The sequence below is a fragment of the Nicotiana tabacum genome, chromosome 22, assembly GCF_000715075.1.
Source record: "Nicotiana tabacum cultivar K326 chromosome 22, ASM71507v2, whole genome shotgun sequence".
Classification (NCBI taxonomy): Eukaryota; Viridiplantae; Streptophyta; class Magnoliopsida; order Solanales; family Solanaceae; genus Nicotiana; species Nicotiana tabacum.
Window position 1 is genome coordinate 6,970,140 of NC_134101.1, and position 72,089 is coordinate 7,042,228.

At 38.6% G+C, this 72,089-nt stretch overlaps 3 protein-coding genes and 1 long non-coding RNA gene across 8 annotated transcripts; 1 reads left to right on the top strand and 3 right to left on the bottom strand.

Annotated features, from left to right (window-relative positions):
- Positions 1-14,166: 14,166 nt before the first annotated feature.
- LOC107795268 (uncharacterized) lies at positions 14,167-16,328 on the bottom strand. 3 transcript variants are annotated; one of them, XR_012705297.1, is made up of 3 exons: positions 16,055-16,279; positions 14,572-15,866; positions 14,167-14,478 (listed from the first exon to the last, which is right to left on the bottom strand). It is a non-coding gene; the product is annotated as an uncharacterized LOC107795268 (long non-coding RNA). The 3 variants fall into 3 exon arrangements; XR_001650070.2 differs by having other exon boundaries at positions 14,572-14,682; positions 15,293-16,251; XR_012705296.1 differs by having other exon boundaries at positions 14,572-16,328.
- A 5,255-nt stretch (positions 16,329-21,583) lies between these two features.
- On the bottom strand, positions 21,584-25,427 carry LOC107795269 (protein XRI1-like). Of its 3 annotated transcripts, none has more exons than XM_016617869.2 (10): positions 25,215-25,427; positions 25,074-25,135; positions 24,218-24,276; positions 24,011-24,145; positions 23,782-23,921; positions 23,422-23,485; positions 23,238-23,340; positions 23,119-23,159; positions 22,865-22,948; positions 21,584-22,617 (listed from the first exon to the last, which is right to left on the bottom strand). In XM_016617869.2, the coding sequence occupies exons 1-10, from the start codon at positions 25,410-25,412 to the stop codon at positions 22,343-22,345; spliced, it is 1,161 nt and encodes a 386-aa protein (XP_016473355.1). In that variant the 5' UTR covers positions 25,413-25,427; the 3' UTR covers positions 21,584-22,342. The 3 variants fall into 3 exon arrangements, with proteins under 3 accessions (XP_016473355.1, XP_016473357.1, XP_016473356.1); XM_016617871.2 differs by having other exon boundaries at positions 22,865-22,962; XM_016617870.2 differs by lacking the exon at positions 24,011-24,145.
- Positions 25,428-26,487: 1,060 nt separating this feature from the next.
- On the top strand, positions 26,488-28,364 carry LOC107795270 (uncharacterized). The gene is made up of 2 exons (XM_016617872.2): positions 26,488-27,692; positions 28,097-28,364. Exons 1-2 carry the CDS (start codon positions 26,488-26,490, stop codon positions 28,362-28,364), a joined length of 1,473 nt encoding a protein of 490 aa, XP_016473358.2.
- A 6,369-nt stretch (positions 28,365-34,733) lies between these two features.
- LOC142175697 (secreted RxLR effector protein 161-like) lies at positions 34,734-35,393 on the bottom strand. The gene has a single exon (XM_075242675.1). The coding sequence runs from the start codon at positions 35,391-35,393 to the stop codon at positions 34,734-34,736; it is 660 nt and encodes a 219-aa protein (XP_075098776.1).
- Between the last annotated feature and the right edge of the window lie 36,696 nt (positions 35,394-72,089).

The following is a 72,089-nucleotide window of genomic DNA, read 5'->3' on the forward strand; positions in this document are numbered from 1 at the left end:
GAAATTTTATATAAAAATCTAAATAGCTACTTCTATAGTCGGTTTGGTTCGGGTTTTTTCATTTATTTTTTTTATTAAAATCAAACCCAAACCAAATTTGATCGATTTTTAAAATTCAAAACCAAAACCAAACCAAACCTAAAAAGTATCAATTTTTTTGGTCGGTTTGGTTCGGTTTTCGGTTTGGTTCGATTTTTCGGGTTTTTATGAACACCCCTAGTAATTGGAGTGTTCGGATCATTTTGCATGCGCTCCAATCCTCCAACTATTTGATTTGATGATTGGCGATTTCTCACCAATATATGCATTAGGCAGATAAAAAGGAATCATCTAGCACTTATATTGAAATTTAATATAGTGATATTTGAGTCACTTTGCATACACCTCAGCTATTTGGCCGAATATCTTCTACCTCTTATTAGTATAGGTATTGGATAACTCTACCTACCATGTCGCATGTAAGAAAATATCTATAAAAAAAATTATTATATTAGAATTTCAATTCTAATCTCTCGAAATTTTCATTACTTCCACTAGAGATGAACCTATTACGCACTCATTTATTTATAACATTGTATATCATAGTACATTCTATATTAGAATTAATATATCTGTGTATCTAATATTTTTTTTGAGTTGCATTAAATTCTAGTTTACATTTGATCACGCTCAACTATGCCTTATAAAAATGACTAAGCGGTCGTTGCAAATATATTCTAGTTAACAAGTCCGGAGTCGAATCCCACAGAGAATTAACCTATTAAGCACAACTACTAGTCTCGCACAAATTCACGCAATCAATATTCAGAAACATTTAAATAACAATTTGGATGTTTACTAACTAAATGTCACGTAATGAAAATGCAGTAATTAATAACTAACTATGAACAAGTTGTAGACAAGAATTGGAATGGTCTAAGGTTTTGATTTCCCCTATTATCAGAATCCTTTTCTGCTACGTTTCCTATAAATTTGCCTAAGTTTACCGATCATGAGCTGTCTGAGCGTCGTAATTCTCTCCCGAATAACTACCATAATTTATTAGACATATTCTTCTGAATTACGCTAGCTAGCACTAAGTTACGGCTCACTCGGATCGCACCAAGGTTTCGTTATTCCTAATCCCACCTTTAAACCCACCGTATTGATCCCTCATATACGTTAGGAGTGATGTTGTTCAACAACTACCTAAATATGCACTCTCTTCCGAGTAATACACACTAAATAGGCACAGTCGATTGAGAGCTCTTCAACCAACCATAATATAAATATAGTTGAACAAATAGAGAAAAACTACTGCAAATCTATATTAACGTAACAGGAAAATCATCCTCCAATAGGTTCCATCAAAACCCTAGATTAGAAGTTTAGCTACTCATACTCACAGTAACAATATCTCAAGTATTTGCATAAATAAATTACAAAGTAAATATGAAGGAATGTAGAAATCGATGATTCTTTCCCCCAACGGGTGTTCAACGAGCTATCCTTGTCTCCGATCGCAAAACTCCTTCAAAAATGGTGTTTAATGTCTATTTATATGTATAGGAAAAGACCTAAATGACATAGCCCAAGTCCTAGTCAAACAAGGAAACAAAATAAGCCTTAAAAATCCGGATCAGGCTCGCCTCAGACCGTGCCTCGCGAGGTAAAACGCGAGATGAACCTCGCCCCAGACCATGCGACGCCTGCCTCCATGCGAGATCAACCTCGCCTTATTCCTCGCGTCGCCTACTCCCACGCGAGCTCAAAGGCTCGCCTCGCCAGCTCTAACGCGAGCTCAATAGCTCGCTTCGTCAGCTTTCTCATTTTTCCGCGGCTCACTTCTTTCTTTGTTCTTTTCAATTATTTTCGAGCACGCTTTAGACTTTAAATATTCCTTTTGCTTTACTTTCATCTCCAATGTACCTACACATAAAATAGACTCCATTACGCGCAAATAAAGTGTAGTTTAACATCAAAGCACATAAAATGTAAGGTAAATAATGTACCAAAATATGAAATTATAGCCACACATCAATACCTCACACTTAAACATTGCTCGTCCTCGAGCAATCAAACTACACTTATAGGCACGACCTTTTTAAGCAATTCCCTTAACTCGTCACACCAAGAATCTTTAAAATATACTAAGCACAAAGGTGTAACATCCTCACCTCAAGATTTGACTCACAAATACCATGCATTATTCATAATTCACTTACTTACTCTAACATGGAGGTCAACGACATTACCTCTCCATCATGAATCACGTGCCCTCATACAACAAAAGAGATTAGTTCCACACACAATAAATTTTAAGACCGTAGGAACTCAAGATAGGAAGAATTCACTCTATATCAGAAATAACATTCATATGCCACAAATGATGCACCATAGGCTTGCCCGTAGTGTAATACTTTACTAATCGAGTTTATTCAATCTAGGATCAAGTAAGACTTTATTTGATTGTAATGTAGGTTGCGGGTCAGGTAGGATATATTTAGATATGAGAGACTACACCTCCTTTAAGCACTTTAATGCATATACTTCAACACTCAAGCCTATACTTATGTCAAACCAAAACTCCACCTTCACATCAATGTATATTACCCCATACTTCTTTAAGCACAATTACATCACTAGCCACCATAATCAAGAATTATTTTTTTATACAATACAACTATATGTATATTTTTTCTTTTTATTTCAATCCAAGTGGCTTTTATTGATATTTTTTTTTCTTTTCAAAACGGTGCACCTTTCTCCTTATTTCATTTGTTCCACTCAAAAGCCAAACCACCACCCCACACTTCAACTTTTACATAATTTATCACAATTCAAGTGCTCATGAGAGGTGACAAGGTTTAAATATATGGTCAATTCAAATAAACAGTCTTACTTGTAATGTGATTACCAAAGAAACATGATTACATGCTCAAAGGGGTTAACTACGTTATATGATATTTAGGCGGGTAAACTATATACATTTGGCTCAACAAAGAAACGCCTCTATCACTTCCCAGACTGAACAAGACTACTATTTCGCTTCGCACATACACGGGCCAAGTTCTAGACATCAACTGCAATGCACAGAATACATGCAAACCTCACACAGACATGGCACATAACTCACTCATGATTGATTTTATCATGACACTCTAGTCAAAACAGTTAATTAAATTTAAGAATCTACAATTTAAGGTATTTATACTAGAGTCAAACATTGAGCCTAAGCGTCACAACCAGAGTACTCACTATTCTCAAGGCATAACAAAGTTAAGAGATATCTCTGCAATTCAATTCATAGCCCAGTGGTTTTTACTCCTAAAAATTAAAACTAACTTCACCCGGTTCAACTAAAACCCTTGAAAAAGAACTGCGGTACAAAGAAAAAATAAGGGGAAATTACTACACTACCTACAAAGAAAATCTTTTTTTTTCCTTTAGACTTAATTCCCTCAAGAAAACTGTCTAAGATATCCATCATCAGGAAGAGTCTAATTTTTCTACTTAGCAAGACGACACTACATATTTTTATCATTTTTTTTCTAAAAGGCTAAGACGACACTAACTAAAAAAAATAGTACATTATATAAAAAAAAATAACTAAAACAAGACTAATATTTACAAGTTACCACCCCACCCTTATTTCATGCAATGTCCTCAGTGTATAATCAAACAGACAAAACAAGAAAAATAACAAGTAGGGTGTATGAAAACTCCCTGATCAAGCCTCATCATCGCCTTCATCCTCGAAGGTTGCCCATTCCTCATCTTCTGCTTCCTCCTTCTCCTCCTCCTCCTCCTCCTCATTATCATCATCATCATCATCCGACTGCTCCGGCTCGACCTCGGACTGCTCAGGTGTGTTGACATCCCCATCCTCTGGGAGTCTGTAGCCATCACCAAGCCCAACCAGTTGCTGAGCATGAGCATTGAGCGGAAAACACTCCTCCAATATGGCTCTCTCCTCTGTAGTGGCACAACGTCCCCCAATCCGAAGCTGCAAGTCCATCATCCCATAAAGATGGGCCATAAAGCTGTCATCGCGAGCATTGCTCTCGGCACCTGTCATTGATGGCATAGCAGTCTCCTTCTTAACCCGGACACTTATAATGTCCATTAGTCCTAGGGGCTGATCAATGATGTGATCGAAAGCTTTCTCCTCATCCACCTCTTTATGCCTCAAATATTGTGTTAACGTGTTTGCAAAGGGAATTCGATCAATTCTCTTACTAGTTCTCACTTGAGTCATCTGGTAGCGGATCAAATGACCCACATTCACCCTTTGGCCAGTCATGAGGAAATATAGCACACACGTCCTCTCACGGCTAATAAGAGTGTCATGATTGCAAGGTAGGAGTCGTGTATTAATCAATTTCAGCCATACTTGAGCCTCTGCCCTCATCTTCTTCTTGGGGAATTTTCTATGACGATTGGTTTTCTTATCCCGAACCCACTCCGCCACAGAATTGACACCACAAAGAGTGTGTCTCTGTTCTCGATATGTAGGACGGGTGATGAAATTGTCCAAGGGTTCCTGAGGAACATCCGGAACACCTAAGAAATTGCATATTGTTGAGGCTAAAAAATCTATCAACCTTTCCCGAATGGGCACCAGCTGCTCGGGATCCTTTGGATCAAAACAGGCATAAAATTCTCGAACCAGAATGATATTGATATCCCTGGTATTTTTGAACACATAACTCAGCCCCAACTCATTAATACCTCTCCAGAATACTTGGTACTTGGCTTGTAGGCAACGCTCATGAATAGCATATTATGGATGTATATGTCTCAGCCTACAACGTTTGTACTAGTCCTTAACATGTGGAGGTATGTTCTTGAGTCCAAACTTCCTATGTCCTTGAGATTGTGGGCGAGTGGCTGCTATAGCTGCCACTGCTTGCAGTCCTTCAACTTGACTTGAAGTGGCTTCACCCCCTTTTCTCTTCTTCGGTAGAGGTGCGGAGGAAGACCTTAGCCCTAGACGGAGCAATGGATGTGGCCTTGCCTTTACCGGTGTCCTTCCTTTGAGGCATATTTGTATTTACACAAGTGAGCATTAATCAGTTTAGGACGTATTGCAACATTCAAAACATGGTCTTGCGACCCCACACTTAAGAGTTCAACACATGATTTTCCATATCTTCCGAGGTTACTCAGAATTCACTTCATCTTTTCTTAGTATGAGAATCAAATAATGACACATGGATGCTTCCTACAAATTCAAAGCATCGGGCTACCAGTGAGCCACCCCACACTTAAAATTTTAAAGTGGTGCATGGCTACATAGCACTAGTCTCACAATCCCGGAGACTCGGGCTCCAATGGGGACAAAGAGTGCCTTTGAGGCATTATGGCAAACACTTAGCATGCACTAGTGCCATAGGAGTGCTTGTAGGGATGAGGGATTGCCTCACCTTCCAAATTTGGCTTGGGAGTTCCGTGCTACCCCTTGTTCACACAATAACAACACCATTCCTATGGGGTTCATGGGGTTGGGACACACAAACACATTGTTACAATGAAGAACAACCCCAAAAATTTGTATCCAATGACATGCATTCACCAACTTCGAAATTGCCAAAGAATGGATGTAGAAATCATAACTTAGATGTTTTAGAGGAAGGATTGCCCTTGAATTGATGTTGCAAGTGAAGGAAAAAGCAAAGAATGCTTGTCTTCAAAGGGTTTGTGAGGGATGATTCTTGAGACGTGAGTGTGTGAGATTGTTATGAGTGATGTTTGAGGCATTTAGTTTATATTTTAAGGGAGGGGTTTTAAAAGGAACAAAACAAAAGGATTAAAAGAAAACCGGAAAAAAATACTTACCTGGCGATGCGAGGCTAATGACGTGCTATATCCCGTGTGAAGCGAGCTCCAACGCGAGATGTGGGGCACGCGAAGCGAGACAGTATGCACGTTTCACCTTGCTGTAACCCATGCGAGGCGAGCTCCCACGCGAGAAATAACGCTGGAGACGTGAGGCTTTCCATTTGGCCTAGCTCGCTGGGGACCTAGCGACGCGAGGTTTAGTGCACGATCCGCCAAAATTGCCTGCAAACATGTTAGCTCCTACAAATGAAAAGAAAAATTCTAATTACGCTAAAAATCAACTACGAATTGGGTTGCCTCCTAATGAGCGGCTTAGTTAACATCACGACATGACGAATACAACATTACAATGGGTTGCCTACCATGAAACGCCTGATTTAACGTCGCGGCACGATGCAGGCAATCGACTTAAGGCTCGCTTAACATTGTTGGCTCTAGCAAATGAGTCACCGATACTACTTTCGTCTCATCCATGCCCAAATATTGTTTCAACCTATGACCATTGACTCTGAACTTGCAAGAACCATCTTCTGAAGCAATCTTAGCGGCTCCGGTGGGATGAATCTCTAGCACACGAAATGGTCCTGACCATCTTGACTTCAATGTGTCCATAAACAACCTCAATCTCGAATTGAATAATAATACCACATCTCCCGGCTTAAAATTTCACTCAATAATGTTTTTGTCGTGCACCAGTTTCATTCATTCCTTATATAACCTTGTACTCTCAAAAGCATGGTAACGGAACTCGTCAAGTTCATGCACCTCTGTGACTCTACTAGTTCTAGCGGCCTCCAAGTCCATATTTAATTGTCGTAACGCCCAGAAGGCTTTATGCTCTAACTCCACCGGCAAGTGACATGTCTTTCCAAACACCAATTTATACGGTGACATACCAATCGGAGTTTTGAATGCAGTGCGGTTAGCCCACAGTGCATCATCCAATTTTCTCGCCCAATCATTCTAAGTAGCATTTACAGTTTTGGTCAAAACACTCTTGATTTCTTTGTTTGACACCTCGACTTTCCCACTTGTTTGTGGGTGATATGGAGTAGCAACTTTATGGCGAACACCATATTTCTCTAACAACTTTGCAAAGGCTCGGTTGCAGAAGTGGGTGCCCCCATCACTGATGATAGCTCTTGGAGTGCCAAATCGGGTGAAGATGTTCTTTCTTAGGAAACCAATAACTGTCTTCGCAACATTTGTTGGAAGTGCCATAGCTTCTACCCATTTCGAGACATATTCCACCGCTACAAGTATGTACTTGTTTTTATATGAGCTGACAAATGGTCCCATAAAGTTGATTCCTCATACATCGAATACTTCCACCTCTTGAATTGGGTTCATGGGCATCTCATGTCGACGGGAAATATTCCCCATCCATTGGCACTCATCATAACTTTTCACCCAGAAGTGTGCATCTTTAAACAGCGTCGGCCAATAAAAACCTGACTCCAACACTTTAGTCGTTGTCCTTAGACCTCCAAAATGTCCTTCATACGGTGAAGCATGACATGCCTGCAAAACAGAAGATTGATTTATCTTGGGAATGCATCTCCGGATCATGTTATCATGACAAAACATAACAAATATGGTTCATCCCAGAAATACATGCGACAATAACGAAAAAACTTTTTCTTTTGCACAGGAGACAAGTCATAGGGAACAATACCGCTTGCGAGGTAATTTGTAATATCTCCATATCATGGTGTAGCCTCGAGGCTCGTTGCTAAGAGTTGTTCATCTAGGAAAGTCTCCATGATTTCCTTCACCTCAACCTTTTTTTCCCGCTCCTTCAAGCCTAGACAAATGATCAACAAGTTAGTTTTCTATTCCCTTTCGGTCCCAGATTTCCAAGTCGAAGTGTCGAACTCTTGTAGCAGTAGCACCCATCAAATTAGGCGCGACTTTGACTCCTTTTTCTCAATTAGGTACATGAGGGCATCATGGTCAGTGTAAATAATTACCTTTGAGCCTATCATGTATGACCTGAATTTATCAAATACGAACACCACAGCTAGCATCTCCTTCTCTGTCACTGTATAATTCAGTTGGGTATCGCTCAAGGTTCTACTTGCGTAGTATATCGGATGCATAACTTTATCTTTTCGTTGCCCAAGAACTGCTCCCAAAGCATAGTTGCTTGAATCGCACATCAGTTCGAAAGGTTGCCCCCATTCGGGGGCCATTATGATTGGTGTAGTCACCAGTTTCTTCTTCAACTCCTCAAACGCTACCCTGCAGTTATCAGAAAACACAAAAGGGTGATCTTTTTCAAGCAGTTTACACAAGGGGTTAGCAATTTTGGAGAAATCTTTTATAAACCGTTTGTAGAAACCGGTGTGGCCAAGGAAACTTCTTGTTGCTTTGACGGAAGTGGGTGGTGGTAACTTTTCTATCACATCAACCTTTGCACGATCCACCTCAATGCCTTTACTTGACACTAGGTGCCCCAAGACTATACCTTCATGTACCATGAAATGACACTTTTCTCAGTTGAGCACCAGATTAGTCTCCACACATCTTTTCAGATTCTTAAGGCAGTCATCGAATGAGTCTCCCACCACTGAGAAATCATCCATGAAGACTTCCATTATGTCTTCAACCATATCTGTGAAGATGGTCATCATGCACTTTTGAAATATGGTGGGTGCATTGCATAGGCCGAACGACATTCTCCGAAAAGCGTAGACGCCATATGGACAGGTGAATGATGTTTTTTCTCTATCTTCCGGAGCAATAGATATCTGATTATACCCGAGTATCTATCCAGAAAACTGAAGTGGGACCTTGTTCAATCTTCTGTAGTCCATTCAAATTCTCCATCCCATGACTGTTCTTGTTGAGATCAGCTCGTTGTTCTCGTTTTGCACAATAACCATTCCATCTTTCTTTGGTACACATTGAACTGGGCTAATCCAATGGCTATCGGAGATGGGAAAAATGATTCCCGCATCTAACCACTTTATCACCTCCTTTTTCATGACTTCTTTCATGTTGGGTTCAACCTTCTTTGATGTTCTCTGGAAGGTTTGTGACCGTCTTCCAGTAAAATCTTATGTATACAGAAGGCCGGGCTGATACCCTTAATGTCTACAATGGTCCAACCAATTGCAGTTTTGTACTCTATTAATACCTGCAAAAGTTGTTCTTCCTGCACATCTAACAAACCAGATGAGATAATAACATGTAAAGTTGAGTTAGGTCCTAATAAAGCATACCTGAGATGAGGTGGTAGCGGTTTCAGTTCCAATTGTGGTGGCTCTTCGATCGATGGCTTAGCTGGAAGAGTCTTTCTTTCTTCTAAGTGCAAAGACTCAAATTCGAGCTCTCTTTTCCACAACCCTTGGCCTTCAAGAGCCAGAACCCACTCCGCCAAGTCCTCTCCATCTACTTCTTTTAAGTTCATGAGACAGGCTGCTAGAGGGTCTTTAGCGTTCAGAGTTTCATCTTCCTCTTTCAAAATTACATCCACAACTTCTATTAGAGAGCAGTTAGCAAATTTACTTGGTCGCCATATAGACTTCTTCACATTGAATGTTATCTCTTCATCGTTCAGTCTCATTTTTAGCTCTCCAATTTCACAACCAATTAGAGCTTTCCCAGTGGCCAAAAATGGTCTTCCCAAAATTATGGGAATCTCCTCGTCAACCCTGCAGTCCAGAATGATAAAATCTGCTGGAAGCACAAACTTTCCAACCTGCACTAGTACATCATCAAGGATACCTGATGGCCTCTTCACTATCCGGTCGCTAGTTGTAGTAACATGGATGTGGGTTTTGCTCTTCCAATGTCTAACCTTTTGTAGATAGCCAAGGGCATCAAGTTTATGCTTGCCCCTAAATCGCACAATGCTTTAGCAAAAGCATAGCTACATATTGTGCATGGGATTGTGAAAATCCCTGGGTCTGACAACTTCTCAGCTATGGGTCTCGTCATGACAGCACTACAGGTCTGGATTAGTGTAACAGTGGCCAAGTCTTGAAAGTCGAACTTACGAGACATCAAATCCTTCATCATTTTGGCATACCCGGGCATCTCCCTCAAGGCGTCAATCAGTAGAATGTTCATCTGGATTTGTTTCAACATCTCCATGAATTTCTTATACTGCTCATCCTTCTAATATTTGGTCAATCTTTGTGGGAATGGTGCTGGAGGTCGCTTCCTTCATGTGATTTGAGTTTTATCCTGCTCAAGCACTGCTTCTACTGTCGTTTCTTGTGCTACCTCAGTCTCATTCGCAAACTCTTTTTCTTTGCTTGTGCTCTCTTGTGCATATTGTATCGGCACATCAGTTAACCTTGTTAAATCATCTACCTCGATGGGTACTGGCATAAGTGTTTCAGTTGGTCGGCTTTCGCGAGTAATTTCTTGCTCTAGATCTAGGTCTTTACCATTTCTTAGACTCACTGTCATAAGTTGTTTCGGGCCCTGCTCTTTTGGATTGACTGTGTATCTGCAGGTAACGTCCCTTGGGGGAAATTATTCAAAGCCATTAATGCCTTTTATCGTTTATTCATGTGCATCCACTCTCTCTTGCATTTTTCCATTGGACCCAATCAATTGTTGCAGCATTCCTTTAATTTCAGACAACCCATCATCTTGTCTCACTATTTGCTATTATTGAGGCTGTTGATTTTGCTGGTTGTATCCCTGTTGCCTTTGGTACGGCTTTGGTACGGCACAACTTGACCATGTGGTCGCATGGCTCCAGAATTATTGCTATTATTGTACTGCTGTTGTGCGGGTCTATATTGCTGATTCTGTTGCCCCTAATTCTGACCACCTTGCTTCTGTCCTCCATAGTTGGCCACATAGTTCATATCTTCCCGATAGTGCTGGTTGTCACTTTCCGTACTCCGAGAGCATACATATGGTTGATTAATGCATGGTGCACATAAGCCCCCGTTAGTCGCATCAACTATGTGTACCTGCTGCTTCTGACCTGATTCATCGATCTTTTTGGTGATGATACTCATTTGCGTCATTAGAGTGGCCATATTTTCGGCTATGGAGTTGTTTGGGTCCAAAGCCACTGAGTGAACGACATGAGTGATCGTAGAGTCTCTTGTCATCCATCCTGAGTTTTGAGCCATTTTATCAAGTAGGATCTTGCATTCTCTGAATGATTTGCTCAAAAATGCCCCACCTGCTGAAACATCAACATTGGCCTTTAAGTTGTCTGCCAATCCCATGTAGAACCTCTGCCCCAACATCTGATCTAGAATGCCACGACGTGGACACTTAACCAGCATACCCTTGAACCTCTTCCACGTTTCTTGTAGTGTTTCTGTTGGTCTCTGCCTGAAGCTCAATATCTAATCAATTTGTTTGGCAGTCTTATTGGATGGGTAGAACTTGTTCAAAAGTTGCTTGATTAATTCCTCCAAAGTAGTGATTGAGTTTATGGGGAGTGAATTAAGCCAAGTCTGAGCCTCTCCCGTCACCGAGAATGGAAATAATAACAGCTGTATTAGCTTCCTGTGTTACATTAGGTTGCCTTTGCGTGACACATATCGACATGAAATTTTTCAGATATTGCTGAGGATCTTCAATGTAAGACCCTGAGAACAGTCCCTTGTTCTGCAACAAATGTAGCATGTTGTTGTGATTTGAAATGATTCCGCTTGTATCTGAGGGACTGTAATTGCGGTTGCCAGATTTTCGGCGGTGAGTTGTGCCCAATCATACAATGCTGCTTCTGGCACAAGAGGCACCACACCCTGATTGTTCGGGTCATTCGCATTATTTTTGTTGTTTGGATTTTCTATTCCGTCATCCATGTCTGGTTCGATTTGTTATGTTGAGTTCTGTTGCTGTTTGCACGATTCAGTGCCTTGAAAACTTTCTCAGAATCTGACAATGCTTCGAACAATTCATCAGTTCTTGAGGAGTTTCTAGGCATGCACTTGTAACACCCAAGACTACAAACGTTAGAATTTAAATGTATTTAGTTTAAAATGAAGAATATTGACTACACTAAGAGTTCTAGCACTTCTTTTAGCTGTAATTAATAACACCGTTAATTCTCCGGCAACGACGCCAAAATTTGATCACGCCCAACTATGCCTTATAAAAAGGACTAAGCGGTCACTGCAAATATATTCCGGTTAACAAGTCCGGAGGCGAATCCCACAGAGAATTAACCTATTAAGTACAACTACTAGTCTCGCACAAATTCACGCAATCAATATTCAGAAATATTTAAATAACAATTTGGATGTTTCCTAACTAAATATCACGTAATGAAAATGCAGTAATTAATAACTAACTACGAACATGTTGTAGACAAGAATTGGAATGGTCTAAGGTTCCGATTTACCCTATTGTCGGAATCCTTTCCGCTACATTTCCTATAAATTTGCCTAAGTTTTCTCTACCGATCATGAGCTCTCTGAGTGTCGTAATTCTCTCCCGAGTAACTACCACAATTTACTAGACATATTCTTCCGAATTACGCTAACTAGCACTAAGTTACGGCTCACTCGGATCGCATCAATATTTCGTTATTCCTAATCCCACCTTTAAACCCTCCGTATTGATCCCTCATATACGTTAGGAGTGATGTTGTTCAACAACTACCTAAATATGCACTCTCTTCCGAGTAATACACACTAAATAGGCACAGTCGATTGAGAGCTATTCAACCAACTACAATATAAACGTAGTTGAACAAATAGAGAAAAAGCTACTGCAAATCTATATTAACGTAACAGGAAAATCATCCTCCAATAGGTTCCATCAAAACCCTAGATTAGAAGTTTAGCTACTCATACTCACAGTAACAATATCTCAAGTATTTGCATAAATAAATTATAAAGTAAAGATGAAGGAATGTAGAAATCGATGATTCTTTCCCCCAACGGGTGTTTCACGAGCTATCCTTGCATCCGGTCGCAAAACTCCTTCAAAAATGGTGTTTAATGTCTATTTATATGTGCAGGAAAAGACCTAAATGACATAGCCCAAGTCCTAGTCAAACAAGGAGACAAAATAAGCCTTCAAAATCCGGATCAGGCTCGCCTCAGACCGTGCCTCACGAGGTAAAACGCGAGATGAACCTCGCCCCAGACCATGCGACGCCTGCCTCCACGCGAGCTCAACCTCGCCTTATCCCTCACGTCGCCTGCTCCCACGCGAGCTCAAAGGCTTGCCTCGCCAGCTCTAACGGGAGCTCAATAGCTCGCTTCGCCAGCTTCCTCATTTTTCTGCTGCTCACTTCTTTCTTTCTTCTTTTCAACTGTTTTCAAGCACGCTTTAGACTTTAAATATTTCTTTTGCTCTACTTTCATCTCCAATGTACCTACACATAAAATAGACTCCATTATGCACAAATAAAGTGTAGTTTAACATTAAAGCACATAAAATGTAAGAATATACTAAAATATGAAATTATAGCCATACATCAACATCCAAGGGTTCAAACTACAATATCACTTGGTCAATTCATTACTTAAATCGGATCATGTTTCTTTTTTAATTTTATCCGCAGTGTGCATAACGATAGAAATGTATTAAGATGTACTGACACTCTTCTTTCTTTAAAAAATTAAATTGCTATTGCCAGTCGCCAGATTATGTGTGGTTAAGTAGCCTTACTAGTTACATTAGAAAATTTAAGTAGATGCAATCTAAGGCTGGATATCATAATATATCAATCAAAATGAATAAATGATGCTTGTTCCCACAACAAAGTACCCGCAATATCCCACATCATTGTTAAGATTCATACATCCGTTAAGATAATATGTTATGTTTGGTTAGAGAATGTTGTTTTCACAATCTTATCGCTATATTAGCCTTATTGTATGATTATTATCATGTATGTATGACTAAATTCCAAATTAAAGGATGATTATCTACCTACGATCAGGGCGAAGCCATCTTTTGCTAATGGCCCTCGTCTCAATATTACGAAAATTATACTATATTATAAGTAAAATATTAGATTTTAGATATATATAACATATATTGAACACCCTTTGTCAGCAAACTTTTTTACTTCTTTCAAGTTTTAATACCCTTAAAAGAAATTCTGGCTTCGCCACTACCTACAGCTACGACCTCTTGCATGTATTCTTCTCGCAAAAGTTTGTCTAATATTAAGAAAATTAAACATAGCTGTAGTTGTTATAATCTCTAACTCTTGAAATGTGACTTAATCACCGCATATGTACTGTCCCAATTAGCGCTAGCGCTGCACATTACACATACTCAAACAAATGCAACTATTTCCTTAAATATACCATTATCACAAAATAGACATAAGATGGTGACAAAATGACAACAAATATACCATTTTACATCTAATTATATTCTTTAAAAAATGAGAAACCAGTAAGATTAATCACAATAGGAATTCTCATTGAAGATCAGACACAAGTTAAAGGTCCAAAAGCCAAACATACATGCCAGACAACAACTACTGAGAATAAAAAGTTTCAGACACTTGAAATGACATGATAAACAATGACCTCAAGAATCCATAACAAATGCCAGATTCACCCACAAGATTAATTCCCTTCACCTAATCTACTTAAACAAGCTCCCTACTATTTCTTCTTGATGTTATAACTTTCCGATTTCTCGAAATTCCCTCCACCCGCCGCCTGTGCTGCTTTCCTTGCCGCCTTTTCTTGAAGTGCCTTTGCATCCCTGTTGAGATATTAAACACAACATCCGTGTTAGGAACACAAGCTAATCGCCCTAAAACACGAGACTTTTGGAGAAAATTGGCGAAGGAGGAACCTTTCTCGTCTTTGTTCAGGAGTTAATCCATCATTCTTAGGTTGCTTGGTCTTGTGATTTTCCCTGGCTTGAGCCCTTTCACGATATCTATCTCTCTGGTTCCCGCGTTAGCTTAAGTTAAGGTCAAAACAGGTAGGGATCGAATTAAAGTATGGCAACATCTAACCAAAGAGAAGGAAAAAAAAACTAATCTTTGGACCCCATAGCTGAAGGTAAGATCACGAGCTTATGAAGAATGAAAATTTAAACTTGACGAATCCAACCTTTAAAGTTCTTAGCACTGAATTCATTGTATTTTTTTAATTATGAATTCAAAATTTAATATTCATTGATATTTTAATAACTTTTCACATATATATTCCCCGTAGAAAATAGTGGTTCACTTGAACTCACTTTATATAGGCTGCATTCGCCTCTTATCTGAAGTATTATCAATATGAGAGATCACAATTGAAAGGGCTCAAATTAAATCCCCCGACCCCACCTGATTTCTTAGCAACCAGACGAATGGAGAAAGAATCTTGTTTATCGTTTGACAAAAATATGCATGAATGTCAGAAAGATCATGTTATGAAAGAATGGTTAATTAAATAGTACGAGATATTATACTTTTAACAAAGGCTCTATTTTTAGATTCTTCCCCCAATTTCTAGGCAACCAACCAAAAGGATCAAATGAGCTTGTACATGAATAAGCACCAATAGAAAAAATAAGAGCTTACCCCAGAAAAAGTTCTATCTTGAGATAATAGTAAGGTTGCGCACGCACTATCCTCCTCGTACCCCTTATGGGATTACACGGGGTTTGTTATTGTTGTACTCTTACCCGGCGGCGGAGGCAGAATTTTTGCTAAGGGGTTCAAAATAGAAAAGTTAAAAAATTAAAAAAGAATGTGGCCAGAATTGAACCAAGGATCTCTTACAAAGGTTTTGAACCCGAGCTATGCTTTTGGACAATATGAAGGAGATTCAAAATAAAATATATAAAGTCATAAAATAGATTTTGCCTTATATGTAAAGTGTAATTTTTCGACGGCAGTATCAGAGTAAATCACTTTCCGCCCTCCTAAATCCGCCCTTACCCAATTTTAGGCAAACAACCCAAAATAACTAAAATCTAAGCGACCAAACAAATGAAAAAAGAAAGAACCTTGTTTATGAAAAGGGAAAGAAAAAACCGATGAAGATTAGCATGAAGAAAATCAGAGAAAAGAAACATATCAGAAGGATATGAGACATTCCCAATTCTCCAACAGCCAAACAAAATTAGATGGATAAATAGCTCTAGACAAGATCCTGGAACCAAAACACAAACCAAAAAAAAAAAAAAAAAGGAGGAAATTTTAGAAGAAAAGAAAACCATCACCGAATTACACCCTAACAGAACCGAACGAAATTGACAGATGAGAAATAATAATTCGTGTAAAAGAAATTGGGGTTTATCTGATTGAGCTTGGATTAGAAGTTGTTTGCTTAAGATCGACCTTGAAATTTGAGAACAAACTTCAAAGCAGCAGAATGATATTGAGAAGTTGGGTTATTTGGAAATGCCAGGGTTTAGGGAAGTAGGTGATTTATAGTGTAAGATCAGAAGCATCGAGAAGTCACGGTTTCTCTTTTTCCTCTTCACGTTTTATTCCACTGAGCGTATAAAATGTGAGGTTAGACAAAATTTTAGCTTTAGAAACTTCTGCGAGTAATTTGTTTCCGAAGATACAAATGAAAGGGAAAGTTGCATAATTGGATGTTTTGTATTGATGAAAAATAAATTTATCATTTGGACAAATTGAATCTCGATATGTATCAAGAATATTAAGTGAAAATAGCATGACCTAGTTACTTTTTGGATCGGTAACCAAAAAATAATCAGCATTTGCAAACTAATTAAAAAATACTACTATTTTAGCTGAAACACGAAAAGTTTCAGCATAATATGCTAGATTATGGAGTTTATGCGTATAAACTTTCAGAATATTATGAAATTCCAACACATATTATGCTGAATCTAGTATGTAAAAATTTCGAATTCCAGCATATTATACTGGAATTTTTTCCAATTTTTAAGGGCGATTCTGTTCAAATTTTATTTCTAAATGAAAAAGTGATTAAATTTTGATTACTTTTGAAATTGTATCTATTTTTCAATTAACAGTTGTAAAATAGGCAATTTCTGATTTTTTTTCTCGAATATTATATGGTCATAGAAAAGTTGAGTCTGAAACTAATTGAGTTAAGAGTTATTCAGAACCATTATTATTTGTATTGCAATCGTCAATACCTGTATCGTTTGTATTGTAATTATATTATTTATGAGCCAGCACGAAGAATCTATCAAAGCCATGTAAGTACAAAAAAGAGGGAAATCAGTCAATCTTAAATAAAGCAGGATTTGGTGTAACTCCTCGATTAATTACAGACTCTTAGCGTAACGTGCGGAGAACATAATTATGAAAGTACAGGGTGGGCGAGATATTAGGGGAGCAGTTACGGATAGTTTTACTTTAAATCCTTTCCCCCATATTGTATCCCTTCTAAGAAATTATTCTCTTACTTACTAATCACAACATTATATTTCTGGCATGTCAAACAAAATAAGATACGAGAAAAAAGCTGTCAATAAGGAAACTCTGTTCTTTTACTTTACATTTGATTTCCTTTTCATTATTTTTTTTATCATTTATATTTGAGAAAATGTATCAAATCGATTGTTGGTATCCTAAAATATAAATTTACTCGATTTGACCTATTAAACTAATTTTAAGTTAAACAGTTAACAATTTATAGTATTTTATATATATACCACAAAGTCTTAATTTTTGTGGCTATAGTTAGATATTAGTCATAACTTTTGTATCTGTAGTTGAGGCTTCATAACTAATATGCAAATTGTTTTAAATATTGAAAGTGAGAAATTTGTCATACTACTTTTGATTTAAGATTTGAATCTAATTTTGTTCAATAAAAGGGGACGATTCAACATTATTATCATATTTATCAAGTACTAATTAACAACTTTCAAATTATTTAGAAAAAAATCAGACCTAAATTTATTATATCTACAAAAAGAATCAGTCGAGCAATTCTCACTGAAATAATACTTGACAACATTCCTGCATTGTGGCATTCGGATTCTACAATTGTATTCGTTCAGCCCTAGAAGATTCATGTTTTGACCATGGATGGTTGGTGGAATAATGAATATTAATCTCAGGATAAAATATAGAATTTATTTTATTTCGTATTTAGTTATCGGTATTTTTCTTTCCTTCTTTCTTATTCTATTGCGCTATCTGCAGAGGCGGAACTCGGTTTTCTAATACATGGTTGCAATAAATGTAGGAAAAATGTATCTAGTGGGAATTGATCCCTATACCTCTTAGTAAATAACTCAACCTTAAATCAAATGCACCTTTAAACCTTCTTAGAGCATGGATGCCTACAGTTATTATTATACCAATTTTAGAAAATATATACTTAAAATATCTAATTTTACAAAAAGATCATAGTTCACGTGTACCATAATTACACCTATAAATCCGCCCCGGCTATCTAGATTACTTATACCCTCATACTGTCTGATGTTTATATTATTGTAAGTAAACTAAGAGTTGAAAAGTCATGTAAAACTCAAAAAAAAAAAAAAAAACTATCGTAAAGAGCTAGTTTTATTATAAAGAAATATAGGTTCCATATCGCACAAGAGTCATTGTTGAACCAAAAACTGAGGGGAAAAAACAACTAAAAATGTTTCTTATTGTACAAAATGGAGTCTGAAAATTTCAAGGGCATTTAGGTCCTCCTTCTTGTGTCTTCCAATCTTTGTAACATGAACAACAATCTTTTTGTCCAAAAGTACCAGGTGGAACGCATTGACACCGATTACAACACTTGTTACAGAATAATAAACAATTGTTCTTGTGAGATGTATTTGAGCATCGATAATTACATGCACTCGAACACTCTACAAAAATAGAAAATAAAAGGTCATCTACTTTCTTGAAGTATAGTTAATGAATTGACTGATTAAAGAAATGTTAGAAAAGAAGTATAGTTAATGAATTGATTGATTAAAGAAATGTTGAAAAGTGCTTACGATCCGTAGGAACTGGGCAAGTATTTGGACCAATCGGCGGTTTTCCTACAAGTGAAGCGTCAAAACGTCGATATGCCTGTTTATTCAACAAATTAAAGATGAAAAAGAAATACTTATCAAATCATTGTTTAAACAATAGTTTAAGCCGAATTATAGCCTGTTTGACCAAGTTTTTTTAAAAAAAATTGAGGTGTTTGGTCATGCTTTTAGAAGGAAAAAAAGTATTTTTGAGGAGAAGCAGAAACAGTTTTTGAGAAACAAAAAAATATAACTTCTCTCTAAAAGTATTTTTCTCAGAAACACTTTTGAGAAAAATATACTTAGAAACAGTTTTCAACAGCTTGGCCAAACACTAATTACTATTCAAAAGTACTTTTTAAATTAATTAACCAAATACAAATCGATTCTCACCAAAAGTACTTTTTTGAAAAGTACTTCTCAAAATAAACAGATTTTATCAGCTTGGCCAAACAGACTATTTAGTCGTGTTAGTATGTTTCAAATATTGAATGCTCAAAAGCAAAAAATAAATAAAAATTCAAAATACTAAAAATATTCACTCACGAGGGAAACTTCAATGAAACATAATGAGGCAACCAAAGAGAGAAGCAAAGTAGCTTGAGATCTTTTTGAAATAGCCATACTTGAAGTATATTGTGTTTTGACGTTACTTTTTTGTGGTAGAGAACCTCCTACTTATATATGCGTGGTCCTAAGTTTACACAATATGGTAAGATTGATAATGTAATAAAACAGAAATTAATACGTTATTATAGATTGATAATTCCAAAGTCCAAACTTAAATAATTAAAATGTTATTATAGGTCAAACTATACTAACAATGTTAAAAATCTTTCTACTATCGGTGTAAAATCTATGGTAAGATTAGCATCGGCTCATGTATGGTAAGAACAGATCAACCGCAGTTCCTGCCTAAAATTTTCACTGTAAAAGATTTGCATAAATTGAAGTTTTCCTTAACGACTGTCTTGCCAATATTAGTGGCAGTATTCAAGAGATTAATATATGTTTTCCGCCTATCAATGCATTGAAATATCAATTACAAGATCCCAAAATCACCGCCAATATGTTGTTTTTGATAAATTTCCATTTTGAGATCCGAAAATCCTTTTCTTTGTGTCATTCATTAATTAAGAGACCAAAAAGAAATTTCTACTTTAGAGTAAAACTGTCGTTTCGAGAAATAGAATGGGTCTAGGTACGTAGGGGTGTTCATAAAAACCCGAAAAACCGAGCCAAAACCGACCAAAAAAACTGATACTTTTTAGGTTTGGTTTGGTTTGGTTTTGGTTTTGAATTTTAAAAACCGATCAAATTTGGTTTGGTTTTGATTTAATAAAAAAATAACCGAAAAAATCGAACCAAACCGACTATAGAAGTAGGTATTTAAATTTATTATTACACCTATATATATGTATATTTTTATATAAAGTTTCTAAAATGTTATGGTACATATTAGTCGTTTATATTTTTAGTCTAATTTTTTGCTATTATAATAATCTAATTCTTTGCCTTTACATTCTAGTTTGATTGGTAGTTTTCTTTTGCTAAGTATAAGAATTTATTTCATGTTAAAAATAATTAATTTTTAATTGTACTTAAATTATTCATCACTAGTTGATTCAATTATCATCAATATATCTTGGTAAATGATAAATTTCTCAAAGAGCAATTGGTTTGATAGTGTTACGTTGAAAATGTAATCTCCGGAATATGTGTTTGGTAGTGTATATCTCATATTTAAGAAAAAAATCGATAAATAACCGAAAAACCGACAAAAATCTAATCGATAAAAAACCGACTTAATTGGTTTGATTTGGTTTCAATATTTGAAGAACCGACTTAGTTGATTTGGTTTCTTTTTAGGGAAAAACCGAACCAAACCGAATCATCAACACCCCTACAGGTACGATGAGATGGTCAAACTGGAAGGGTTAATTTTTTTTAAGGGTAAGGTAATAACTCCACTAGTACGTGTTGCATTGTTATTTGTTAAAGAATGGAATTCTCTTGTATTCTAAAAAATAGTAGTTTGCAAATTGCACCTAAAAGGTGATATGCCTTGGTTTAAAAGTGAAAATATGTTATTATTATTACTCTCTGTTTCGGTTTATGTAAACCTATTTTCTTTTTGATCCGTTCCAAAAAAAATGTCCCCTTTATAAATTTGGTAAGAATTTAGCTTAAACTTAAAATTCTACCCTTAATGAAAAACTTTATAACCACACAAATACTCTGGGTCCCTTTTTGACTTATTTAGGACCACAAATTCCAAAAGTCTTCATTTTTTCTTAAACTCCGTGTCCAGTTAAATATGTTCATATAAATTGAAAATAATACACAGGGTTAGGGGGATGGAAAATGGGGGAGGGATTACAAGGTGGGAATCGAACTCTCACTGTAAATATGTTATGACATCATTCGGGTTGTTTTTTTTCTTTTTTTGGACATTGTCGTTCGAGTTGATTAAGAGGAAAAATATGTAAGTAACGTGATAAAGAATGATGCTAGAATAGTTTGTCATAAATAGCAGAGATATGTAAATATTAGTCATTGCGACAGGGCAATAAGAACAAATTTATGAATTGAATATAAGGATATTAAGCCATAGTCAAAAGGGAGATGATCCAATTATGATGAGCCACAGGAAAGATTCATCCAATCCATTTAAATTGAGATTTGAGAGGGTTGAGATTGAGCAGACAGCATGTACTTTGTTTTTTTAAAAATGGAAACCAAACAAACATTACACATTATACTACCCCATCTTTGTATAAACAATTTACAATAATTATACACCAAAGCAAAGCAAATTCCAAGAGAATTATAGGTTCAAACATGTCTGCTTTATATTTTTGGAAAATTCTTTCTTAGGTTAGCTGTGTTAGGCCAAACACAATTGAGTCCACAAAACAGGATTTTTTAATTTACGAGGGGGGAGAATCCGTAGTTTTAGAAGATTTTGTTCCCATACAACATGCCATAGATTTCTGAAAAATGGATTCCATATTCCACCAAACCTTCTTTGTCGACCCATACTTCAGACCCAAGATCAAGCATCAAAGCTGCTCATAACAACGAACCAAACCAGCTTGACAAGTTGACAAGCTACCACTATGCGCGGGGTCCGGGAAAGACCAGACTACAAGAGTCTATTGTACGCAATGTTACGCTTCCACAGCTTGAACCGATGACCTCCTGGTCACATGGCAACTTTACCAGCTACGTCAAAGCTCCTCTTCGCATAAAAAGATAAATAACGAAATAAAAAACCAGTCACATTGTTAACAAGGTCCATAGACTAGCCATAGATGCATGTGTAACGACGACTTACATTGCATTGGGATTATGCTTACGTTGCCCGAGGATAAGTATCCAAAAAATCAATTGGCCAAATTGATTAGGCAAGACCTCTTTAAGCATTTGAGCATTAAGAATTTGCTAACTTACCAAAATAGATAAGTCATCCATCTACTAACCCAATATACATGGAGATTTCAAAATCATGGGAGAGTGCTCCACTTGCAAGTCTCCTCCCCATGTTCTCCCTAATAAAGATCCATTCACAAATCAACTTATATGCTAAAGTGCCCAAAACAATACCCCGAAACTGCTGGAGCAATCCCAAGCAAAAGTATGCCAAAAACACATTTTAAGATCACCCTTTAGTTCTCATGATTGTAATGCTGCCCCTTCCGCCCTCTATGTTAATTTTTGTCTTGCCAATGACAGGCTTCCCAGAAAAAGCTGATGTGGGATAAGAAGGTGGATCTTGATTGCTTTGCTTCGACTTAGATGGTGGTGGAGTGTGTATCTTTTTGTTAATCTCTTTTAAGGTCACATCTCCTTGAACACTGCAGGGTTTGATAAAGCCGAATGGGTACACTACAGAAGATGCACCTTTTTTGGGAGGTTGCATGTATGAATTCCTACCTGAGTACATAGTCATCAGTCATCAGTTAAAAATAGGAGCTCAGTTGCAGCAAGTTTTCCATGTGTTTTCATGCAATATAACTGAAGCGAAAACGTAAACACTGAAAAGCGCACACTACTGACAATATCATAACAAGGGGATTTTTCACAATGTAATGATTTTTTGGCTATTTGAGTCTAAGAGAGTATGATTTAATAAGTGTAACCATGAATAAGTACCCAGTTTAATCATAGATAAAGTACTAACCTTTGAAAATAATGTTTCCACAAGTACGAACAGGACTACTTTTAACCATAGTTGTCTCGCGTTCTGGCGAGGAATTAATAACCTCTGCAACAGATAAGCTGCCATCAATCAAATATTAAACACGAATAACATGAAAAGGAAGAGAAGAACACCAGCACATAATAAAGTATGTAGAAGAGACAGAGACCAGAAAGAAAGAAGAAAGGAAGAAAGAAAGAAAGAGAGAACATCCAAGGGAAAGAGAGATTCTCTACCTATTATGTCAGCTTGAACATCAGGTACTCCAGATGTATTCCTGTTAAACAAAGTGAGTTAGAGCACAGAGCATAATTACAAGTCCTTACAAGCACGGAAGGCTAAAGATTAAATTTACATATCCTCGGAACCAAGCTGCAACTCAGGATCATTAAAGCAATCGGTAAGCCATTCTTCAGAAGACTCATCCAAACCTTCATGAGCCGAAGATGTTGCACCATCTAGAAAAACATATTCCGTCAACAGGAAATTCAAAAAATTTAAGCAGATATAGGTTTAGAATAATTTTAAGCAGTCCTGACCTGCATATTCAGATAGCCAGTCTGAGACCTCGCATATAGCTTCTTCGAAATATGCATCCCTCTCCTGCATTAACCAACTTCCTTGTAGGTTACTTTTATAAAAATTGTTTCTACCTCAAATACTTTTTCCGCCTTATGTAGTGTCATAAATATGTAATGAAGCAGATTTTAAAAGGTGCATTGTCACATGAGGTTCCTTAGATGAACCAAATTCCACTACTGATCTGTTGGCTTAACAGCACTCTTAACTTGGTTTCACTTGTGGGAAACAGCACACACTATTAATGCTAAGGTATGATTAGTAATGTGCTTTGATAGACATCTCCTCGAAGCACAAGCCAAAAATGTAGTAGTAGTAACCTTTGATTTTAAGCAAGTTAATGGAATCTCTTCATTTGAACCAGAAACATCCAGGATCTCAGCGTCAAATTGCAGCATTCGGCGTCTTTTTACCACTTTAGCAGGTTCTCTGCACTGCTCCAATTCCTTGGTTGTAACATCTGGATCAAACCACTTAGATCAGGTTAAGACGCTTAAACTGTGCTGAGTACTAGAAGATAGAAATAACTGTTATATTAAAATCCTTTACCCTTGACATTGAAAGTCAAGTCACCACAGTCCTTAACTGGAGTGGTTTCATCATCAAACATGTAGGAAAGATCTTCCTTGTTTTCAGTTACACCAGTCCATAAACATTCCGATACGTCTGCTTGAGGCTGCAGCCCTGTTTAACACAGATGACTCGACTCAACTATCTTTCTCACTTAAAATTACTAGAGACAGTAGCTAAACTTACCAAAGTTCTCACGGTCTTCAAGAAAAGTTTCCCCACATTGCCAATCCCATATCTCGCCGCTATAGTTTCATCAAAGAAAACAATCAATCCATTCAATTCTAGACTCGTTTTATAACAAAAGTAGATGTTCGGACTACCTCTCAACATGTAAAATGTTTCACTTGAACAGATCTCATTTTATGATGATACAAGTATTATCCTTTAAATATATTGATAGTGTCGAAAATTTAGAAAAGTCGACACAGAAATGCAGAAAATGCTTGAGACATGATCACCTATAATAGACACAGCAGAAGCATGAAATTCGAGTCACTAGAACAAATTATAGGTACACAGCGCCATTATACAATACAATATATAGACAGGCAGAACTGCAATAAAATTTAAGGAGAAATGATAAAAGACCACTTGTATCTACCATTATTAATCACCCAATGGAAACACATTACAAAATAAATGGTAATAGGAACATCACCTAATAAAATAAAGACAATTAATAACGGATATCAGAAATTAATACTCCTAAGAGAGTGGCATTTGTTTTGCAAACTCATTATAAACTTCAAACAAACGACTCTTATAGTATAAATAAAAGAAGAAAACATTATGCGAGTGTTTGTGTGTAATTTAACCCGAACTGTCGCCTTTTCACACTATGCCATTATGATTAAAGTGAAAATACAAACTCCGGCAATTCAATTTCCAGCATTTTCACTACTAACAAAGTTGAACTAAAGAACTGAACCATCAATCTAAGCAAAGATAAGAGAAACAATAATAAACCCAATATATCATTAAAAAAAACACGAAAATTGGAAGAAAAAAAAAATTTACAACGACGTACTCAAAAAGCTACCTGTTCGTATCGAAATCCATGGGCAGATCAGGCATCGCCATTAACCGCTCAACTGTTTTACTCTTAAAAATAGCCGGCAGAGAAGATCAACAGAAAAAGGGTAAAGAGAGTAAATGAGAAAATGATAGGTGCTATACTTACTGATATATTGAAGAAAGTGCCCGACCAGGGAATTGGTCTGTACTCTATATTTAGATAACCACAAAAAGGAAAAAAAAAGAAAAAATCTCCGTTCCCGTTGGCGTACAGTTTTTTGAGTGGGTGCGCTATTTTATTGCGATTTATGTAACACTGGTCTTTTGCTAGTCTTCTTATATAAATTGAAGAAGTTTCCTCCATTACAGCGAGAGAGTATATAGTGGCCCTCAAAGTCCGTTATTTTCTGGGACCCACTACTTTCTGTCTCCAACATACTTCCCCATTCTTCGTTTTGTTTTGCGTGACTTCTTTTAGTTAATGTGGTCCTTCTAAGTTTTAAGGTATTTCCATTGTCGTTCTTATTAAAATTATTTTGTTATTGTTATATAATATAGTAGTACTTGGGAGTCGTTTGGTACATAAGATAAGGATAATAATTTCGAGATAAAATTTGAAATTGTATTCCAACTCTCTTGGGATATAAGGTCAAACTGTATATAGCAAAAGTATAGGGTGCACAAATTAGTTAAGAGTGGTTAGTTTGTTAAAGTAATTAATTGACAGTTGTACAATAATTGTCATTTAGTTAGTGGAGAAGCCACTATATAGCATTGTAATGAACGGAGGTCTCACAGACTTAAGGAATACAATTTCGATCTTCTTTCTTCTCCATCCTTAATCTTCTTCCTCACAAATCTAATATGGTATCAGAGCGGGAGTTGCTGGGACTGTATTTCCGATCTAATTCCGGCGAGATTCAATTTTTCCGACAGAAATACATATGCGAAATACAAATTTGAGAAATTATTCAATTTTGAGCTCAATTTCAAGCGGCCATGGCAGACAACGAAGTTAGCTCACTCGATCATAATCATCCGTTATTTTTGCAAGCTTCAGACGCTCCAGGACTAGTCTTAATTCCGCTCAAGCCCATAGGCCCAGAAAATTACGCACTGTGGAGCAGGGCGATGAAATTGGCACTCCGGGGAAAGAGCAAGCTTGGATTTGTGGATGGATCTTGTGTAAAAAGTATGTATAAAGGTGAATTAGCAGACCAATGGGAGAAATGTAATGCAATTGTTCTATCATGGATTGGTAGTACTGTTTCAAATGAATTAATGCCTAGCATCGTATATGCATCGAATGCAAAAAAAAGGTATGGGCTGATTTTCAGGAAAGATTTGATAAGTCAAATTTAACAAGGATCTATCATCTTTGGACTGTTATTGCGATTTTGAGACAAGGAACAGACTCGGTCACTAGCTATTATTCGAAAATGAAGGATCTATGGGATGAACTAGATGTCATAACACCTTTGGCTTCGTGTGACTGTGAGGAGTCTAGGCCTTCAGTGGAGCTTTTGAAAAATATTCGCCTACTACAGTTCCTTATGGGATTGAACGAGAGTTATAGTAACATTCAAAGTAATGTCTTAGCCAAAAAACCTGTGATCACAGTGAATGAAGCCTATGCAATAGTTACACAAGAAGAAAGTCAAAGAACTCTAGGAGTCACAGACACATTGAAGGATCCTCTTACAATGTTGGCTGGTAAAGGTCATGAGTTTAAACCTAAGAGGCCAGGATTAATCTGTGATTATTGTGGCTACAAAGGACATCTAAAGGAAAATTGCTACAAGATAGTGGGGTATCCACCGGATTTCAAGAGTAAGAAGAAAGGGCAAAACTCAGGAAGCGGGACCTATGTGAACAATGCAACAAGTGAAGAGAAACATGTGCTTATGCTGCCAACACAAAGAAATTTCTTCACTGGGGATCAATATAAACAACTGGTAAATTTGTTGCAGAAGACTACCACAAATGAATGTTCCACTAATACTGCAAGTATCATTACTTTAATGACAAATGCAATTGCAAGTGATCATGTTTGGATAGTGGATTCAGGTGCTACTCACCATGTGACACATTGTAAGAATGCTCTAAATAATCTTAGAAAAGCAGATCATAAAGCAGATGGAGTACAACTGCCTACAGGTAGTAGAGCAGAAATTACACATACACGAGATGCAGTAGTTTTAGGGAATAAAACTATTGAAGGAGTATTGTATGTGCTAGATTTTAAATTCAACTTATTGTCAGTGTCAAAGCTCACTAGACAATTATGTTGCTCAGTTGGGTTTTATCTCGATTTCTGTATATTTCAGGGGCTTTACAATGGCAAGGTGATGGGGATTGGTAGAGAAAATAATGGATTATATCTGATAAAAGAAAATTTACCAACAACAACAATTAGTTTATTGAAGGAACATGGAAAAACAACATTGTATTTGAGGCTAGGCCATACATCAACAAAATCTATGCAACATATTTCAGAACTAAAGAATAAGATACAAGCTGGAGAGCAGGACAACTGTGAAGTGTGTCCTTTGGCAAGGCAATATCGACTACAGTTTCCACTTAGTAGCACTAGATCAAGTAGTATTTTCAACTCATACACATGGATGTTTGGGGATCTCATAAGGTACCTTGATATGACATGAAGCTTTATTTTGTTACAATAGTAGATGACTACAACAAGTTTTACTTGGGTGTCCTTAATACAGTCTAAATGTGAAGTAGTTGTTGTAATAAAGAACTTTATTGTAATGATAAATACTCAGTTTGAAGCTACTATGAAGATTGTTAGATCAGATAATGGTACTGAGTTCTTCAACTCTCAATGCGATACTTTATTTGCTTCTCTAGGAATCATACACAAAAGTTGTTACCCATACACCCCCACAACAAAATGAGGTAGTTGAACGAAAACATAGGTATATACTGGAGGTTGCAAGAGCCTTGAAATTTCAAAGCTTGATTCCTAGGAGATTCTGGGGTGATTATGTAAGAACTGCAGTATACTTGATAAAACAAACTGCCCACTAGTATTTTGCAAGGAAAATCCTCTTATGAGCTATTGTTTGGAAAGCCAGCCAAAATAGATCACTTAAGGGAGTTTGGTTGCTTATGTTATGCAAGTAACCTGCCTAAAGGTGATAAGTTCACAGCTAGAGCAAAAAGGGTTGTCCTTGTTGGATACTCAGAAACACAAAAGAGTTATAGGCTGTATGATTTGGAGAATAAAAGGGTATTTGTTAGCAGAGATATGGTATTTAAAGAGCATGTCTTTCCTTTTGAGAAAACTACTGATTAAGACTGTACAGAGGATCTATTTACTTCTCAACCTTCAGTTGTGGAAATAGATAGACACCAATCACATGCACACGTAATTCCAACCACAACCCAAAATATGCAAATGCCAGTTGCTGAAAACATTACTAAAGAAGTGGAGAATGCTAATATGGACTCAGTCACAGATCATGCAGAGTCTGGTGAAGACCATGGGACTGCAGCTAATATGAACTCAGTCACAGATCATGCAGAGTCTGGGGAAGACCATGAGGCTGCAACTGATGCCCCAATAAGTGAGAATCTAATCCATGATATCCTTGAACCAGAAGTTGAGACAACAATAGAAGAAGCAGGAACAGAAGAAGTGCACTCACAACCAGCATCTATAGAAGTAGAGACTAAGAAGTCTAGTCGACAAGGAAGGCCTTCTGTTTGGCTTAAGTATTACATCACCACTGCCAAGAAACACACTAACACTGTGTATTCAATCTCTAATGCTCTCTCTTACGATCATCTATCCTCTTGCATATCAGTCATATCTCAATGTTTTTTCAGTTTTAACTGAACCACAGTCCTTTAAGGAAGCTGTAAATGATCCAAGATGGATACAAGTCATGGACCAAGAAATTAAAGCACTTGAAGAGAACCATACTTGGGAAGTGGTAGATTTACCAGAAGGGAAGAAACCAATTGGTTTTAAATGGGTGTCTGAGATCAAATATAAATCAACTGCAAAGGGATACACCCAACAAGAAGGGTTGGACTATCATGAGACATTCTCACTAGTTGCCAAAATGGTAACTGTGAGAACTGTTCTGAGTATAGCAGCCTCCAAGGGGTGGATCCTCTATCAAATGAATGTCAATAATGCATTCCTACAAGGGGATATTTATGAAGAAGTGTACATGGTCTTGACACAGGGTTTCCAACGATAGGGGAAGAACAAAGCTTACAGACTATTGAAATCACTCTATGGCCTGAAACATACTCCAAGACAGTGGAACATTAAGCTCACAGATGCCTTAGTGGGAGCAGGGTATCAATAGAGTGCATACGATCATTCTCTATTCACTAAGTAGACAGCACATGATATTGTGATTATATTGGTGTATGTTGGTGATGTCTTGATCACTGGTAGTGATGCTTCCCTAGTGGAAGAGGCCAAGAGCACATTGTATAATAGGTTTAAGGTCAGAGATTTGGGTGAGCTCAGATAACTTTTTAGGCATTGAAGTGATGAGATCAGATAAGGGGGTGTTATTGAACCAGAGAAAGTATGCACTGGAAATCTGGAATTAATATCCACCACAGGACTGGATGCTGCCAAACCTGCATCCACTCCTATTGAACTCAATTAGAAACTAACCACTACGGAGTATGATAAACATGTTGGGTACAATGGTGATGAAGAGCTGTAACATGTGGGCAATTATCAAAGGTTGGTAGGCCAGTTACTCTACTTGACCATTACACGACCTGACATTTGCTTTGACGTGCAAGTTTTGAGTCAATTCATGCAGCATCCCAAGCAATCACACCTAACTGTTGCACTTTGAGTGGTCAAATACATTAAAGGTTCACCTGGCCTTGGTGTCTTTCTCAAGAGGGGTCCTATTACTCACCTTTCTGCCTTCTGTGATTTAGATTGGGCAGCATGTCTAAACACGCGAAGGTCGATCACTAGATACGTTGTCAAGCTAGGGGATTCTTTGTTGTCCTAAAAGTCAAAAAAGCAGCAGACAGTGAGTTAAAGCTCAACTGAAGCTGAATATAGAAGCTTCACAACAGTAGCAACTAAGGTTACTTGGCTAGTTGGATTGTTGCAAGAGTTGAACATTGAGATAGATCAGCCTATTGATCTATACTGTGATAGCAAAGCTGCACTTCAAATAGCGACAAATCCTATTTTTTCATGAAATGACAAAGCACATCGAGATAGATTGTTATTTTGTTCGAGAGAAGATTAAGAATGGCTTGCTCTCTCCTCATCACATTTCAACCAAACTCCAGTTGATTGATCTTATGACAAAAGGTCTTGATGTTTCTCAGTACTCCTTCCTTCTTTCCAAGCTCGGAGTGTTCAATGCTTTCCACCCCCCAGCTTAAGGGGGAGTCTTGGGATATAGGGTCAAAGTGTATATAACAAAAGTATAGGGTGTGCAAATTAGCTAAGAGTGGTTAGTTTGTTAAAGTAGTTAATTGACAGTTGTACAATAGCTGTCATTTAGTTAGTGGAGAAGCCCCTATATAGCATTGTAATGAACAGAGGTCTCACAGACTCGAGGAATACAACTTCGATCTTCTTTCTTCTCCATTCTTAATCTTCTTCCTCACAAATCTAACAATCTCATATTTGATTATAGATAATAGCTAATCCCGTGATAGATTTTACACTAGAAGGTGAGATAGTTAATCTTATGGATATTCCATATTGTACCAAATGGCCATTGAATTTGTTAAGGTTGAACACGTTTAGTTTAGTTGCCAAAAGTCCAAATGAATACGAGCAGATTAAAGAAATTGCACGTACAAAATGCGTGACTAAGAGGAAGAAGTGATGGTTATGATAAATGTGAGGTGCAATTTATAATGATTAGGTTCTTTAGCTATACATCAACAATGACGAACCTAGTGTAATGCCATAAGTGAGGTCTAGAGAGGATAGTGTGTACTTTACCCTCACCTAAAAGGTAGAGAGGTCCCCATTAGGATGTGAGGTGCATTGTCTATTGATGTTAACTTTTCTTTGTTTTGTGAAGATTTATTAGTTGAACCAGAAGTGCTAAGGATTAGCAAATTTAAAGGAACATTTGTATCAAAGGTAATATTTCAAGGACGAAATATAGATATATCCTCAAACTTAACGGGGCCATTTTGTTAAAAACACTGTTTTCCGTGATCCTCTATTTAAATATCCTTGATAAAATAATATTATCACTCAGTAGAGTATGAAGCACGACTTCCAATTTTATCCACAAAAGGAAAAAAGAAGAAAAAGTAATTAAGTATGTGTATGAAGTACAAGAGTGATTTATCTAATATTATTAAAGTCTGAAGATAAATCTCCTACTTATTTTTTTCGAAATACCTAAATATTGTTTTAAAATGTACATAAATTAAGAAAAGAATAGGGAATTCCCTTATACAAATTGCATCTTTCTTTTCTTTTTGGAGTCTGATCTGACAAGGTATTATCCTTTGTTTGTCTTGTCTAATTAACTTTATTTAATAGAAGGTGGACAGCATGAGTTGATATTCTGGCATGCTTTATTCTGTGCACAGAGCATAGCTCAAAATATTTATAGCAACAATAACATAGTATAATTCTACAAGTGTGGTGTCGGGAAGATAATACGTGCACAAACCTTACTTCTAACTTGTAAAAGTAGAAAAACTATTTTAGATAAACCATCGGCTCAAGAGAAGTATAATCATAATATTTTTTTGAAAAAATACAATAGTGGAGAAGCTTTAAAAAAAGAAAGTAGTAACAATATTAAGATAATAAGATTAATGAACACACAAAAAAAAAAAACAGGTTATAACAGAAATATAAGAATAAGAAAATACGAGAATAATACGAATACTACTGGGATGGAAAAGAAAAATGGTTGACTACCTTCTAACCTTTTTACCCTAATTCTCGACATTCACACCTTCCTATCAAAGGTCATGTTCTTGCTCGATTGAAGATGTGTAACTCAAAATATTTATAATAAATAAATAAATAAAAAACTGTAAATGCTGGGGCCTTCATATGGATGATTTGTGCAGGATTCAAAGTCATGGTTGCAGCTTATCTGCCAGAACTTAAATGAGCTTTTAGCAGAGGCAAGCATGTAACTTGTGAAACTCATCAAATGTCTGTTTTGTGAATGAAACTATTCATTAATTTGTGTAAAATAAAACAACTGTTATCAAAACAGAAATGTAAATGTTAGTTTTAGAAAATCAAAGCATTTGCACTTTCCATAACAAAGCCCATTATTTTTCTTTTTCAAATTTGTCCCTATGGAATGGGCTGGTGAAAAAGTTCAGAAGAACTATCAAAAGGCAATGGTATTCAGAAGAATTAACTTAAATAGCCACTACTCAAGTGCTTAAACTTAAAATAGCCGGTAAATATATAATATATTTATAATTCATGTATAATCTTGTATAATTATTGTATAATATATATATATATATATATATACATTGTGATAGTTAGTAAATTCGACCGATTATTTGTGTAAAAATCCTTTTACATTACTACTGTCAATTTGGCTATTTGCAGATATGGCCTCAGTAATAGTCTCACAGATGATGCAGTGGTTACCAGAGTCTCTGCAAAGCCTTTTCGACCTCTAACTGAAAACTATCTGTTGTCATCCCAACAACCAAAAAAAGATCGAGAACTTTTTTCACAACTCAATAAATAAATTGATAAGCCAATAATATTTTGTGTTTCAAAATCTAATTAATCAATATGTTAATTAATCAATTATGATAAATTGGATCAGAATTTGCTTCCTTTTTTTTATGTATCTCAACACAACATCATTATTTCATACACCATTAAATATTGTGAGATGTGTAATATTGTCACTGAAAAAGCAAGCGTAAAAAAATTAAGGAAATAAGTTAAGTCGAACTGCTGTGATTATCCAGGAAAATCAATGTTTAAAAGTATGGAAGCTTATTTGATTTTATAAGGTGACAATAACTATTCATAGAATCAACCATAGAGATATAATAAGAACAGCAGTGCTTAAAATTGCTTACAATTTTCTATAAGACCGTACCTTCTCATGGTATGCCCTTTCAATGTAAACAACGAAATGGTTTACTTTGGTTTGGTTAAAATTGAACATGACAAAAATAATCACTCTAAGTCGAAGGAGTTGCAAAAAAAAGTGTTTCAAACTTCATAGTCAAATAATATTTACCATGTTAGGTTGTGCTGAATCGGTAAGTACTCATTTATCCTTAATCAAATGTCTCGTGTTCGAGCTTGAGGAATATAGTGATCATCTTCGGTAGGAACCGATTTATTTCCGAAGTGAAACTTCTAGATGTTAGAACATGCGCAGCGAAAGCAAGCATACAATACATGTATCACAAACATGTAAACTAGACAATGATATAATTACGGAGATTCGAAACACTCATCTCTCAAAAACGTTGCACATGTCCTCCATAGAGCAAGAATTCAGGGCTTCAATCTTCTGCTATGCTCCTTGTAAGACCTTGGACGAATTTATTTGTGTGGGCAAATAATACAACTCTGAAGAGTGAGTTATTAGATGAAACCAGTCTTCCTTTAATAGACCCGAAATTAAGCCACAATAGGGGCTAAAAAACGTGTAGGATTCTGCTAGTGCAAGTAGAATTCTACTCTAACTCAAAAGGATAACTTTTCTTCCAAGCCACTTTTTACCCAAGTCTATCCAGGTTTTTACTAGGTATAGCAGGGACCACAGAAACAATAAGAGGCTACCAATTATAGTATTAATTCTAAATTTTGCATTAATTAATTTCTACTATAATTAATTACAGTTTATTCCACTAAAAAACTACAATTGAACTCCTCAATATGAATTTCAAAAATTCACTAACACTTATTTTAACTCCCCATGTTAAGATCCCAAATATCAGTCAATTAAATTAAATCACTGACAATTTAATTGAATCAACTAATTAAATCTTTATAATTCCGCTTAAACTATTTCATGTGATGGATACAAAATTCACCGGCCGGATTTTCACATGAAAACTTATAAGCTTATATAAAGGGGTATCATCAAACTCAAAACCAAGTCACAAATTCTATCAACTAATTATTATTTCACAAATGTTATTCGTTATTGTCCAATTTATTGAGCATACACTAACTCTGAATAGAGTTGTACCTTTTGATAAATTAAAACAATAAACAAATCACATTGATCATAATAACTATATCAAGATTAGGAGTTTAAGCTCATTTAATGAATTAGAGAAAATGTTTCATATATATTCAGTAAAAATATCTTATCTCTACTTGGTCCGTTTAATATACACTAAATATACTAGCACAAGAAGTTGGAGCAAAACTACTCCCATAATCAAGATAAATTATACTTTAATCTTGTGCTATAATCATCAAGATATTTTGCCCAACAATATCTTCGATTGTGAATATAATTTATTAATTATGAGAACCGTCAATTTAATCTACTGTGCATGAGCTAAGACTCCATACACTAAATTGTCTACTACATAACTAAAGGACACACATGTAACAAATGATCTATTTAAAATGATACTTTATTGAATTGAATAAATCAAATAAATAATTATTCCACAAAGAATAAATTACAATACTATATCTAAACCATATGGTTAATAGTATATCCCAACAATCTCCCACTTAGACTCGTAACCATGCGTCTAAAACTCTAATGCCCATTCCTTCTACATGCTTTTCAAAAAACTTCTGTGGCAAGCTCTTTGTAAACGGGTCTGCCAAATTGTTCTCTGACGCAATCTTTAACACTTTTGCATCACCTCTCTGAGTTATGTCCCGAACTAAATGATATTTATGCTCAATATGCTTACTCCTTCTATGGCTTCTTGCTTCCTTCGAGTTTGCAACTCCACCACTATTGTCACAATAAAAGACAATTGGTGCTTGAACCGAAGGAACTACATTAAGCTCTTTTAGAAAGTTTCTGAGCCAAACAATCTCTTTAGCTGCCTTAGAGGCAGCCACATATTCGACTTCCATGGTGGAATCAACAATACATGATTGCTTGATACTCCTCCAACTTATGGCTCCACCCCCTAAGGTAAAAACATATCCTGAGGTAGATTTTCTAGAATCTTTATCTGACTGAAAATCTGAATCAGTATAACCAATGGGTGCAAGATCACCTGAGTGATAAACCAACATATAATCCCTTATCCTTTTCAGGTACTTGATTATATGTTTAACGACAATCCAGTATTCTCGTTCAGGATTAGATTGAAATATGCTAATCATGCCAACATCAAAGCAGATATCAGGTCTAGTACATAGCATAGCATACATGCGACTCCATACAACATAAGCATAAGGGACCACATCTTTTCTATCTCATCAGTCATTTTTGGGGACTGATCTTTTGATAGAGAGATTCCATGCCTAAAAGGAAGAAAACCTTTTGGAATCTTGCATGCTAAATCTGGTGAGAATAGTATCAATATAAAGTGCTTGGGATAATCCTAATATCCTTCGCTTGCGATCTCGCATAAGCTTGATCCCAAGGATATGTGCCGCTTGTCCCAAGTCTTTCATATCAAAACGCGAGGACAACCAGTCCTTTACTGAATTCAACATGCTCACATTATTTCCTATGAGCAAGATATCATCTACGCCAAAAATGTAACGTTATCTCCATCCCACTTCTTATAGACACCAGACTCGGTTTTACATTAATCAAAACCGAAAGTTTTAATCGATGTGACACAACAAGTATTCCATGCTCTATAAGCATGTTTTAATCCATAAATGAATTTCTTAATTTACACAACACATGCTCATTGTCACTTTTTATGAAACCATCTGGTTTTGCCATATAGATGCACTCATCAAGACTTCCATTAAGGAAAGTCGTCTTGACATCCATTTGCAAATCTCATAATCGTAATGAGCAGCAATGGATAAGAGATTCCTAATGGATTTAAGCATGGCTACTGGCGAAAAGGTTTCCTTATAATCAATCCCTTCTTTATGAGTAAACCCTTTTGCAACAAGCCTGGCTTTAGAAGTTTGCACTTTTCCATCCGCTCCTCTCTTTTTCTTATTGATCCATCTCCATCCAACGGGTTTGACTCCAGTAGGTAGTTCTACAAGGTCCCAGACTTGATTGGAGCACATGGACTCAATTTCAGATTTTATAGCAACAACCCATTTCTCAGCGTCTAAATCCTGTAATGCGACGTCGTAATTTAGAGGTTCTGTATTAGTCTCTTCAGGGATTCTATCATAAAATTCTCCCAATAGCACAAATCAGAGAGGTTTTTTAATAATTCTCCCACTACGACTAGTCACTACAGGTGCAATTTGATTTTTTTGTTGAACCACAATATCATTTTTTGGAACTGAAGCAACAATGTTATCCTCCACGCCTTGCGGTGCTGGGATATCATTAACTTCTTTCTAGAGTGCAGGCTGCACAACAATTTCAGGTTGCTCAACAATCTGAGGTTGCTCAATATTACTCCCACTACTTGGGGACAGTGAGATGTCAGGCAATTATTCTTGTGCGTTCTGCTGCCTATTGACATTTCTCCCACTATGATAATGCAATGGTATGTCAATACTGACTTTCGGGATACGTTCTAGAGATGAGTCATTAGTTACTCCATTGCTTAATTCCTGTAAAACTAGTTTACTTCTAGGAATATGGTTCATCAAACAATCCTCTTCTAAAAATCTGGCATTTGTCGTAACTATTACCTTCTTTTCTTTGGGACAATAAAATAAACCTCCTTTCATTCCCTTTGGATATCCAATAAAAATTCACACTTCTGTCCTCGATTCCAATTTATCCGCTTTCCTTTTAGTACATGTGCTGGACAACTCTAAACCCGAATGTGCCGTAAACTGGGCTTGCGCCTAGTCCATAATTCTGCTGGGGTTAAAGGTACTGACTTTAAAGGAACCGAATTCAGAATGTAATTTGTTGTTTCTACAGCATATCCCTAAAAGGAAGAAGGTAAATCGGAATAACTTAACATTGATCTAACCATTTCTTCTTTCTGCCACACATTTTGTTGTGGTGTTTCTAGGGAAGATAATTGAGATGTATTTTCACAATCAGATAAGTATTTAATGAATTCCGCAGAAAGGTATTCACCACAACGATTTGATCGCAATGTTTTGATATGTTTATCATGTCGTTTCTCCGTTTTCGTCTTAAATTCTTTGAATTTTTCAAAGTATTCAGACTTACGGCATAACAGATAAATGTATCCATATTTTGAGCAATCATTGTGAAAGTCACAAAATACTCAAAACCACCTCTTGATTGTATATTCATAGGGCCACACAAATCAGAGTGAATTAATTCTAACTTATTGCTAGCTCTATTTCCTTTAAAGGAAAAATGTCTCTTGGTTATTTTACCTTCTAAACAGGATTCACATATTGGCAGTGCCTCCACTTTCAATGAACTCAAAGGTCCATCTGAAACCAACCTCGAAATCCTATTTAGATTTATATGACCTAGATGTGAGTGGCACATCAATATATTCGTTAAAATAACAGAATAAACAAGTCATTTTCCAAGGTTTCCAACCATTTAAAGTTCATGGAAACAACCTTTCCAAAACAGTCCATTAAGAACAATAACATCTCAAACTATTTCAAGTCTTCTCTTGTAGTATCTTGCTCAAATAATGCAACTAACATACAAAAAACTTCAAGCACATGTAGTAGAGTATTATACATACCTAAACCAGTAGAAACCACTTGAAGTTTCAGTCAAACACAACCCACAACTATCCTCAATGACAACACAACTTCAAAGAGGTGTTGTTCTTTACTAGAACTAACTATTGATGGTGAAATATGGTGTAATCACTTAGTTCTCCTTCAAACCCTTATGGTATCTGTTTAGGAGGGTTAGGAGGAGTTTGGAGACGAGGTTGAGTCGAAAATTAGCAAAAACAAGGCATCCAAATCGTTTTCAAAGTGAAGTAGGTCGACGATCGCCTAAGTGGGTCCCATTAAGAGCTGCTTGCACGGTCTCACAAAAATACAACTATATCTCTACTCTGATATCGTATCGACAAACGGTTTAATGAGTTAGAAACTAGACTCATAGATCTTCAATTTGATATATGGATCATTGTGTAATTCTAAGTATATTAAGAGAAAAGCTATGCTACATTTGACCTAATTTTCAGCGCATTATGAATGTAACTTGTGATGACCTTTGCCAACTTTTGTTCCACAACTCTCTTGACTTCAAAACGTAACACCCGACTATTATAAGACTACAATAACTCATAACATAACCTACTTATCATATTAATAACCCTAGTCTCACCCCAAAATACAGGTTATAACATTCCAAACTTATCGACTTTCGACGAAACTTATTTTTCGTGTAGATTCTAAGCCTTCCAACTCTCTTGGTACTTGGTATTCGTGATCTTAAATATTTGTAACCTCCACGGTAATATGATTAACTTACTTTATAAATTTTTCAAAGATGATCTCATTTCTGAGCTTACATCAATTGACTTACGACGTACTCTTACGTATAAAAATATGGGGTGTAACATCATTCCCCCCTTTGGAACATTCGTCCTCGAATATTGACTAATACGCTTATCAGTCTCATAACCTATAGCTCTTACAAATACTTTACTACTGTCCTTTCTATCTATGTAACTATTCTGTGAATAATTCAAAAGGCCAAGGTATTCCCCCTTTTAGGACTCTTTCTCACACCATGATTTATGGTCAAAATTATTCCAATCTCGTAACTATTGCTACTTTATGTCATGCAGCCTGTACAACTCTGTCCTTATATTCACGCCTATGCGACTCTTATCTCCTTTTTTCTCCAGCTTTTATCCAATCTTTAGGCCTCACTTTGTGAACATATACAGAAATATGACAAGCTGTCCCTCTGGAATCTATAAGTGTACTAAAGTTCTTTGCTCGGTACTTTGTCGAACTTACGACTATTGATATATCTTGTTTCATAGCCTCGATTATCTATGCTTATGGATTACTACAACTAGGTAGGTCATACTATACCATAACTCTTACTTCGGTTTATTAGTATCGAGGTTTGCTACCCAACTCCTCTCTCGCTTCTTATCCTATATGTATGTCCTTTAATGCTTCCTCATTAATGTTCATCTTAATAAGCTAAAATATGTTTCATACTGATATTTTATACTTCAATACCACACAAGAGGGGGGTAATTTGTGTGGTGTCCAATATTTTCCGTGCACAGATTATAAAAGGACCTGGTTCTTCTATGTGTTCCTTATACTACTGTTGTGGAATAATAAATGTGGAAAGTAAAGAACACAAGTATTTTTACATGGAAAACACCCGGCTCAAAAGGTGAAAAAACCACGACCTACTACTCAGTAGGATTTTCTCCAACACTTCACTAAATCACGGAGCCAAAACAGCATTTACAAAACTCTTTGTAAACCTAAGGATTATCTCTAATCCTGTTGTAGCAACCAACTTCTAACTGTTGCGACAACTTTAAGTTAACTCTAACTTGAATACTCAGAGTACCTAATACAATTGCTTCTAGATAAAGTTGAAAGGTACCACTTGAAAAGCCCTACTATAATTGAACTAGAATAAAAGACAGACACTTGGAACTGGTTCTTCTATCTAGTTGATGTAGCTTCAGGTTCGCACACCTGAATCACACAAGAATTGTTTGCAAAATGCCTTGCTATTTTGCTCTCAATTCACGTTTAACTTCAGCTTTTGTGCGTACCTGTAGAGTGAGAACATCCTGCAATTTATAGGGTTATTAGAATAGGAATAACTAGAGTTCTAATGCTACTCTTCCTTGGTGGAAGAGTTCTAGTTATCTTCAACTTCTAACTCCACATTTATCTTGGATAAAGTTCTCTTCGAGTAAGGAGTCCTTCTCCTTATCATTTATGCAACCTTTTTGTTCAGGAGATATTAGATATAACAACTTAATCTTATCTCCTTCACGTGCACCCCTTATGCTCGAATCGGCCCGTGTCTATGTACACTGCGTATGGACCTGGTTAATGCTCGAGTTCCTTTTTCAATCATCAAAACAAACTTCAATTGGGCCAACACATACTTTGTAACTTTTATCCATCCATTATTGATTCACCTTAATGTTGATCAATAATCTACAAATTATAACTTGAAACCTCTTATGTAATACATTGTCACTAGGGCTCACGTTGCATCGGGGAATATCTGAAGTGATTTGCCTTATCCACCTAGAGACGATACTATACTTCAATAACCATATTTCATAGCATCCGAACATGATTCATCTTATGGGGGTATTCTAATCCTGTGCAATTCATGAAATCCCTTGCTCGTTAAATCGGTACTCAACCAAAGGCCTAAGCATCATCCTCTTATCTATCACAATTACACCCTTATTCTACTGCCAGGGAAGCATTCCATCTCTTCTAGATATACCTAGTCTTTGACTCCTCCGAGTTCATTCAGTCTATACTGAGCTTTCTATAACTTACAGAAACCATCAGCTCTCTTGTTTTGATAGGTTTAATCCCGAGGACTTACCTATTCTCTTCAGCTTCTCACTCACCTAAAACCTTGTCGCTCTGCGATACTTTATCTTGCGACCTACACATATCTATTTATACTTCTCACAACCATCATTTAACTTGCTAGCACCATAAATTTCCTTTCGTGCCTTCTCAGTTGTCTTTAAATGTAAACAATTACTTTTCCTTGTCGTTCTTCCACTTGTTGCATGAATACTTGGCTTATCTTATTGCTCACGAATACTGGAATTCCTTGTAACTCATATGATCTCAAATATCATCTTTGATTTTTTTCGTTCATTAGCCACGATAGGTGCCACTTTCTTATGGAGTGTATACAATATTGTAGTGAGACTGTTGTTACAAGACAATTTCTTCTTTAAGTGACTATGCTTAGGTTAAAGCATTTTTCCTTATTTCCTTAGCTAGTCTTTAGTTGTAGTACTTAGGGGAGACCCTCTGACTCTTGTAAAGCTGCAAGCTTATTACATCGTATACCCAATGGAAATTTTGATGTTCTTGCTCACCTATAATTATCCCTAGTAACATACCTCCGTGTCCTTGTGCTCGTAGGGTTGCTTCTGAACTGAAATTTTTGACTGTCTTCCCAGTGGCACTCTCTTTTAGTTTCGTAACACATATATGGTACCTTTAAATACACCAACTCCTATATAAATATTCCTCAAAGGCTACAATGTCATATCTGCGAGACTGGATTCACTATGCTGGGGTTCACTACATTTATCTTATACGATTTGCTGATTTATCTCTATCTTCTTGTCTAGCCATAACTATATTCCGCGTAATCTCTCTTGGGTTATTTTATTTGTTTTAACTTACCTCCCGCACTGGCTCTTTATGTATCAAGTGTTCATTCGCATTTATTTATCAATAACATCCTGGGCGAGAACCCTTACTGCCTCTCTCCGGCATCGTGCTTACATAATGTTCTAGAGTTGTATCAAACCGAAGGGCCGCGACAGGCACCTGGTGCCTAACTCAGTCTAGTACCAATGTAACGTATCCTTCTTATCATACTATCAGGGGTAAATTATTCGGAAAGGACGTCATGAGATAACCAGGATAAAACATAAGGGACTACTCGACATATGACAACCCAACATGAAATACAAACTTATACATGTAACATACGGGCCTATATGATCGAAATGATCATTTGTACACTCAAAACATAGGTCGAAAAGGCCATACAGTCATCCATATATATGACATATGTCTACAAGCCTTTAAGAGTACATAAACATCATAAAGGCCAAGACAGGGCCCCGCCATACCAATCTATATATGTCCAAAGCATACTGACCAAATAGGTAACTCTGGAGCAAATGGAGTGCACCAACACCTTCCGCTGAGCTGATAGCCTACTAGGAGGACTGTCAACCTGTCTATCGGGACGTGCGGGCATGAAACGCAACGTCCCCAAGCAAAATGGACGTCAGTATAAATAAAGTACCGAGTATGTAAGGCATGAAAAGAAGTATATAAAAGACATAAAAGAAACATGGGGTAAATAACTCAACCTGTAAGTCTGAATAGCTCTGTGAATCATGAAACATTTATAATGGCATGCATATTCGTATAAATGTCATATCATGCATATGTATATGCTTACATAACATCATTAAGCCTCTGAGGGCATCCCATCATATCATCTAGGCCTCTATGGGCGAAATCATCAACGCATACCAGCTGAACAGGTGGTGATGTGTATATAACGCCATAACCTTTCCCCATACCCCATATACATATAATATACACGTATATAATGCCATCTGGTCATGGGTCAATGTACATGTATAAATAAATGCAATACAATGCATAAGAAGTAAGTCAATAAGATTTCTCGGGATGTCATAAGATCAATATACCTTCGGTTAATATCATGAAATAAACTTTATCAACTTATGTATTTTCTGAGACCCATGAACAAACGATATAATAATAGGACACATGGATAATCAAGAACATAGGCACCCCTAGTACTTCTAAGAATATAGTTATTTGTGAAAATTTTGCGTTTGCTCGTTTTGTTTGTATCATATGGATCATGCCAAGAGAAAAGATGGGATAGCCTTAATATACCTTTGAAATCTTCTATCCAATCATCAAGCAAGCTCAATATGATCTTCTTACATCTACAATGAGTAAACCGACTTCATCGTCATCATATAAGCGTTGTAACTCTCATATTTGGAAACCAATATTCTATAAGAAAATGGAAAACACCTCCCATGTTTGTACTAAATCCCATATGTTACCAAAAGTCACCAAACATCTCAAACAACAACAATATAATCCACAATAAGCTCTCCGATTATTTCAACAACCATTTTGAGCGGCAAACTCGATTTACAATTAACAAAATATGGTTTGAATCCAATTCCTTTTCAATGAATCTGCCTACAACATCTATAGCATCATACTTATGTTTACCATATTATTTTCAGCCCAAAACATCATAAGAATAATATTCAAATATAGTCCACACACCTAGCACCTTAACCTTTATCGTCAACCTCTTATTTTTCATGTTATCTTCTTCAATCAGCTTAATTATCAAATAGATAAATAGATAATCTTAACAACAGCAACCATAACATAATCAAACTATTTATAACAATTTTCAGCCACAATAAACTATATATATAGCCTCAACACAGACCATAAAAAGAGATAATAATTCCTTATGCCATGTCAATTACTATCTTGTATATTTCCTCTCAACCAACTCAACCAACACATGATTAACATTAAGCATAACCAAGAACATGATTTACTTACCTTAGGAAGTAGATATAATAGTTTAGCTCACAACAACCCTCAATCACACCATAATACTATAGGAGTTGTATTCTCTTCTTGAATCAACTTTTGTGTTCAAGTTGGTGTGTAAACACTTGTATTTATCCTTGAAACTCTAATATATATTAGGGAGGGACTGATTCTTACCTTAATAAAAAATAAAAATACGAAATCTGAGGTTACTTCACTTGAAGAATCCTCCAAAACAGCTACAAGATGAAGGACTACGATCTAGCAAGCACCACAGGATTTCTAGTGTTGGATTCATGTTTTTATCTTAGGTTTTCACCCTAAAATCATGGAGGAACCCTTGGATAGAATTTAGGAGGGATTAGGAACTGTTTTGGACTAGAAAAATGAGTTAAAATGACTTAAAATTGATTTAAATACAAACTAGAATTTTACATCAATTTTGTGGGTCCCATGGGAGCTGCTTGCGCAGTCTCGCGTAAACGCGAATATCTCTCTACTCCGATGTCGTATCGATGAACGGTTAAATGAGTTGGAAACTAGACTCATAGATATTCAATTTTTCATGTAGATTACCCCGCAATTCCAAGTATATTTGGAGAAAAGCTCAGCTATATGTGACCTATTGTTTAGCACATTTATGAATGTAACTTGTGATGACCTTTGCCAACTTTTCTTCCACGACTTGCTTGACTTCAAAACAGAACACACGACTATCATACGACTAAACTAACTCATAAAATAACCTCCTTATCATTTTAAGCACCCTAGTCTCAACCCAAACTGCATGTTATAACATTCCAAACTTATCGACTTTCGACGAAACTTATTTTCTTCAATTTGTTTAGCTTCTAAGCCTTTCAACCCTCTTGGTACTTGTTATCCATGATCTTAAATATTTATAACCTCCAAGGTAACATGATTAACTTACCTTATGTACTTTCAAATATAATCTCATTTCTTAGCTTACATCAATTAACTTGCGATGTACTCTCACATACGGAAATATGGGGTGTAACATCATTCCCTCCTTTGGAAAATTCGTCCTCGAATGTTTATTAATGCGCTTATCAGTATCATAACCGATAGCTTTTATGAATACTTTAATACTGTCCTTGCGATCTAGGCAAAAACTATTATGTGAATAAATTCAAAGGCCAGGGCATTCCCCCTTTAGGACTCTTTCTCGCACCACGACTTGTGATCGAAATTCTTCCAATCTCGTAACTGTTGCTACCTTCTGTCATGCAACCTGTACGACTTTGACCTTGTATGTGTGCCTATGCGACTCTTATAAGTGGGGATTTTAACTACTTATTTGTGCCTTTTGACTTCTGTTTTAGTTCAAAATGTTTAAAGTTATTCCCGAAAACTGATGAAATATGCTTACTTGTAGGAGTATTGGAAAATGAGCCATTACGATGAAATCAAACTCAAGAGGAGTGCTTTTGAACAAGGATAAAAATCAAGCACAAAAAGCTAAAGTGCAGACCGCAGAATTTTGTGTGCGATCGCAGAACATGAAGAAGAATTAACAGAACTGCAATGTAAGGTGCGGCAGCAAAAGTCAAAGTTCAGAGAGTTCCAACTCCAAGCCCAGCAAGAACTGCGGACCACACTATAATTGTGCGGCCGCAGAAATCAAATATGCTGCCGCACCCAAAATTGTGTGGTCCGCAGAACTCAAGAAGGCGCGGCCGTAGTGTAGAATTGTGCGGACGCAGATCTAACTCCTGTCAAGAGCTAAAGCAAAGTGCGGAGCGCACACAGAATTGTGCGGCCGCAGAACCTCCGAAAGGGCAATTTTGTCCGAAAATTTCAGCTTTGTATAAATAGACTACTTTCACAAAATTAGGTCAAGTTTTGAATACCAGAAAGTCTGTAGCCGTTTTTCTTTACTCTTTTAGGCAACTTTAGCTCATCTTGTTGATATTACATTGTATTTTCATCTATTTATCTTTCAATATGAGTTTTATCATCTTTTCTTCTTTATTTTCTTCATTATTCACTATGAGTACCTAAATTTCTAGCTAGGGTTGTGACCCAATCCTAGTGTGGGAACCTAATAGGTGTTTAATTTAGGGCTTGTTTATGGTTGGGTGTGTATTATTTTGCCTAGTTCTTGCTATAATTGTAGAATTAATGGTTGCAAATATTGGGTCAAGCCTATTTGATTTGGTCTCTACTTGAGAAAGAGAGACTTAGTCTAGGAAAACTTGGCTAACAAGAGTTTGAGATGAAATCAAGAGATTGATAGTTCCAATTAAAAGGTTGAACCTAGAGATAGTAAAACTTGACTTGAGCAAATTGTCAACTGTTTAGTTCAATACCCATTTGGACTTGAGAAAGCCAAATTGGGCAAAACCACTCTCTTACCGAGAGGTATTGAGTGGGTGTTTGAATGTTGATTGCTATAATACACCCCGATTAATGAAACTCGCTCTAAAGCCCACAACCCGTTAGGCAAACACCTAGGTGGAAGCCACAACCCTAGACCTTCTACACATTTGAAAAACAACAACAAAAACATTCTTCTGTAGTTTCATATTTTTCAATTGCAATCCTTAGTATAATTTTAGAAGTAAAATCAAAATAAAGTTTGTGGAAGTGCAACTTAGACAATTCACGTGCTTAGACTAAATACATACCACTAATCCCATCTACGCTCCTTGTGAATTCGATCTCGACTCCTAGTTGGGTATTATTATTGAAATCGACAGCTTCACAACCCCAATTTGAGGTGTGACTTAGGCGAGATCAATTTTTGGCATCGTTGCCGGGGAGCATAAAAATGGATTTATCTATATATTTGATTTTGTTTGTGAATTGTCTTCTTTTCCTTCTGTGTTACTAATCATTTTAGTGAAACAATTTTAGATGAAACAATGGCTCTCAACAACAATGATCCTCTAGGAAACATGCTTTTGGGGGATGTGGATGTGAAAGATGATCAAGTTGAAGAGGTTCCTCTTGAACCTCAAGCAAATAGACGAGGCCGACCGCCTCAAGACAACGTTCCCGTTCCATCCCCAAATCCACCTAGAGCGGCTCCACACCGGGTGTTGCCGAATGAAGGGTATACAAGTGCCATAGTCCCACCCTGCATTAGGGCGGGCAACTTTAAAATCACAAATGTTATGCTCACATTGCTAGAGCAATAGTGTTTCTTCACCGGGGCTCCGAATCAAAATGCGTACAAACACTTTAAAGGGTTTGTGGACACTTGCTAGGGGAGTAAATAGACCAATGTCTCCGAGGATGCTCTAAGGTTGAGGCTACTTCCTTTCTCTCTATGGGAGAAAGCCTTGGATTGGTTAGAAAGGTTGCCAAACCATTCCATCCATACATGGGATGAATTTGCGGAGAAATTTATTTACAAGTTCTTTTCTCCCGGGCATATGGCTACTCTTAGAGACGAGATTATAACATTCAAACAAGAACCCAATGAGCCTTTGCATGAAATATGGGAGAAGTACCGAACTATGGTGAAAGAGTGCTCAAACAATGACATGGCAGAGGCTATGATTCAACAAACTTTCTACAGGGGGATCAATACTACCAATAAATGCATGGTCAACCAACTTGCCAGTGAAAATTTCATGACAACGCCATATGCGGAAGCTTATGAGATCCTAGATGAAATGGCGGATACTCCATCGGCATGGTAAAGTAGAGCGAATGTTCCTCAAGGTGATCCAAACATGATTCACCTACATAAAGAATTGCATGATCACAAGCAAGCAATTGCCGAGTTCACCACTACAATGAATCAATTAGCCAAGGCTCAACTTCAACAAGTTCAAGGTCCTAAGCAAGTAAATGCAATGGAGGGTGTCAATATGATGGTAAATAAGAAAAGGCAAAAGGGTCCTCAAGTGCAAAACAGTGCAGAACATTATGTGCAAGAAGATAGTGGGTTCGATCACGATGAATCTTACAATGACCAAGAGGAGGAAGTACAATATGTGAACAACTTCCACGGGCAAAGAAACAACCCTCAAGGCCCGAATCAACAACAATGGCGACCTCATGGTAATCAAGGGAATTGGAACAATCAAAACAACCAAAGGGAATTGGAACAATCAAAACAATCAAGGAAATTGGAATGGTCAAAATAACCAAGGCAATTGGAGTGGCAATAGTCAAGGATATTAGGGAGGCAACAACCAAGGGGGATGGAACAATAACCAAGGAAATCGGGGGTCGGGCTTTCAAAGGCCCCCGATGTATCAACAACCGAGCAACCCGCCTCCTTATCCTTCCTAGGGTCCAAGATCTTCCAACAATGAGATGGGGCAAATTGAGAATATGTTTAAACAAATGATGGAGAAAAATGCCGACTCCGATGCTCAACTAGCCTCTCACAACACTTCAATTCGTAATTTGGAAGTTCAATTGGGGCAAATATCGCAAGCTTTGAACACTCGTCCTAAGGGGGCACTACCAAGTGACACGGTGGTGAACCTAAAGGGTGGGAACAACACAGGACATGTCATGGCCATGACTACAAAGAGTGAAAAAGGTGGGGATGAAACCACCTCAAGGAAAAGAAAAATTATGGATGATGAATAAGTGATTCAAGAAGATGAGATTCCAAACAATTTGGTGCAAGTCAATGATGAAGTAAGAATTGATATTGATGACAATGTGGAGGAGACTCAAGAGAAAGTGAACCCGTCTAGGGATCACATTGTAGATACACCGGAACCGGTAGTGCCAAAGGCTAAGGCACCAATACCAAGGCTTTCTCCTCCATACCCTCAAAGGATTTCCAAGCAAAATGGCGAGAACCAATTCAAAAAGTTCATTGAGATGATGAAAAACCTATCTATTAATGTGCCATTGGTTAAGGCTTTGAAGAAAACGCCCGGTTATGCAAAGTTCATGAAGGATTTGGTGATAAAGAAGAGGTCGATGAGTTGCAAGACTATAAAGATGACACATAAAGTGAGTGCAATTGTGCACTCAATGGATCCTAAATTGGAAGATCCCGTTGCTTTCACAATCCCTTGTACTATAAGAAGCGCCGACTTTGCAAAAGCTCTTTCTGATCTTAGGGCAAGTATCAATTTGATGCCCTATTCGATTTTCAAGACTTTGGAAATTGGGCAACCAAGACCCACATCTATAAGGTTACAAATGGCGGATCGTACTATGAAGAGACCATTGGGTATTATTGATGATGTGTTAGTTCGTATTGATAAATTCATCCTCCTAGCGAACTTTGTGATTCTTGATTGTGAAGTAGACTATGAGGTGCCTATTATTCTAGGGAGACTTCCTTGCTACGGGGAAGGCTCTTGTTGATGTGGAAGCCGGTGAGCTCACTTTCCGGGTGGGTGATGAAAATGTGATTTTCCATGTGTGCAAATCTATGAGGCAACCGAATAGCAATGAAGTTTGTTCATTTGTGGACTTGGTGACTAATGTGATTATTGATTATACTAGTGCCATGATGAATGTGGATGATACTTTGGAGGCCATTTTGCTCAACCTTGATGATGATGCGAAGGATGGCTATGTGTAATGTATGAATGCATTGCAAGGAATGAGGTCTTACACTTATGAACCCCGCAAATTGTCCTTGGATCTTGAAAATCAGAAGACTCCTCCAACAAAGCCCTCAATCAAGGAGCCTCCCACTTTGAAGTTAAAGTCATTGCCTCTACATCTCAGGTATGAATTCCTTGGCCCTTGTTCTACGTTACCGGTTATTATTTCCTCTTGTTTGACTAACATGCAGGTGGGCTCCACATTGGCGGTGCTACAAAAGAGAAAGAAAGCTATCGGATGGACATTGGCAGATATTCAGGGTATAAGCCCCATTCTTTTGGAGGAGGATGCCAAACCCTATGTTGAACATCAAAGAAGACTAAATGAATCAATGCATGATGTGGTAAAAAAGGAGATCATAAAGTGGTTGGATGCTGGGGTTGTTTACCCCATTTCCGATAGCTCGTGGACCTCTCCGGTGCAATGTGTCCCAAAGAAAGGGGGCATGACTGTGGTCACCAATGACAAGAACGAGTTGATTCCTACAAGAACGGTGACCGGGTGGAGAGTGTGTATGGACTATCGCAAGCTCAACAAAGTCACAAGGAAAGATCATTTCCCACTTCCATTCCTTGATCAAATGCTTGATAGTTTGGCCGGCCGTGCTTTCTATTATTTTCTTGATGGGTATTTCGGCCACAATCAAATTCTTATTGCTCCGGAGGATCAAGAGAAGACTACTTTCACATGTCCCTATGGTACTTTCGCATTCTCGCGGATGCCATTTGGTTTATGCAATGCACCGATGACTTTTCAATGGTGTATGATGGCTATCTTCACGGACATGGTGGAAGATTTCCTTGAGGTCTTCATGGATGACTTTTCAGTGGTCGGGAATTCTTTTGATGATTGCTTGAAAAATTTGGATAAGGTCTTGGCAAGATGTGAAGAGACGAACTTGGTGTTGAGTTGGGAGAAATGTAATTTCATGGTTGAGGAAGGCATTGTCCTTGGCCGCACAATTTCAAAGAATGGCATTGAGGCCGACAAGGCGAAAATAGAGGTGATTTCTAAACTTCCACCTCCAATATCCGTTAAGGGAGTGAGGAGTTTCTTGGGTTATGCAGGGTTCTACCGACATTTCATCAAGGATTTTTCCAAAGTGGTGAGCCCATTGTGTGAGCTATTGGAGAAATATGCCAAATTCCATTTCAACGAGGATTGCACGAAGGCATTTGAATTGCTCAAGTCCAAATTGACAACTACTCCTATTATCACCGCACCTGATTGGAGCTTGCCTTTTGAGCTCATCTGTGACGCAAGTGATGTGGCGATCAGAGCAGTTTTGGGGCAACATATCAACAAAATCATCCATCCGGTCTACTATGCTAGTAAGACCATGAACGATGCCCAAGTCAATTATACGGTGACCGAAAAAGAGCTCCTTGCTATTGTTTTTGATATGGAGAAGTTTCGCCCATACTTGATGGGTACAAAGGTGATTGTCCACACAGATCATGCAGCGCTTCGGTACCTAATGAGCAAGAAAGATTTAAAGGCGCGGTTAATGAGATGAGTGTTTTTATTGCAAAAGTTAGATCTAGAAATCCAAGACCACAAAGGCAGTGAAAACCAAGTGGCAGACCACTTGTCTCGCTTGGAGGAGGAGGGGAGGCCACATGACGGCCTTGAAATCAATGACTCCTTACCCGACGAGCAACTTCTATCCATTTCAATGACTAAGATGCCATGGTTCGCCGACTTAGAAAATTATCTTGTGAGTGGTATTGTACCGAATGAGTTCTCTTCAAACCAAAGGAAGAAACTCAAACGGGATTGCCTTGACTACTATTGGGATGAACAGTACCTCTTCCGGATTTGTACCGATGGTGTGATTCGAAGATGTGTGCCGGAGGAGGAATAAGTGGATATTCTTGGTGCTTGCCACTCTTCACCATGGTGGTCACAATGGTGGAGCAAGAACGATGGCGAAAGTGTTGAGTTGTGGATTCTATTGGCCTACTCTCTACAAGGACGCAAGTGATCTAGTCAAGCGTTGTGAAAATTTCAAAGAAAAATGAGATGCCTCTCACCACCATCTTGGAAATTGATATTTTTGATGTGTGGGGTATTGATTTCATGGGACCGTTCGTAAGATCTTATGGGAACACCTATATTTTGGTAGCTGTGGACTATGTGTCAAAGTGGGTTGAGGCCGTTGCTCTACCCAACAATGAAGCTCGAAGTGTGGTGGCATTTTTGAAAAAGAACATCTTTACAAGATTTGGTACTCCAAGGATAAGTGACGGGGGATCGCACATTTGCAACAAAGCTTTTGATACCTTACTCACCAAATATGGTGTCACGACCCCCTATGACCCTCAAGCAAGCAGACAAGTGGAAGTCTCCAAATGGGAGATCAAGAGTATTTTGTCAAAGACAGTGAATGCCAACCGGACGGATTGGTCAAAGAAACTTGATGTTGCTCTATGGGCTGATAAGTAGGGATTTTGACTACTTATTTGCACTCCTTTACTTTAGTTTTAGCTCAAAAATGCTTAAAGGTATTCCCGAAAACTGATAAAATGTGCTTACTTGCAGTAGCATTGGAAAAAGAGCCAAAACGATAAAATTCAACTCAAGAAGGAGTATTTTTTGACAAGGACTAAAACCAAGCAAAAAGATCAAGTGCGGACCGCACAATATTGAGTGCGGCCGCAAACTATGAAGGACCTCTGACAGAATTCCTTTGCAAAATGCGGACCGCATAATTATTGTGCGGCCGCAGAAGATGAGGTTCAGAGAGATGGAGTTTTGAGTCCATGAAGAAGTGCGGACCACACTATTATTGTGCGACCATAGAATTCAAGAGTGCGGTTGCACTCAGAAATGTGCGGTTCGCAGAATCTAAAGACGTGCAGTCGCAACCCAGAATTGTGCAGCCGCAGAAGTCCATCCTGTCAAGCCCAGCTTCAAATTGGGACCGCACACAGAATTGTGCGGCTATAGAACCTCCGCAGGGGCAATTTTGTCCGATAACGTCAGCTGTGTATAAATAGTTCTTTTTGTCAAATTTAGGTTAAGTTTGAACTCCAGAAAGTAGATAGCCGTTTTTCCTTTACTGCTTTGGGAAACTTTGTATTAGTTTATCATTTTAACATTGGATTTTCATCCCTTTATCATCTATTATGAGTTTAATCTTATTTTCTTCCTTAGTTTCTTCATTTTTGCCTATGAGTAGTTAAATCTCTAGCTAGGGTTGTGACCCAACCCTAGTATGGGTACCTAATGGGTGTTTGATTTAGGGCTTGTTTAAGTTTGGGTGTATGATATTTAGCCTAGTTCTTGCTTGAATTTAGGAATTAATGGTTGCAAACATTGATTCATGCCTAATTGACTTAGTCTCTACTTGAGAAAGAGAGACTAAGTCTAGGAAAACTTGGCTAACAAGAAATTGGGGTGAACTCAAGAAATTGATAGCCCCAATTAAAGGGTTGAATCTAGAGATAGTAAGACCCGACTTGAGCATATATCAATGATTTTGTGAATTACCCATTTGGACTTGAGAAAGCCAAATTGGGCAAAACCACTCTAACTACCGAGAGGTATCGAGTGGGTAATCGTGTGTTGATTGCTATATTACACCCTGACCAACGAAACATGCCCTAAATCCCACAACCCGTTAGGTAACCACCTAGGTGGAAGTCACAGCCCTAGATCTTTTATAAACTTGAAAAACAACAACACCAAAATATCGTTCTATAGCTTTACATTTACAAACAATAGCATAAATTTTAGAAGTAGAAAGAAACAACCAAGTATGTGGAAGTGCATTTTAGGCATGTCATACAACTAGTCTAAGTATATACCTAATCCAATATAAGCTCTCTGAGGAATCGACCCCGACTCAAAGTTGGGTAATTATAATTGCATCGACCGCTTCACAATCCCAGTTAGTGGTGAGAATTTGGGCGACATCAATTTTTGGCGCCGTTGTCGGGGAGCTAAAAACGGATTTAGCTATTTATTTGGTTTTGTGTGTGATTTGTCGTTTCCTTCCGGTTTAATAACACTTTTGTGAATCGATTGTAGGTACAAAAATGACTCTCAACAATGATGATCTCGGAAACTTGCCTTTGGGGGAGGAAGTGGACGATGACCAAGGTAATAAGGTTCCTCTTGAACCTCAAGCAAATAGGCGAGGCAGACCGCCTCATGACAATATTCCCGTTCCTCCCCCACCTCCACCAAGAGCGGATCCACACCGGGTGTTGCCAAACGAAGGATACGCAAGTACCATAGTCCCGCCCTGTATTAGGGCGGGCAACTTCCAAATCACCAATGTTATGCTCACATTGTTAGAGCAATGGGGATTCTTCATTGGGGCTCCGAGTTAAAATGCATACAAACACTTGAAGGGGTTTGTGGACACTTGCTGGGGGAGTAAACATACCAACGTCTCCGAGGATGCTCTAAGGTTGAGGCTATTTCCCTTCTCTCTATGGGGGAAAGCCTTGGATTGGTTAGAAAGATTGCCAAACCATTCTATCCATACATGTGATGAATTGGCGGAAAGATTCATTGCCAAGTTCTTTTCTCCTGGGCATATGGCTACTCTTCGAGACGAGATTCTAGCATTCAAACAAGAACCCAATAAGCCTTTGCACGAGATTTGGGAGAGGTACCGTACTATGGTGAAAGAGTGCCCGAATAATGACATGACTGAGGCTTTGATTCAACAAACCTTCTATAGGGGCATCAATACTACCAATCAATGCATGGTCAACCAACTTGCCGGTGGGAATTTCATGACAACACCATATGCCGAAGCTTGTGAGATTTTAGATGAAATGGCGGATACTTCATCGGCACCAACACAAAGAATTGCATGATCATGGGCAAGCAATTGTCAAGTTGACCACAACAATGAATCAATTAGCCAAAGCTCAACTTCAAAAAGTTCAAGGTCCTAAGCAAGTAAATGAAATGGAAGGTGTCAACATGATGGTGAACAAGCGAAGGCAAAAGGATCAACAAGTGCAAAACCGTGTGGAACAATTTATGCAAGATGATAGCGGGTTTGACCAAGACGAATCATACAATGAGCAAGAGGAAGAAGTGCAATATGTGAACAACTACCAAGGGTAAAGAAACAACTCTCAAGGCCAGAATCAACAACAATGGCGATCTCAAGAGAATCAAGGAAATTGGAACAATCAAAACCATCAAGGAAATTGGAGTGGTGGTAACAACAATCAAGGTAATTGGAACAATAATAATAATCAAGGCAATTGGAATAATCAAGGCAACCAAGGTAATTGGGGTGGCAACAATCAAGGATATAGGGGAGGCAACAACCAAGGGGTTTGGAACAATAACCAAGGGAATCGGGGGTCGGGCTTTCAAAGGCCCCCGATGTATCAACAACCAAGAAACCCGCCTCCTTATCCGTATCATGGTTCTAGCTCTTCCAATAATGAGATGGGATAGATTGAAAATATGTTCAAACAAATGATGGAGAAAAATACCGACTCCGATGCTCAACTAGCCTCTCACAACACTTCAATCCGCAATTTGGAGGTTCAATTAGGGCAAATCTCGCAAGATTTAAACACTCGTCCTAAGGGGGCACTACCTAGTGACACGGTGGTGAACCCGAAGGGTGGGAACAACACAGGACATGCCATGGCCATAACCACAAGGAGTGGAAAATGTGGGGAGGCAACAACCTCAAACCAAAGAAGAATTGTGGATGATGATGTAGTGATTCAAGAAGATGAAATTCCAAGCAATGTGGTTCAAGCTAATGAAGAAGGTAGAATTGATATTTATGAAAATGTGGAGGAGACTCAAGAAGAAGTGAACCCGTCTAGGAAATACGTGATTAACATACCGTAACTGTTAGCGCTAAAGGCCAAGTCACCAATGCCAAAGCCTACTCCTTCATACCCTCAAAGGCTCGCCAAGAAAAATAGCGAGAACCAATTCAAGAAGTTTATTGACATGATAAAGAGCTTATCCATTAATGAGCCATTGATTGAGGTGTTGGAACAAATGCCCGGCTATGCAAAGTTCATGAAGGATTTGGTGACAAAGAAAAGATCAATGAATTGTGAGACTATCAAGATGGCACATCAAGTGATTGCTATTGTGCACTCAATGGCTCCGAAATTGGAAGATACCGATGCTTTCACAATCCGTTGCACTATTGGGAGCGCTGACTTTGCCAAAGCTCTATGTGATCTAGGGGCGAGTATCAACTTGATGCCCTACTCGGTGATCCAAACTTTGGGAATTGGGCAACCAAGACCCACATCTATGAGGTTACAAATGACGGATCATACTATGAAGAGACCATTGGGTATTATTGATGATGTGTTGGTTTGTGTTGATAAGTTCATCCTCCCGACGGACTTTGTGATTCTTGATTGTGAAGTGGATTGTGAGGTGCCTATTATTTTGGGTAGACCTTTACTTGCTAAGGGGAAGGATCTTGTTGATGTGAAAGCCGGTGAGCTCACCTTCCGATTTTCCATGTATGCAATTCTATGAGGCAACTGAATAGCAATGAAGTTTGTTCGTTTGTGGACTTAGTGACCGAGGTAATTGTTGATGATGCTAGTGCCATGATGAATGTTGATGATACTTTGGAGGCCGTGTTGCTTAATCATGATGATGATGAGAAGGAAGGCTATATGTAATGTGTAAATGCATTACAAGGAATGGGGTCATACACTTGTGAACCTTGAAAATTGTCCTTAGATCTTGAGAACCGGAAGACTCCTCCAACAAAGCCCTCAATCGAGGAGCCTCCGACTTTGAAGTTAAAGCCATTGCCTCCACATCTCAGGTATGAATTCCTTGGGCCATGTTCTACTTTACCGTTTATTCTTTCCTCTTGTTTGACAAACGTGCAGGTCGACTCTACTTTGGCGGAGCTACAAAAGAGGAAGAAAGCTATAAGATGGACATTGCCGGACATTCGGGGTATAAGCCCCGCCTTTTGCATGCACAAGATTATTTTGGAGTAGGACGCCAAACCCTCCGTTGAACATCAAAGAAGATTAAATTAAGCAATTCAAGGGGTGGTGAATAAGGAGATTATAAAATGGTTGGATGCTGGGGTTGTTTACCCCATTTCCAATAGCTCGTAGACCTCTCCGGTGCAATGTGTCCCAAAGAAATGGGGCATCACTGTGGTCACAAATGACAAGAGCGTGTTGATACCCACAAGAACGGTGACCAGGTGGAGAGTGTGTGTGGACTATCGAAAGCTCAACAAAGTCATTTGGAAAGATCATTTCCCACTCCCATTCCTTGATCAAATGCTTGATAGGTTGGCCGGTTGAGCTTTCTATTGTTTCCCTGATGGATATTCCGACTACAATAAAATTCTTATTGCTCTAAAGGAACAAAAGAAGACTACTTTCACTTGTCCCTATGGTATTTTCGCATTCTCGCGAATGCCATTTGGTTATGCAATGCACCCACAACTTTTCAACGGTGTTTGATGGCCATCTTCACCGACATGGTGGAGGATTTTCTTGAGGTCTTCATGGATGATTTTTTCGTGGTCGGAAATTCTTTTGATGATTGCTTAAACAACTTGGATAAGGTCTTGGCAATATGCGAGGAGACAAACTTGGTTTTGAATTGGGAGAAATGTCACTTCATGGTCGAGGAAGGCATTGTCCTTGGCCAAAAAACTTCAAAACATGGTATTGAGGTCGACAAGGCCAAAATAGAGGTGATCTCTAAACTCCTACCCCTACATCCGTGAAGGGTGTGAGGAGCTTCTTGGGTCATGCGGTGTTCTATCGCCGATTCATCAAGGATTTTCCAAAGTGGTGAACCCCTTGTGTAAACTGTTCGAGAAGGATGCCAAGTTCCATTTCAACGAGGACTGTATGAAGGCATTCGAATTGCTCAAGTTCAAATGGACTACTACTCCTATTATCACCGCACCAGATTAGAGCTTGCCTTTCGAGCTCATGTATGATGCAAGTGATGTGGCGGTTGGAGAAGTTTTGGGGCAAAGTATCAACAAAATCTTCCATCCGGTCTACTATGCTAGCAAGACCATGAATGATGCCCAAGTCAACTACACAGTGACCGAAAAGAGCTACTTGCTATTGTCTTTGCTATGGAGAAGCTCCGCCCGTACTTGATGGGTACAAAGGCAATTGTCCACACCGATCATGCGGCGCTTCGGTACTTAATGAGGAAAAAGGATTCAAAGGCAAGGTTAATGTGGTGGGTGCTTCTATTGCAAGAGTTTGATCTAGAGATTCAAGACCGCAAGGGTAGCGAAAACCAAGTGGCAGACCACTTGTCTCGTTTGGAGGTGGAGGGGAGGCCACATGAAGGCCTTGAGATAAATGATTCCTTTACCGACGAGTAACTTCTAGCCATTTCAATGACCGGGATACCATGGTTCTCCGACTTAGCAAATTATCTTGTGAGTGGTATTGTACCGAATGAGTTCTCTTCAAATCAAAGGAAGAAGCTCAAACAGGATTGCCTTGACTATTATTGGGATGAGTCGTATCTCTTCCGAATTTGTACCGATGGTGTGATTCGATGATGTTTACCGGAGGAAGAACAAGTTAAAATTCTTGAAGCTTGCCATTCTTCACCATATAGTGGTCACCATGGTGGAGCTAGAACGGCAACAAAAATGTTGAGTTGTGGATTCTATTGGCCTACTCTTTATAAGGACGCTAGAGATCTCGTCAAGTGTTGTGATGAATATCAAATGGTCGGTGGGATTTCTAAGAAACATGAGATGCCCCTCACCACCATCTTGGAGATTGGAATTTTTTATGTGTGGGGCATTGATTTTATGGGTCCGTTCATGAGCTCTTGTGGGAACACTTATATTTTGGTAGTTGTGGATTATGTATCAAAGTGGGTTGAAGCCGTGGTTTTACCCAACAATGGAGCTCGATGTGTGGTGGCATTTTTGAAAAAGAACATCTTTACAAGATTTGGTACTCCAAGGACCATTATTAGTGATGGGGGATTGCACTTTAGCAACAAAGCTTTTGATACCTTACTCACCAAGTATGGTGTCACTCACAAAGTCTCGACCCCCTATAATCCTCAAGCAAGCGGGCAAGTGGAAGTCTCCAATCGGGAAATCAAGAGTATTTTGTCAAAGACAGTGAATGCCACTGGATGGATTGGTCAAAGAAACTTGATGATGCTCTTTGGGCTTATAGGACGACTTACATTCAAATCATGCAGAGATAATAGCCATTCATAAAGCAAGCCGCGAATGTGTTTGGTTGAGATCAATAATCAAACACATTTAGGAAACATGTGGTCTTTCTTTGAAAGAAATTATTCCAACAATAATATATGAAGCCAATGTTGCATGCTTAGCTCAACTGAAAGGAGGATACATCAAAGGAGATAGAACATAATACATTTCACCGATTTTTTTCCACTCATGATCTTCAAAAGAATGCTGAAATAAATGTTCAATAAGTTCGTTCAAGTGATAATTTGGCGTATCTGTTCACTAAGGCACTACCAACCTCAACATTTGAGAAGCTGGTATACAAGATTGGAATGCGTCGTCTTCGAGACATTAAGTGATGTTTTTATCAGGGGGAGTAACTACACGTTGCACTCTTTTTTCCCTTAACCAGGATTTTGACCCACTGAGTTTTCCTGTTAAGGTTTTTAATGAGCCAACAAGAAATGATATTATAAATGACTATGCGCTTCTCAATGGGGGATTTTATAGTAAGTTCTTAATGATGCATATTATTTCTACATGGACATACAAGGGGAGTTTTATGAGTAGTTTATAGATATGGATGCCCATGTGTGTGAATAGCTTATGGATGGACTCTCATACTTTATGTCCATCCTATGCACTATTTTACAATAGTAAATCTTCAAATGTTATGCTTATAAAAGGCTGTGTAAATAGCAATAAAAGAATATACCAGAAGAAGTGAAAAATTCCTTCATTCTATCTCTATTTAACTTACGAATGAATACGCCTATGTGCTTCTTCATATAAACTCCTAAATATATAATATCTAAAATCAGGCAATAGAAAACACATGCTCATCAACCAAACTACGCCCACTTGAACTAGATGTATACGGTCGAAATAGATTTCGGCCTTCATACGATTGATCGGGGTCAAAGCATAATGTATCAGATAAAGACTTCGTAATAACGAGATGGGTTTCGAAGGTGGTACAAACAAAACTTCAGATTTTGGGTATAGATCGAACACCGAGTTCGAACTCATTATCGAGCTCGAGTCCGAATCGAACTATGATGAGATGATTTTGAGCTTAAGGGGAAGAGGCCAACCGAGATCAAGTCTGAATCATCACCTGATCCCGAGTCCATATCGAGTTCTAGAAGCAATACCGACCAGCACCAAGGCCGATCGAGCTCGAGCTCACAGATAAGAGACGTTGCGAACACACTAAGGGAGAGAATCCCGGCGAAAATTAGGGAAAATCTGATTTATCTTGGGTTCTCCACTATGTATTTTTAATTATAAAAAGTAGGATCCTCCACTATAAAGAGGATGACTATATTTCTGTAGAAGGCAGTTTTTGGCTTACATTGTAATTCAAGCACCATATTCTCCTATATTGAAGAGTTATTCTTTTAAGCTTCATAAATTGATTCAACTTGCTTAGTCCTAAAAATCATCTTCTTTACAACCTTGTTTACTTTGCATTCTTTGCAATCCATATTTGATATTTCTATTTATCCTTACGATTTGTATTAATTTATATCACATATCTTTATAACTACATACAAATTCAACTCTATCCGTTTTTTTGGGTAAACAGTTTGGCGCCCACCATGGGGCTAAGGATAACAGTGATTATTTGATACGAATCTGCAAAAACACACCGTTTTGCGCTTGTTTCCTAAAGTATCTCGGATTTCGGATTAGCAACGACTAACTACCAATCAAATGGCCTTACCTATCGACAACGAAGCTGGTCTTCAAGATGAGAACAACAACTTGACACCCAGTACCGAAAGACCAGTTGTCAACGCCGTTGGAGCTCGGATTGGAGTGCCGATAGATATCAATTCGCATGTGGCCATTGAGGCGAACATACATTCTGAACCTGAAAATAGCATTCATGGTGGCACTCGGTCTGCAGCTTGAAACACCAATAACATTGAGGAAAACTGCGTCAGCTTGCGTATGATTTTTGAAATGTTACAAGCCCAACAGGTAGCGATAGCTCAGTTGCAGAGCCAAACCCAGCTACCAAGCAGGCCGGAGCCCAGTCCACCCCGAGAAATTTTCCAACGGAACGGAGCCATCCATAGTGAGGTCAAATGAGAGAGAATCAGGGACTACTCCCGAAATCGCTAAAATATTCGAGGAGCTCACAAATCGAGTCGAAGCCAACGAAAAAAAGTAGAAACATATAATTCCAAGGTCGATCAGATCCTGGGGGCTCCACCAATGATAAAAGGGTTGGATTCAAAAAAAATCGTGCAAAAGCCTTTCCCCTCGAGCGCGGCCCCAAAACCAATCCCCAAAAAATTTTGTATGCCCGAAATTCCCAAATATAACGGAACGACCGATCCCAACGAACACGTCACCTCTTACACGTGCGCCATCAAGGGTAATGATTTGGAGGATGATGAAATCGAATTTTTGTGGTTGAAAAAGTTTGGAGAGACCCTCTCGAATGGAGCAATGATTTGGTATCACAATCTACCACCAAATTCAATCGATTCATTTGCCATGTTAGCAGATTCTTTTGTAAAGCACACGCTGGGGCCATAAAGGTAGCTACGAGGAAATCAAACCTTTTCAAGGTAAGATAAAAGGATAACGAGATGCTAAGGGAGTTTGTATCTCGTTTTCAAATGGAATGAATGGATCTGCCACCAGTCACAGACGATTGGGCTGTTCAGGCTTTCACTCAAGGTTTGAACGAACAAAGTTCGACGGCATCACAGCGACTGAAGCATAACCTGATCGAGTACCCAACTATCACTTAGGCTGACGTGCACAATCGGTACCAATCAAAAATTAGAGTCGAAGATGATCAGTTGGGGGCAGAACCCGCTGCTCGAAGGGATATCAATCGAGAACAAGGTCCGATCAGGGACCAATATTGGTCGTATAACGAACACCACAGAATCAATGAATCGAGACGTAACCCCGGACAAATCAACAAAAGAAGTGATCGAGGTCAAGGGTCTCGGGGACCGATGAACAGAAGTGGGTTCGACAAGCCTATCGGATCTAAGGAAGCGCCTCAGCTATCGGAGTATAACTTCAGCATTGATGCATCCGCCATCGTATCGGATATCGGATGCATAAAAGACACTAAATGGCCTCGACCCATGCAGACCGATCCTGCCCAGAGAAATCCCAATCTAATGTGCGAATATCATGGCACCCATGGCCACAGAACGGAAAATTGCAGGCAACTAAGAGTGAAGGTAGCCCGGTTATTCAATAAAGGGAACCTTCGAGAATTTTTAAGTGACAGGGCAAAGAACCATTTCAAAAATAGGGATTTTGGCAAGCAGAACGAACAAGAAGAACCACAACACGTCATTCACATGATCATCGGCGGTGTCGATACCCCTCAACAGTCGGTGCTTAAATGCACTAAGACATCGATTGTGAGAGAAAAGCGATCTCGAACTCAGGATTACACACCCATAGGAACTTTGTCTTTCAATGATGAAGATGCAGAATGAGTCATACAACCTCATAATGATGCACTGGTAATATCCGTACTTATGAATAAAACTAAATTTAAGCGTGTGTTAATTGATCCAGGGAGCTCGGCCAACATCATTAGATTGAAGGTCGTACAACAACTCGGTCTACAGGACCAGATCGTACCCGCGACCCTGGTCTTAAACGGATTCAATATGGCATGTGAAACCGCCAAAGGCGAGATAATTCTGCCGATAAACGTGGCCGGGACCATCTAGGAATTGTAGTTCCACGTAATCGAAGGCGACATGAGGTACAATGTCCTTTTTGGAAGGTTATGGATCCACAACATGAGAGCTGTACCCTCGACCCTACACCAGGTTCTTAAATTCCTAACATTGAGGGGGTTCATAACAGTGTACGGATAGCAACAGGCCGCAAGAGAAATGTTTGCCGTCGAGGAAGCGAATTCGATATCCTCGCCTTCGCCAATAAAGGGATCGAGCTCAAAAGGGGAACAAGATGCCAAATAGCAATCACAGACACCAGCTTTAACCAAACCAGAAAATCAGAAGATCGATGAAGATGATGATCATAGGATTCCTCGATCCTTCGTGCTTCCCGATGATTCTGACGCCACCCAATCAACGATCGAAGAATTGGAGCAAGTCATATTAATCGAGCGTTTGTCCAAACAAAAGGTATACCTGGGAACGGGATTAACCCCCTAACGCAGGAACAAATTTATTCAATTTCTTATCGATAACATGGATTGTTTTGCTTGGTCCCATTTAGATATAACAGGAATCCCACCGGATATAACGATACATCGGCTAAGCTTGGACCCTAGGTTCAGACCGGTGAAGCAAAAGAGAAGACCCCAGTTTGAGGTAAAGCACGCATTCATAAAGGACGAGGTAACCAAACTTCTCAAAATAGGGTCCATTCGAGAGGTGAAATATCCTGAATGGTTAGCCAATGTAGTTGTAGTGCCTAAAAAAGGGAACAAACTTAAAATATGTGTAGATTATAAGGATTTGAACAAAGCATGCCCCAAAGATTCTTTTTCGCTGCCCAACATCGATCGCATGATCGATGCCACGGCCAACCACGAGATCCTTACTTTTCTCGATGCCTATTCCGGGTATAATCAAATCCAAATGAACCCGGAAGACCAGGAAAAGACTTCATTTGTCACCAAATATGGAACATATTGTTATAATGTGATGCCCTTCGGGCTAAAAAATGCAGGAGCTACTTACCAACGTTTAGTAAATAAAATGTTCGAGGAACAAATAGGTAAATCAATGGAAGCTTATATTGATGACATGCTTGTTAAGTCCATGCGCACAGAGGACCATTTGACCCATTTACAGGAAACATTCGAGATTTTAAAGAAATAAAACATGAAGCTCAACCCTGAGAAATGTGCTTTAGGGGTCGGTTCGGGCAAGTTCCTCGGCTTCATGGTGTCAAATTGGGGGATCGAGATTAACCCCAATAAAATCAAGGCCATCAAAGACATCGCCATCGTGGACAGCGTAAAAGCTGTACAGAGGCTAACGTGACGGATTGCAGCCTTAGACCGATTCATTTCAAGGTCGTCAAATCGAAGTCACCAATTTTTCTCTGTACTCAAAAAGAAGAACGATTTCGCTTGGACCTCGGAATGCTAACATGCATTAGAAGAATTAAAACGATATCTATCGAGCCCGCCACTGCTTCATACTCCAAAAACAGACGAAAAACTTGGCTTGTAGTTGGCAGTATCGGAAATCGCGGTAAGCAGTGTCCTAGTTCGAGAAGAGCAAGGTACGCAATTTCCCATTTATTATATAAGTCGAACCTTAGGAGAAGCAGAAACTAGATATCCGCACCTAGAAAAATTGGCACTTGCACTGATAAGCGCCTCTAGAAAGTTAAGACCGTACTTTCAATGTCACCCCATATGCATATTAACCACTTACCCGCTTCATAATATTTTGCACAAGCCCAAACTATCAGGCCGATTGGCCAAATGGGTCGTCAAACTCAGCGGGTACGACATCGAGTATCAACCCCGTACGGCCATCAAGTCTCAAAATTTAGCAGACTTCGTGGCTAATTTCACGCCGACCCTCGTACCTGAAGTTGAAAAAGAAGTCTTATTGAAGTCGGGTACGTCATCGGGGGTATGGGCCCTTTTTATGGACGGGTCTTCGAACGTGAAGGGGTCCGGGCTAGGCATCGTTTTAAAGCTACCCACTGGTAATACTATTAGGCAATCTATCAAAACTACTAGGTTGACTAACAACGAGGCCGAATATGAGGCCATGATTGCAGGTCTCGAGCTAGCTAAAATCTTGGGAGCAGAAGTCATTGAAGCCAAGTGTGACTCTTTGCTGGTGGTAAATCAAGTAAACAAAACCTTCGAAGTTCGAGAAGATAGAATGCAAAGGTATTTGGACAAATTGCAGGCCACTTTGTAACATTTCAAAGAATGGACTTTACAACATGTTCTACGAGAGCAGAACAGTGAGGCTGATGCACTTGAAAATTTGGGATCATCGGTTGAGGAAGGCAAAATAAGCTCAGGGACTGTCGTTCAACTCTCGAGATCCGTGATCGAAGTAGGTCATGCCGAGATAAATTCTACGAGCCTGACCTGGGATTGGAGGAATAAGTATATTGAATACTTAAAGAATGGAAAGCTCCTATCCGACCCTAACAATTTGAGGGCCCTACGAACCAAAGCTGCTTGATTCACATTAACTGCAGATAGAATGCTATACCGAAGGGCATTCGATGGACCATTGGCAGTATGCTTAGGCCCAGGAGACACCGATTACATCCTACGTGAGGTGCACGAGGGAACTTATGGAAATTACTCCAGTGTTGATTCATTAGTCCGAAAATAATCAGGGCAGGGTATTATTGGATCGATATGGGCAAAGATCCAAAGGTGTTTATTCGAAAATGTGACAAATGTCAAAGGTTTGCACCAATAATTCATCATCCCGGAGAGCAACTTCACTCAGTCCTATCCCCATGGCCATTCATGAAATGGGGAATGGATATCGTCGGCCCTCTGTCATCGGCCCCAGGTAAAGCTAAGTTCATTTTATTTATGACTGACTATTTCTTTAAATGGGTAGAAGCACAGGCGTTCATGAAAGTAAGAGAGAAAGAGGTTATAGACTTTATCTAGGATCATATTGTATGTCGATTCGAGATACCCACCGAAATAGTGTGTGATAATGGGAAACAGTTTGTCGGCAGCAAAATGACAAAATTCTTCGAAGAACATAAAATAAAAAGGATATTATCAATACCATATCACCCCAGTGGGAACGAACATGCCGAATCAACGAACAAAATTATCATTCAAAACCTAAAGAAGAGGTTGAACGACGTTAAAGGAAAATGGAGAGAAATCCTACTCAAAGTCCTTTGGGCATATTGAGCAACATCAAAATCTAGTACGGGGGCAACCCTGTTCTCCTTAGTATATGGCCCCGAAGCCTTGCTTCCAGTTGAAGTCGGGGAACCTAGTGCCAGGTTTCAATTTACAACAGAAGAATCGAATAACGAGGCTATGAACACTAGCCTCGAATTATCAGATAAAAAGCGAGAAGCTGGTCTCGTCCAATTGGCCGCACAAAAGCAGCGAATCGAAAGGTACTATAATCGAAGAACCAAACTTCGCCATTTTAAACTCGGGGAATTAGTGCTAAGGAAAGTCACCCTCAGTACCCGAAATCCAAACGAAGGAAAACTAGGACTAAACTGGGAAGGACCGTATCAGGTTCTCGAAAATGTCGGAAAAGGATCATATAAGCTCGGTGTTATAAACGACAAACAACTATCAAGCAATTGGAATGTGTCACACCTAAAACAATACTACTGCTAAGGTACAACCCTCCCATATTCGTTTACTATCACGACCCAATTTCCCCTCCATTTGGGTATCGTGATGGCACTTAATCTTAAGGACTAGGTAAGCCTAACAATAATTAAAACAACAACATTATTTAAATAGAATCTCTTATAGTTCCCAAAACCGGTAGTACAAGTCATAAGCTCTATAGAGTGTTTGCTAGAAGACTTCTAAATACAACTGTCCAGAAATAAGAATAAACAGTGCAAAACAAAAATTTGAAGGTGACTCCGAATCCTGCGAACGCAGCGGCAGGTTTACCTTGAGTCTCCGCAACAATAGCCCACACAGCTAGCTAACGAACAATACCTGGATCTGCACAAAAAAATGTGCAGAAGAGTAGCATGAGCATACCACAACAGTGCCTAGTAAGTATCAAGACTAACCTCGGTGAAGTAGTGACGAGGACTAGTCAAGACACCCACTGGTCTAATAAACTGAACAAGCATAAGTATAGGGATGACAGAACCTGACATCTATCTAAGAACCTCGCGATATGGCTAACGACATAGCAACTGCAATAAGGAAGGAAAAACAGGAAGTAACAGTGGAACACCAGAATAAGACACAGAAGAATGAAAGAAAACACAATCCAGAAATCACAATACAGTAAAGGCAAGTAGTAACTCAGCAGCTGCAATAGTTTTCACATCAGGTCTCAGCCAACAACCCCAATAAATTAGTCAAATCCTTCAAGTGTAAACTTTCACCCGTAAGTTTTTAAATTGAGGTCTTTAGAATATAATCCTTTCCAATAAGAAATTATTTTTGAAATATACTTCCTTCAAATAAATATCTTTCAAACATAGTTCTTTCAAGATAAAACCTTTCAAATATAAACTTTTCAAATAATTAGCCTTCAAACATAGTTCTTTCAAGATAAATACTTTTCAAGTATAACCCTTTCAAATAAATATCTTCAAACATAGTTCCTTCAAGATAAATACTTTTCAAATATAAACTTTTCAAGTAATATCCTTCGAGTATAAGTCACCCTGTGACACCTAAGTATGGAAGATTAGCAGCTCCGAATACAGATATAACCACAAGGAAAATCTATCGGGATACCATTCCGTAGACCCGAATTAATTATGCAAGATAGGGGGATCTCCCGGAATACGTCCGTAGTCCCAATTTAAATATGCAGTGCTGGGAGATCTCCCGGAATACGTTCGTAGTCCCAATTTAAATATGCAGTGCTGGGGGATCTCCCGGAATACGTCCGTAGTCCCAATTTAAATATGCAGTGCAAACAACAGAGATAACAACTATAACACGACAGAAACCTCGTACATCACCACAACGAGTACAAAAGCAACAATGACAGAAATGCAAGGTACCACAAGCAAATCAACTCAAGAATTTAAATCACAAGAACGGTAGAACTCATTCACAAGGACTGACCACAGTAAAGAATGCTAGGCATAAGGAGAACAGCTTAACAAGGGAAAACAAAACAAAAATGGAGCAACAATTCCACAATATTCAAGTCAACAATAAGAAGCCAACACGAGTCAAATAGTTCCAAATAATGGCAAGTCAACTAAGATATAGGTTATCTAAACTCCTTTTGAGGTTGAGCAATTACGAGGAAAATTCAACAATTCAAGTAAGGATAAGCAGCAGAAGATAATCATAACTCCAATTAAGACTAAACAATTATAGGATGAGAAAATAATGATTTCAATTAAAGATAAGCAGTTATGAAAAATATAGCACGACGATAAAAGAGGTAAAATCTTTGGTTAAGTCGAATAACGGTCAACTAGACAGTAAGAGTGAATCCTAAAGCAATTATCTCTAATCAAAGCATGAAGAGGTGAGACTAGCAAATAGGAATTCAAACGTATCAAAAACAACATCATACACAGTGAATATAAGGACATAGGAACCCTAACAGACCAACTTTCCACAAATAAGTCCGAGCACGCACTCGTCACCTCGCGTACATAGACTACAATCAACATAGATGACTCAAATCCTAAGGGGTAGTTCCCCCACACAAGGTTAGGCAAGATACTTACCTCGAGTCAAGCTCAATCAATCCGTAAGAATGCCCTTTCCACGAATATCCAGCTATGAATGGCCCAAATCTAGCCAAAAGCAATTACATATCATATTTACAATCATAATAGACTCATCTAATTAATTAAATCAATACTTTAACAAAAAATCCGAAATTCGCCCTAAAAAGTCGACACGGGCCCACGTCTCGGAATTGGGTAAAAGTCGTAAAATATGAAAGCTCATTCACTCACGAGTCTAACCATATCGAATTTACTAAAATTCTACACCAAAATATCGATCAAAATCCCAAAATTAGGCCTAAGAACTTTTCTCAATTTTTCACCCCAAATCCGAATTTAAACGATGAATTCTAGAATAGATTAGTGGAATATAACCATAAGGGAGTTAAGAATCATTGCCCAAAAACTTCCTCCGAAAATCTCTCCAAATTCCGCCTTCTACCTTGCTCTAAATCTAATTTGTGAAGTGAACTTCAAACCCTCGAATCTGCCCCTTTTCTTCCTAGTTATTCCGCATCTGCGGACCTTGGGTCGCACCTGCGACGCCGCACCTGCGAAATTTCCTTCGCAGGTGAGGAAATGACTTAAGAGAGCTGGGTCCGCTTCTGCGGAAAAAGGGCCGTACCTGCGAGTACGCGCCTGCGGACTATTGTCCGCTTCTGCGATCTCCTCCGCGCCTGCGTGACCCTAACGCATTTGCGGGCATCGCAGATGCGGAATTCACCTCGCACCTGTGACCCCAGGCACTCTTCCATTTTTTTGCTTCTGCGTTTGCCTCCCCACATGTGCGATCACGCACCTGCGGATCTCTCCACCGCAGGTGCGAAAATGACAGATGCCTGAAGACTTCAACAACAACACAAATCCAACTTTTGATCCGTTAAGCACTTGAAACTCACCCGAGCCCCCCATGGGACCTCAACCAAACATATCAACCAATCCTAAAACACCATACGAACTTAGTCGAATCCTCAAATCACATCAACTAATGCTAAAATCATGAATCACCTTCCAATTCAAACTTAAAGAACTTGAATCTTTAAATTCCTACAACCGATGCTGAAACCTATCAAACCACGTCTGAATGACCTCAAATTTTGCACACAGGTCACAAATGACACTACAAACCCACAGCTACTTTCGAAAATCCATTCCGAGCTCGATATCAAAATTTCCACTATCGGCCGAAATCGCCAAAAATCTAACTTTCGCCAATTCAAGCCTAAATCTACTACAGACCTCCAAAACACATTCGGGCGTGCTCCTAAGCTCAAAATCACTCAACGGAGCTAACATAGTCGACATAATTCCATTCCGGATCCGTCTTTACACAGTTCCGACTACGGTTCAAATTCTAAGACTTATGCTCTCATTTAGGGACTAAGTGTCCCAAATTACTTCGAATCACCCGATAATTGAATTCAACCACACATGCAAGTCAATGCACATAATACGAAGCTACTCAGGGCCTTATGCCGCTGGACGGGACTTAAATTCTCAAAACAACCGGCCGGGTCGTTACGTCCTTCCCCTCTTAAACAAACGTTCGTCCTCGAACATGCTAAGAATCGCCTCAAAGTCTTCAATCACCAAACACACATATTTAACATACACCCGCGGGGGACCCCACGTCACCCCAATCCACATAAGACTAACGACACCATCCCAACTATAATTTATCCTTTCTATCAACACCGATAAGCCTTAGAGTAAAAAATTCTCACCTTCTGTTTGTCTTCAAAAGACCCGATTTTAAATCCATAACCGATATGAGTCTCAACCAGCTATAACAACTCATGCCTACACCCACAAAGTATGACTGCACAACAAGACACACCACACATAGGCCCATAATAACATTTCTGATCACAATAGCTGCCCGAAATCAAAACCATCACCGACAATTATCCTCATATCCGTTAGAACCATGTTTCAACCTCCACAACACTGACAACGATGCAAAAAAATACGAAGACCTCTTAACTATACACCAGAATCAACAAGTCACAACTAACACCACCGGGCACACACCCCACAAGCAAAAACTCAAGAAGCACATAACGAGAATGACTGAATACGTACACATAAGAGAAATATCAAACAAGCCCGACATGCACAACTCTCTAACAGTACCATACTACGAATCAATTTTAAATAGGAAAAATCAAAGTATATGAACAAATCACAAGAATATCATCTTGATATAACTTCCACTGCGGCACGCAGCCTGGCTCAAACATATCAAATCACCTGGAATCGCGAGGGTCTCACCCTCAACTCTGAATCACAAGTCGAATACACATCATATCAATGGAAATCTTTCACTAATTCAATTCTGCCAATAAAATCACAACACTTACTAAACCCTCACCCCGGTAGAGTATCGAATTACAAATCGTAACCAATTTACTCAGGAATCACATCAAACCTGCCATAATGGACAACATGAATTCACTTCTAGTCTCGAAACTCTCAATAATGAATAGAAACAAACGATATACACGGGCTACCACTCATAGAGTCTCCCAACAGGGGTAAACACCTAAACATAATACTAAGTCATGAACTCACCCTTAGGTGGGACAACAAATAGGGGAACTCGCCCCGATAAGCAGAACCGAATCAAAATACGAATGGTGCCCCTCTGTAAAAAATCAAAAGCATACTTGTATGACATCATCTGGCCTAGTGGCCTCAAGCCTATTATATGAAACACATCAACGGTCCTGGCCTTCCCTTCTTGGGCGCCCTCTACTCGCCTGAATACTCCGTTATGACACACCTGTCTAGAATCTAGGACAATCTCTCACCCTGTGGCTGGTATCTCCATACTCGAAGCATCCTCTCTGCTGACGTGGCTGTGGGAACTATACGGTATGGGTACTCTGAGACCCATGAGCACCTGATACACTGTGCGAAGCCTGAAGTGCAAACCGAACTGGCTGACCCACGAAACCGCTACCATGTCGTACCCTGCCTCCAAAATAAGGACCAGTAGATCTCTACGGTCTATGAGGCCTCCTCACCTCCCTATCCTCTCTCTCCTGATCTCGCTTGTACTCTCTCTCATGGCCCCATATGTCCTCTATACGGCGAGCGATCCCTACCACCTGCTGAAACGAAACATTTGACTCTAACTCCCGAGCCATACTGAAACGAATATCATGCCTGAGTCCCTCAGTGAATCTACGGACACACTCTCTAACTGTGGCAACCAAAACAGGTGCATGCCTGGCCAAATCACTGAATCTCACAGCATACTCTACACTGACATAGTGCCCTGGCGCAGCTGCTCAAACTCCGCGCGCCATACATCTCGACGGGACTGAGGTACAAATTCTCTCAGGAACATTTATAAAATTTGAACCCATGTAAGTGAAGCTAACTCGGCTGGGCTACCCATCTCATATGCCTGCCACCACTGATAAGCCACTCCCTTAAGCTGGAACGTAGTGAAAGCAACCCCACTCGTCTCAACAATATCAATAGTGCAGAGGATGTTATGGTACTCCTCCAGAAAACCCTGTGCACTCTCTGAAGCCAAACCGCTGAGTGTAGGATGGTTATACCTCTTGAACCTTGCAAATCTAAGTTGCCCTTTCTCGAATGCTGCTGCTCTGACCATAAGCTAAACTGGAACCACGGCCTATGTTACCATGACAACTGGAACTTGACCAATATGAACTCGCTGCTCTGGAGTGTGGGCGGCGGGAGTCTGGGCTCCTCCCCCGGTCGGTGAAGTAACTGGTGCAACCGGAATATCCCCGCCTGAGCCAATATACCAAACATGCTCAGAAACTGTGCTAAAGCCTCCTAAAGTCCGGGGGTAATAGAAGGTGCCTCCGGTTCTTGCCCCCAATTGGAACTACTGGCGGCTCCTCAACTGCTCCTCTGGTAGGTGCCCTAGTTGCGGCACGTGCTCCTTGCCGGCCTCTGCCTCTGACCATAGCGGCATCTACTCCGGGGGTAACATCATCAGGAACCACAGCTCGTGTCCTCACCATTTGTGAGAGAATGGAATGGTAAATTTCAAACTTCAAGATCAATGAACTCGCACGATAGGAATGAAGGAAATGAAATTGTCCTAATAGTTCTGTAGCCTCTCGAAGATAAGTACAGACGTCTCCGTACCGATCCGCAAGACTCTACTAAACTTGCTTATGACTCGTAGCACCTATGAACCTAAGGCTCTGATACCAACTTGTCACGACCCAATTTCCCCTCCGTTTGGGTGTCGTGATGGCACCTAGTCTTAAGGACTAGGTAAGCCTAACAATAATTAAAACAACAACATTATTTAAATAGAATCTCTTATAGTTCCCAAAATCGGTAGTACAAGTCATAAGCTCTATCGAGTGTTTGCTAGAAAATTTCTAAATAAAATTGTCTAGAAATAAGAATAAACAGTGCAAAACGAAAAGTTGAAGGTGACTCCGAAGCTTGCGAACGCAGCAGCAGGTTTACCTTGAGTCTCCGCAACAATAGTCCACACAGCTAGCTAACGAACAATTACCTGGATCTGTACAAAAATATGTACAGAAGAGTAGCATGAGCACACCACAGCGGTG

What these genes read in the sequence shown, in the direction of transcription:
- LOC107795269 (XM_016617869.2), bottom strand. Translation starts at nt 25,412, where the DNA reads ATGGAGGAAACTTCTTCAATTTATATAAGAAGACTAGCAAAAGACCAG. An exon ending in GCACTTTCTTCAATATATCA is followed by an intron (nt 25,136 to 25,214) that starts GTAAGTATAGCA and finishes GCTATTTTTAAG; the next exon opens with AGTAAAACAGTTGAGCGGTT. An exon ending in TAACTTGCTTAAAATCAAAG is followed by an intron (nt 23,486 to 23,781) that starts GTTACTACTACT and finishes TGGTTAATGCAG; the next exon opens with GAGAGGGATGCATATTTCGA.
- LOC107795270 (XM_016617872.2), top strand. Translation starts at nt 26,488, where the DNA reads ATGAAGGATCTATGGGATGAACTAGATGTCATAACACCTTTGGCTTCG. An exon ending in ATGTTTGGGGATCTCATAAG is followed by an intron (nt 27,693 to 28,096) that starts GTACCTTGATAT and finishes ACTGCCCACTAG; the next exon opens with TATTTTGCAAGGAAAATCCT.
- LOC142175697 (XM_075242675.1), bottom strand. Translation starts at nt 35,393, where the DNA reads ATGTATGCTATGCTATGTACTAGACCTGATATCTGCTTTGATGTTGGC.